General features: G+C 52.8%; 1 protein-coding gene and 4 gene segments (V, D, J or C); all 5 read left to right on the top strand.

The window, feature by feature from the left end:
* Nucleotides 1-3,343: 3,343 nt before the first annotated feature.
* LOC123347508 lies at nt 3,344-3,930 on the top strand. The segment is given in 2 exon segments: nt 3,344-3,461; nt 3,551-3,930. Coding segments are annotated over 2 exon segments (426 nt in total).
* Nucleotides 3,931-8,132: 4,202 nt separating this feature from the next.
* Nucleotides 8,133-8,672, top strand: LOC123348875 (the record flags this gene model as incomplete). The annotated part of the segment is given in 2 exon segments: nt 8,133-8,253; nt 8,347-8,672. Coding segments are annotated over 2 exon segments (372 nt in total), but the record flags the coding sequence as incomplete, so codon positions are not given.
* A 9,206-nt stretch (nt 8,673-17,878) lies between these two features.
* On the top strand, nt 17,879-18,471 carry LOC123347507. The segment is given in 3 exon segments: nt 17,879-17,924; nt 18,019-18,319; nt 18,357-18,471. Coding segments are annotated over 3 exon segments (462 nt in total).
* A 10,543-nt stretch (nt 18,472-29,014) lies between these two features.
* On the top strand, nt 29,015-29,461 carry LOC123348032 (the record flags this gene model as incomplete). The annotated part of the segment is given in 2 exon segments: nt 29,015-29,060; nt 29,154-29,461. Coding segments are annotated over 2 exon segments (354 nt in total), but the record flags the coding sequence as incomplete, so codon positions are not given.
* A 3,741-nt stretch (nt 29,462-33,202) lies between these two features.
* Nucleotides 33,203-42,879, top strand: LOC123347506 (Ig heavy chain Mem5-like). Its single transcript, XM_044984892.1, has 5 exons — nt 33,203-33,321; nt 33,416-33,729; nt 34,458-34,482; nt 40,931-40,954; nt 42,431-42,879. Exons 1-5 carry the CDS (start codon nt 33,276-33,278, stop codon nt 42,877-42,879), a joined length of 858 nt encoding a protein of 285 aa, XP_044840827.1. The 5' UTR covers nt 33,203-33,275.
* Nucleotides 42,880-62,674: the final 19,795 nt, after the last annotated feature.

Raw genomic sequence — 62,674 nt, 5'->3', positions numbered from 1 at the left:
CCCTGCATTAGCTACCAGGCAATTGTCACTGCCAGGTCTCCCATGGCTACAAAAAGCTGAACCTGCTTCCCCTTGTACTCAGAGAGTTTCTAGTTTCAGATTCTGGTCCTGCTGCCAAATGTTCTTGTCTCCCACAATCTAACCCAGGGGTGGAGGAGGGGGTGCGGAGTGAGTGAGGGGGCTCAGAGCAGGGGGAGGGAAGTGGGGGGCTCAAGGCAGGTTGGGGGCAGGAGGGGTGTGGGTGCATCAGGGGGCTCAGGGCAGGGGAGGTTTGAGGGGCAGGCTCCTCCCCAGCGCTGTTTACCTGGAGCAGCTCCAGGGTGGCAGCAGCTCCCACTGGGGCTAAGGCAGGCTCCCTGCCTGCCTGCCCTGGTCCCATGCCACTCCCGGAAGCAGCGAGCACCATGTCCCTGCGGCCCCTGAGCGGGGGGAGGGGAGGCAGAGGGCTCCGTGCGCTCCCCTCACCTGTAAGTACCTCCCCCTAAAAGCAGCAAAGAGTCTTGTGGCACCTTATAGACTAACAGACGTATTGGAGCATGAGCTTTCCTGGGTGAATAGCCACTTTGTCGGATGCATGACATGGTATTCACCCACGAAAGCTCATGCTCCAATACGTCTGTTAGTCTATAAGGTGCCACAAGACTCTTTGCTGCTTTTACAGATCCAGACTAACATGGCTACCCCTCTGATACTTACCTCCCCCTAAGCTCTCTGGGACACGACCCCTCCCCAGACACTGACCTCCCTGACCGGACGTTGCATGGCCCTTGTGCACATGGAACGGGGCTCCAGAGCTGACTGGCCCCCGCCCCCAACCCCGGTATCACCTCACAATAGTCAGGCCCTCAGTTCCCGGGTGAGGAAATACAGTCACTGCAGGGAGCCAGAGTTCCCCATTCCCAGCCAATGGCAGTTGTGGGGGTGCAGTGCCTGCAGGCTAGGGCAGTGCGTGGAGCCCGCTGCCCACCCTCCCCCAAGGGCCGCAGGTACATAGTGCCGGCTGCTTCTGGGAGCAGCGCGAGGCCCATGGCACAAGGGGGTGACAATCCCATGGGCCAGATCCAAAGCCTTGATGGGCCCGATCCAGCCCACAGACCGTAGTTTTCCCACCCCTGGTCTAACCCAAAGGCAAGGAGGAATAAGGGAAGCTTTTCCCTGACCCCAGAACATGCTCTATCACGCCAGGGAAGGATGTCTTGGGATTTGAGATCATTTTATTTCTCCCTTAGGTAAAAGCACAGACATGATTCCCCAGCCCAGGCACTTCACAACACAGAATAAGGGGCCCTCTTCATTGTTGCAACCACTGTTATATATTTGCAGCAAGTATTGTACAAAGCAGGGCTGGTTCTAGGTTCCGCCCCCCCAAGCAAAAACATGTGGCTGCCTCCCCTCCTTTTTTTTTGGCTTTTACACATGTTTGCACTTTGCAATATTGTTGGGGTTTTTTTTGTTTGTTTGACTGGGTGCGGTACTGATGCAGCATTCGGCAACGACTTCATCTGAATCTGCTTGAGCCGGGTGTATTTGCCTGAATTTCTTATTGAGACAGAGGAGCTGAAAACCCCATGGGCCACCAGAGGGCCTGAGTAACTCGCGCTGCCTGTGATATGTGCGGAGGTGAAATACAGACTAGAGCAGGGATCGGCAACCTCTGGCACTCAGCTCGCCAGGGTAAGCACCCTGGCAGGCCAGGCCAGTTTGTTAACCTGCCACATCCGCAGGTTTGGCTGATCGCGGCTCCCACTGGCCACGGTTCACCACTCCAGGCCAATGGGAGCTGCAAGAAGCCATGGCGAGCACATCCCTTGGCCCGTGCCGCTTCCCACAGCCCCCATTGGCCTGGAGCGGCGAACCAGGGCCAGTTGGAGCTGCGATCAGTGGAACCTGCTGTCCCAGCATGTAAACAAACTGGCTTGGCCAGCCATGGTGCTTACCCTGGTGAACTGTGTGCCAAAGGTTGCCGACCCCTGCTGTAGGGCTTTAGGAACATGAAGTGGCTCTTGGCGGACTCCGGGGTCAGTCAGACTTTGTAGCAGTAGCCCAGAGGGCTGCCGCCTGCCACATCCAGGCAGTTGGTGGCACTTTGTTGCCCAAGGAGAGCTGGGGCTTGATGTTGGACTTCTTGAAGCTATCCGCCAGAATGCTGCCCCTGGAAATGTGCCACCCCAAGCACGTGCTTGTTTTGCTGGTGCCTAGAGCTGGTCCTAGTTCCGAGTAGTGGGAGGGGGAATCCTGACACCAATTCATAACAAAAATAAATGTTTAGGGAGATCCGCTTTTACACGTGCACTCGGCTGCCTCAGGTACATCTCCCCTCCAAGCACAAGGCATAGTTCACCCAGAGGAGTTTCTCAATATCATGCGGACGTTCAGAGGTGAACAATCCGGATTCCCCCCTGCTCTGCCGCACGTGGTCCATGTTTAACCTCTGCAAGCAGATGGGATGTGGGCCTGTTCTGATGCCCAGCGCCTCCTGCCCTTTCAGAACAGGGGGCACGTTTCAGCTCAGATTTCTAGAGTTGACTTCAGCTGATGTATAGAACAGGGGCCGAAGCCCAGTTTGTCAGGTGACCAGAGCCACAATGTAAATAACCTGCTGGTGAAGACTCCACAGGAACGGGTCACAAACCCTTCAGAGGCTGAACTTTATTCATCTCCGCCCAGCCTCGGTGCATGGACTGTCAGGTCACTTTCCGAGCGGTTCCCTCGCTTAGAACAAGGGGCTGCAGGGACCAACTCCCAGAGTCGAGTCGAGTCCGCTCCCCTCCTGCTGTGGGGTCTCACTGTAGCGCAGACTCTCTTCTGCCTGGGGGGGGGGGTGTTTGGTCTCCCGTTAGGTGACGGGGGGAGGGGGTGTTTGCTGTGGCCGCTTCCCTCACTGTTCCCTCTTCTCACCCCTCCCACGGGGGCCCAGCCGCAGGTTGTTCTGACCCAGGCGGGTTCTGAAGCGAAGCAGCCCGGAGAATCCACCTGCTGAAACGCTCCGGGACCGGGTTTAATCCCAAGGGCTGGTGGGTCCCACAGAAACCCGAGAAGTGGGTTGGGGTGGCTGCTGAGTTACCCACACACCTTCCGTCACAGCTGCTCCTCCCCCAGCCTTAGGAGTGATTTACACCCTCCCTCTCTTTGCTTTTCCCTTATCAAATGTGTACTTGGGATCCCATCGCACTGTGCCGGGCTGCACAAACACACAGCCTGAGATAATCTGATTCCTTCCCTCTGAACGCTAAGAAATCACATCACAGTTTGGGTCTCTTATAAGGACCGGGATATGCAAATGAGAGTGAGAGTTTCCTCTTTAAATCTCTGCCTCCTTCTGCCCAGGCTGCACCCGGAGACACAATCCGCAGCCCCTGGGTCTGTGCAGTGACCAGCCAGTCCCTGAGAACTTTCCCCTCCAACACCAGGGAAAATGAGGCTTTGGCTCCATTTGCTTTTCACTGTAGCGGCTTTACAAGGTATTTTCTCCCCGTAACTGTATTGGAGAAATAGGGGGACATTGCACGGCTGCAGCTTACAGTGATTTGTAACCTCTCTTTGTTCTCAGGTGTCCGGTCCCAGGTGCAGCTGGTGGAGTCCGGAGGGGATGTGAAAAAGCCCGGAGACTCTCTCCGCCTCTCCTGCAAAGCCTCCGGGTTCACCTTCAGCGACTATCAAATGGCTTGGGTCCGCCAGGCTCCCGGGAAGGGGCTGGAGTGGGTCGCTACAGTCAGTAAGCCAAGTGGATCTAGCCAGTGGTATTCCCCGGCCGTTCAAGGCCGATTCACCATCTCCCGGGACAACTCCGTCAGCTCGGCTTATCTACAAATGACCGGCCTCAAAGCCGAGGACACTGGCCGCTATTACTGTGCTAGAGACACGGTGGCACAAAGCTTAGTAGCGCTGATGCAAAAACCCAGACTGCACCATCTCCCCCGAGCCGCGTGAGGGCAGCAGTGACCATGCCTGAGAAAAGGCATCAGGGTGAATCCAAAATCTGCCATGGGCTTTTAACCCTATAATTCCCTGGCAATGTCACCGCTTGCTTCAGGATGGGCTCCATACAGAGATGGCTCCATTCCTGAGCAAACCACAATCAGCAACAGCAGGAGATATGGGGCAGAGCTGGGATTTTCCAATCAGACCCATGCATTAAGGTGGCCCCAATCCATTTGAAATCCAAGCCCAGCTCCTCAGCTGTAGTGACCTGACAGGGCATCTGCCTCTACTGCAAGTGGCTGGGCCTTTCTCACACGATTCCTACCCCAAAACCAACTCCATTGCTTGCCTACAATGGAGGCTCAGACTTTTGACAGTGACGTCGATCATACACAAAATGCTCCATGGGCAAGGAAATCGGGAAAGATTTATTGACTGTGCCAGTTATTTTCAAAGAAAACTAGTGAAGTTTGTTACCTGAAACTGGGCCAGCTAGTAAGCTTAGGGAGTACTAATGACCCACGTTTATTATATTGATAGCTAAGCTCAAAAGAAGGTGTGTGTGGGGGGGGGTCACACTCACACTTGCATACTCACGCTCCCAGGACAGGCACAGCACTGGAGATGTTAGGATCCTTGAAGGTAAGTGTCCCACAGCACAGCGATGGACAGAGCGATGAAGGTAAGTCTTCCCGAGGCACGATGTAAAGCAACGCAGTGAACCACTGGCCAGGCGATCCGGGAGAAGGATCTTCACAGAGGTACAAGCTTGTGAACAGACCTTTTGAGCATACAGGTTATACATAGCATAGTAATACAGAGCATAAAGATCACTGTTGCTCCTACAACAAAGTTAGGGGCCAAAATCCTACCCGGAGCCTAACTATTCCAGGTTACCTTGTCTCAGGGTCCAGCCTATGGCTATGGTGCAAATGCAGACTTAGAAATGGAGATCGGTTTTCACAAACCCCTGATGCCCGCAGGCACAGAGAGTCACATCTTCATTTACACTGTGAAATTAGGTCGAATTTATAGAAGTCAATTTTTAGGAAGCGATTTTATACAGTTGATTGTGTGTGTCCCCACTAAACACATTAAGTTGGGGAGAGCGTCCACAGTACCATGGCTAGTATTGACTTTCAGAGTGGTGCACTGTGGGTACCTATCCCACAGTTCCCGCAGTCTCCGCTCCCCATTGGAATTCTGGGTTAAGCTCCCATTGCCTGATGGGGCAAAAACATTGTCCTGTGTGGTTTTGGGTACATGTCGTCAGTCACCCTTCCCTCCTTGAAAGCTACGGCAGATAATTGTTTCCCACCTTTTTTCCACGCAGGCGCCATACCACAGCAAGTGTGCAGCCTGCTCAGCTCAGCTCACCGACACCACTGCTGTTGTGTCTGGGGTGCTGCTCTCAGCAGACGGTGCAGTAGGACTGCTAACCATCATCCTCCACCGCTTCCGCTGCAACTCTGCTCTCCTGCTTTTGCCTCGATAGCGAATTTCTCCATGTTGTCTGTCATGGGCTCCCGGATACGTGTGTTCTTCCTCGGGAAATGTGTGTGGTGCTGACTGTTGTCTTCCACTGCTTCCACTGCATCTCTGCTCTCCTGGTGCCATGAATCCACCTTGCAGGTCCTCTCATTGTTCTGTATAAATATCTATTCTCGTGGCATCCGTCGTCATCCATCGCTTCTGCTGCAACTCTGCTCTCCTGCAGACGCCATATCATGGCAAGCATGGAGCTCGCTCAGATCACCGCTGTTGTTGTGAGCATTTTAAACACCTCATGCATTATCCTGCAGTATGTGCAGAACCTGCAAAAGCAGGCAAGGAGGCAACAACAGCGCGATCACGATAGGGATGAGAACATGGACACAGACTTATTTCAAACACAGGCCCTAGCAATTTGGACATCATGGTGGTAATGGGGCAGGTTCCTGCCTTGGAATGCCGATTCTGGGAAACAAGCACAGACTGGTGGGACCGCATAGTGTTGCAGGTCTGGGATGATTCACAGTGGCTGCAAAGCTTTCTCATGCGTAAGGGCACTTTCATGGAACTTTGTGACTTGCTTTCCCCTGCTCTGAAGTGCAAGAATACCAATTTGAGAGCAGCCCTCACAATGGAGAAGCAAGTGGCGATAGCCCTCTGGAAGCTTTCAATGCCAGACAGCTGCCGGTCAGTCAGGAATCAATTTGGAGTGGGCAAATCTACTGTTGGGGCTGCTGTGATCCAAGTAGCCAAAGCAATCACTGAGCTGCTGCTATCAAGGGCAGTCACTCTGGGAAATGTGCAGGTCATAGTGGATGGCTTTGCTGCAATGGGATTCCCTAACTGTGGTGGGATGGTAGATGGAACCCATGTCCCTATCTTGGCACTGGAGCACCAGGGCACCCAGTACGTAAACCGCAAGGGGTACATTTCAATGGTGCTGCAAGCACTGGTGGATCACAAGGGATGTTTCACTGACACCAACGTGGGATGGCCGGGAAAGGTACATGATGCTCACATCTTCAGGAACTCTGGTCTGTTTGAACAGCTGCAGGAAGGAACTTACTTCCCAGACCAGAAAATTACCATTGGGGATGTTGAAATGCCTATAGTTATCCTGGGGGACCCAGCCTACCCCTTAATGCCATGGCTCATGAAGCCAGACACAGGCATCCTGGACAATAGTACGCAGGACCGGCTCTAGGCACCAGAAAAACAAGCAGGTGCTTGGGGCGGCACATTTCCAGGGGCGGCATTCCGGCCAATAGCTTCAAAAATTCCAGCATCAAGCTCCAGCTCTCCTCGGGCAACAAAGTGCCACCAACTGCCTGGATGTGTCTGGCAGCGGCCCTCCGGGATACTGCTACAAAGTCTGCCTGACCCCAGAGTCTGCCAAGAGCCACTTCATGTTCCTAAAGCCCGAGTCCCCGGAGGAACAGCGAGAAAGTCACGGAGAACTCACCAGGGTCGGGAAGGAAGCCCCGAGAGGCCAGTAACACCGTCAGTGCCACCAGCCAGGTAACCCTGCGCTGCAGTACAGCCGGTGGCCCTCAGTGAGGAGAGAGCACCATGAAATACCCCCCAAGGGTTAGCCCGGCTTTCCCCCTTCTTCTCTCCCGCCCCCGCCCCCTTGGGAATGAATCTGAGCCGGGAGAAATCCTTTCATTCAGGCACAACTTTTTAAAGATAATGACCGGACCCGTTGATCAAGCGGCAGCAGGACCAGCTCCAGGCACCAGCTCGGCAAGCAGCTGCTTGGGGCGGCCAAGGGGAAGGGGCAGCACATCGGGCTCTTCGGGAGCAGATTCCTCCGTCTCTGAAAGACCTGCCGCAGAATTGCAGCCGAAGTGCTGATCGCAGCTTTTTCCCCCCTCCCATCCCTGGGGGGGGGGGAACCCCGGAGCTGGCCCTGAGTGGCAGTGTCGGCATTAGCACCCGTCGGACAGCGGGCAATTCTCCAGCGCTCCTTGTCCATGTCATTTAATGATTTGGGGAACGTCGGGCTCATTTTAAACGTGCGAAAGAGCAGAGCGCTCAGAAGCAGCAGCAGCCCAGCTCCTAGTAAGACTGAAATCCGGAGCGTGCCCAGGAAAGCCAGGGGCTGTCTCAGGAGATAACTGTCCCCTTTGGAGGGCTCTCGCTCAGCCTCCGATCGCGGCTGCACAGCCCCGGAGCCTTCCTTCAAGAGACCCAGGCGTGACACGGGGCCGCAAAGCACGCGGGGATTTAAGCCTCTTGAAATGCCCCTCTCTGGTCTGTATTTCCCCCCCCCGCCCCGCACGTATCACAGGCGGCGCGAGTTACTCAGGCTCTTTGGTGGCCCAAGCAGATTCAGGTGCAGTCGTTGCCCAATGCTGCATCAGTACCGCAGCCAGTCAAACAAAACAAACCAACAACATTGCAAAGTGCAACGTGTAAAAGCCACACACACAAGGGGCTGGGTGGGGGCGGCTTTTTTTTTTCTTGAGGCAGCAAAAAACCTAGAGCCGGCCCTGCTCCCAGGGGTCCGAAAGTGTCAGGAGGCGCCCAGCTCACTGTGCCCGGCGCTGCACAGACACTCAGGACGGGACAGTCTGACTCCCGCACCCGGAGCCCTAGGGCGAGTCACTCAGATCACTGGCAGCAGGAGTGTGTGTCACTTATAAAGCGGGGACATGCAAATGAGGGAGACAGTTTCCTGTTTAAATCTGTGCCTCCCTCTGCCCAGGCTGCACCCGGAGACACAATCCGCAGCCCCTGCGTCTGTGCAGTGACCAGCCAGTCCCTGAGAACTTTCCCCTCCAGCACCAGGGAAAATGGGATTTTTGCCCCTTGTAATTTTCGTTGTAGCCGCTTTGGAAGGTATATTCCTCCTCTGAATAACTGGCAGAGTTAGAAGAATATTGTGTTACCGCTGTTTTTATACCGATATTTACAACCTGTCTTTATTCCCAGGTGTCCGGTCCCAGGTGCAGCTGGTGGAGTCCGGAGGGGATATGAAAAAGCCCGGAGACTCTCTCCGCCTCTCCTGCAAAGCCTCCGGGTTCACCTTCAGCAGCGCCTACATGAGCTGGGTCCGACAGGCTCCTGGCAAGGGGCTAGAATGGGTCGCTTTTATAAACACGGGTGGGAGTAGTACATATTACCCTGATTCAGTGAAAGGCCGATTCACCATCTCCAGGGACAACCCCAACAACCTGCTGTATCTGCAAATGACCGGCCTGAAGCCCGAGGACACCGCCCGCTATTACTGTGCGAGAGACACAGTGACACGAAACCGGTTTGTGATCCTACAAAAACCCAGGCTGCGGAATCGCGCTTCTCCCGGCAGCCGCGCGGGGGCAGCAGTGACACACACACCGCTCCGGGCTGGGACAGGAGACCCGGCACCCGGGTGAATGTAACTCAAACCTCCCGGCAGTTTTAACCCTTCTGTTCCCAGGCAATGTGTCTCCCCTTCCTACCCAGAGCCCCGCTGGGTGCAGAGATCTCGCTCCATTACTGAACCCCGATCCGGAGCGAGTCCTGTTCTGAGTCGCTCTCCCCTCGCTGACCCGGCACGTTGGTTCTCCCGGGGCCCGTCTCGGTGTCAGACTCACAGGACAGCGTCTGTCAGTGTAAACGGGACAAGCGCATTGGGGTTCGCATCAGACCCAACGGATGGAGCGAATTGCTCCTGGGGCCAAATCCTCCGCTGGTGTAAAGTCACCGCAGCTGCTTCCGCTAGACTCGAGTTACTCCGGATCTACACCACGGAGGCTCTGGCCCTTTCAGCAAACTGGGACGTTTAGCGGATTAACGCAGCGGAAGGTGATTAGTTCATTATAACCCCTTGTGGGGCCCCTCACCGTGGCGTCTCGGCCCTTCACACGCGGTTATCGCCTTTCTCCCCAGAGCGCCGCCGGGAGGCCGGGAACTATCCCAGCCCCTGGGTCAGAGCGGGGCGACTGAGGCACGGAGAGCTGGAGGCTGGATATGGAGCCATTCAGAGTCCGGGCGGGGCTGTGAGCAGAGATCACCCAGCGCCTGAACAAACCCCACTCCGCTGAGCCTGGGGATGTGGCACCGCCGGGACTTTCCCAAGCGGCTCCTGGATTGTTTTCACCCCACGGACACTGGGAAATCACCGCCTATTTTACTTCATTTTACTTCTCCCTTAGGTCAAAGCACAGAGACGATCCCCCAGCCCAGGCACTTCACAACACAGAGTAAGGGGTTTTCTGATCTCTCTTCTTTAAGACTGAGACTAAAGTCAAGGGCGGAAGATTGTGTCTTATAAGGAAGGAACTATGCAAATAGGTTGAGAAGTTTCTTGTTCAAATCTGTTTCTCTTTCTGCGCAGGCAGTACCCGGAGATACAGTCCACAGCCCCTGGGTCTGAGCAGTGACCGGCCAATTCTTCTGAGAAACTTCCCTTCCAGCAGCAGGGGAAACTGAGACTTTATCTCCATTTGGTTTTCATTCTAGAATGATTCAATCTGTAATTGCTCCACTTCAGGCACTGCCATGCTAAGAACTATTCTCACCCCTTTTTCTACTCCAAACACACAAAAAACCCACAAACACAGAGGAACATCTAAACACGTACATGAAGACTTAGAATCAAAGAACTGGAAGGCACCTCAAGAGGCCATCATGTCCAGTCCCCTGCACTCATGGCAGGACCAGGACCATCTAGACCAGTGTGTCCCCATTGCAGTGCCCACGGTGGCATCTAAATGTGCCAGCGTCCTGGCTGGCGGTCGAGCATCTGACTAAATGCTCCTGAATTTCTGCGGCATTTCAGCAGTGATGCCGCTCGATGATGCTGCCGACAAGCAACGTCATTGAGAGGCGTCACCACCGAAATGCTGCAGAAATTCGGCGGCATTTTGGCAGATGCTCAACCACCGCCATGGTCCTTCATCTGCCGCGTGACAGACAAAAAGGCTGGGGAGCAATGATCTAGATCAAGCGGTGTCATTCAGAGGTGTCGCCACCAACATGCCGCCGAATTTCAGCGGCATTTCGGCGGGTGCTCGACCGCCGTCTAGGATGCAGGCACATTTAGATACCCCCGTGGGCACCATGGTGCACGCGGGCACCGAGTTGGGGACCCCTGTAACAAATCAATCCCTGATAGATCAATCCCGACCTGCCAATCCAGCAGGTAGTGAAGACCTGCCCTGAGAGGGAAAGCCACTGGTCTGTCTAAGGAATGTTATGCCATTGTGTACGCTCGGGAGAAGTTACGCCCATACATCTGGGGACACCGATTCCACCTGCAGACTGACCATGCTGAGCTAAAGTGGCTTCACCCAGTCAAAGAGACGAAGGGTGCGTCTGTACAACCCCCCAGATCGGCGGGTAGTGTTCCATGTATCAGAGATCAATTTATCGCATCTCATCTGGACACGATAAATGGATCCACTAATTGATGCCAGGGCTGCCCAGAGGATTCAGGGGGCCTCGGGAAAAGCAATTTCAGGGGCCCCTTCCATTAAAAAAAGTTGCAATACTATAGAATACTGTATTCTCATGGGGGCCCCTGTGGGGCCTCGGGCAAATTGCCCCACTTGCCCCCCCCCCGGAAAAATAAACATTTTAAAAGGTATCACTGGTTCTCAGCATCAGCTAGTGCTAAAAGGCACCAAAGCTCATTAAAAGGGTTGGACAAATATTTTCCGTCAAAACTTTTTTTGGATTGAAAGCTCAAGGTTTTTAAAAAGCAGAAAAAAATCATGGACAATTTCTGCTTTCCTTCAAAATGTGTTGTGGGATTTTTAATTGAAAAGCTGAAATTAGTCTGCCAAAACCTGAACATGGTTTGGGGTTTCAGAAGTGTGTGGCCCAATATTTGCTACTTGCTGTATTTGTTTGTTTAAAGAAACAATAAAAAAATTCTGCTTAAAAAAAATCCAAAGCTTTTGAACCGCCTCAGCTTGTGACCAAACGCCTAAGCCCATCCAGTCTGAGATTTGTCCAGGGCCGCTCCTGGTGTGCTGAGGCGCCGGGGAATGGGTGGGGGGGGATCCTCCGACATTCTCCTGGGGGCCGCTGCGGGGCCTGGGGAAAATTGCCCCACTCCCCCTCCCCCGTGGCCCTGTCACCGTTACCACTTCCTCTTAGATCTCAAAGCGCTTTGCAGGGAGGTCAGCACCATTATCCAGGTGACTGGTTGCTCATTGATTCATGGATTCCAAGGCCAGAATGGACCATTTGAACATCTAATCGAACCTCCACAGGCCAGAGAACTTCCCTGAAAATAATCTCTCAGGCAGATCTCCCAAGGAAAAAACGTGCATTCTTGGTTAAAAAATGGTCAGCGATGGAGAACACACCAGGATCATTGGTGAGTTGGTCCAATGGCCAATTATTCTCACTTAGATATTTGCACCCTATTTCCAATCTGAATGTGTCAAGCTTCAACATCCATCCTTTGATTCCTGTTATACCTTTTGTCTGTCAGATTAAAGAGCCCAGGATTAAATATTTGCTCTCCATGTAGGAGCTCATCCGATGTCAATGGCAGTCAAAGCTATGTCCCTTCTCAGTTCAGGAAGGTTTGGGTCTGAAACTTACAAAAATTCTTCGCCCACCCCTCGGAATCGGAGGATAAGAAATTTGATCATTCAGGGAAGGAGTTTGTGTGTCTTATAAGGAGCGGGATATGCAAATGGGGTGACACTTCCTGTTTAAATCTCTCTCTCTCTCTGCCCAGGCTGCACCCAGAGAGACAATCCGCAGCCCCCTGTGTCTGTGCAGTTATCAACTAATCCCCTCAGAGCCTTTCCCTCCAACTCCAGGGAAAATGAGACTTTGGCACACTTTACTGTTCATTGTAGCAGCTCTGGAAGGTATCTTCATCCTGCAGAGACCGGGGAAGGGATTTCCTGGGGGTGGTGCTTTCGCTCCATAGCAATGCGAAGAGAGAGAGACAAAGTATTTCCCCTTAAGGAGATCTCACACAACTGCCAGGGGAGGGAGAGGTTCTGCTGACTCCATCTGCCCCTGGGGAGCGCAGGGAGCAGATGCCCAGTGGCTATTTTAGAGAAAGAGCAAGTGCATCCGCTCTCACTCTGCGATGCCCCCACTGACTCACCAGGGCTTTCTGCTCAGCCAGTCTCCAGTGCGAGGCTCCCTTCTTTTCCCAGTGAAGGGAGAAGCTGAGCCCCGAGGGAAGGTCAGTGGCAGTGCAGAGCCCCGAATGAACCTGATTGACTGGAAGGGAGGGGTCACTAATCTAGAGGTGACCTTCCCCCTCAGCCCATGGATAATTCGCTGTAGATGAAATTCACCCCGTGTGGAGGCCTTACACACAGGGGTGGCTCCAGGCACCAGTGCAGCAAGTGTGTGCCTGGGGCGACAAGCCACAGGGGGCAGCATGCTGGTCGCTGTGAGGGCAGGAGTTAGGCGGCCTTCGGTGGCCTGCCTGCAAGAGGTCCACTGGTCCCACGGTTCTGGCGGCAATTCGGTGGGGGGTAAGCCAAAACCTCGGGATGGGCAGATCACCCCCAGAAACGCCGCCAAATCTGCGTGACCCCAGACCGCCCGCAGGCGTGCCGCTGAAGGCCGCCTGACTGCCGTGTTTGGGGGTCACAAAAAACATAGAGCCGCCCCTGCTTACACAAGGGCCTCTGCCTGTACTGTGTCCCGCCTAGCCAGAGGAATCTCTGCACCCCACGCAACAGTTTAGAAGGGCACAATCCTGATTCCCCTGCCTTCCCCCTTCTGTTGACACTGAAGCCTGTGCCAGTTGGGTGGGATATGGGTGGGGCCGGTGCAACCCATAAGGTGACCTAGGCGGTTGCCTAGGGCTCTACAATTTGGGGGCAGTGACCGTGGCAGTATTTCGGAGGCAGCACCTTCTGCTGCCTCTGTGAGGGGGCGGCATTTTGGGGTGGGACCTTCCACCACCTAGGGCGGCAGAAAAGCTGGCAACGCTCCTGGATATGGGCCTTGTAACAGGGCCCCCTGCCCACCCCTCTTCCTGGGGCCCTCTGCGGCGCCAGCAAAGCACAGGGAGGTTCTCTTTGTGCAGCACCCCTGGCTTTATTTACACAAGTTCTCCCACCACCAGTGAGACTATTTACAGAGCTGGCAGGCCTGACAATCTCCTCTCCTACCCGGAGTCTGCCCTCAGCCTGGAGACTGACCTTCCCCTGGCCACTCCCCTTCTTCTGGCTGCCAGCCCAGGGCCACCCAGAGGATTCCAGGGGCCTTTGGCAGCGGGGAGCCCCTGCTTCAGTGGTAATTTGGCAGCGGGGGGTCCTTCCGCTCCGAGACCCGCCACCGAAGGGCCCCGAAGACCTGCGGCAGGGACCCCCCCACCGCTGAATTACCGCCAAAGCGGGACCCGCCACTGAAGTGCAGCCCGGTCTTCAGCGGTTATTTGGCAGTGGGGGGGGGGGTCCCCGCCGTGGGTCTTCAGGGTCCTTCGGTGGTGGGTCCCAGAATGCAAGGACCCCCTGCCACCAAATTACCACCGAAGACCGGGCTGCACTTCGGCGGGTCCCACTTCGGCAGTAATTCGGAGGCAGAGGGTCCTTCCGCCCCGGAGCGGAAGGACCCCCCGCCGCTGAAGACACGGAGCAGAAGAAGCTCTGGGGACCCAGGCCCCATGAGAGTTTTCCAGGGCCTCTGGAGCGAGTGAAGGACCCTGCTCCAGGGCCCACGAAAAACTCTCATGGGGGCCCCTGCAGGGCCTGGGGCAAATAGCCCCACTTGCCCCTCCCTCTGGGCAGCCCTGTGCCAGCCAGCCTTTATAGCCCTTGAACCCTCAGGCCCACAGGTGCAGCCAGTTCTAAGGGCCAGGCACCAGACTTCTCCCGAGCCCCAATCTATTTCCCCTGATTGGGGCTGGCTGAGCAGGAGCTAATTAGGTGCCTTTGCACCAGCACCCTGCTACAGTCCTGTTCTCATGCACACTCCTACAGTGCCTCATGCACCTTAAGTACGGGGGCATTTTAGTGTCCCTCTCCTAGCTCTGACTTCAGCCAATGTGCAGAGTGGGGGGAGAATTCCATGTGCACCAGGTGAGCAGAGACACAGCAAGAATAACATGACTGAGGAGTGTTCCCAGGGCACAAACAACCGACATCTTCAACCTGAGCCATCGGGACCAACCGTAGAGAGACAGAAAAGCAGCACCATTGCGTAAAAAATTCCTCTAATCCAGAAGAAGGGGCTCAAATGGACACCAGTCTTATTTACCACGTCTCTGCTTCTCAGCAAAAGGGGGACATTTTGACAACATACAGACACTTCTTAAGAGCCCAAAGGCCTTTTGTTTTCAATGGGCACAGAGTGCTTAACCGCCCTGGATGCTTTCAAATATGCCATAGAAAAATTAATTATTTCAATATCATATAAGCAAATGAATCACCCTTTGTTCTCTCACCTAAAAAATTTAACATCTGTGTCCAATATTTTCATAAATGATCGTCAGGCCCGGTGTTGGGGACCCACATTGCTGCACCTCTCTGGAGGTGCTGACCACCCAACTTCTCAACATCAAGCCCCTCTAAGTAGCCTCAAAGTGGCAAAGAAAAACCCAGGGACAGTAAATAACTAGTCCTTGGTAAACAGTTTATCCTGTGTACACGGTAGGAAAACTGATGTTGAAATGACACAGGCCCCAATATTGTAAGGATGATCTATGAATTGACCAGGGCTTTGATTAAGTATCAGGCACCGTGTGAAAGATACATCACACAGTTCTTGCTAGATGCCTTAGTGTGTCACTCTCCTCCATGAGCTCGAGGCTGGGAACTGGAGCCCATTCACAGAGGGATTGATCAGACCCTTAGGAAAAGGGGACGATGATGCAGCTGGGGCTACTCACTCCCCCTGCTTTAAACCCCTCGTTCCCCAGCCCTTGCAGGTCTTGAACAGAGAAGCTGCAGCCTTGTGGGTTCAAGCAGTGAAGTGCAGTAGTTAGAATCACAGAATCATAGAACAGGAAGGGACGTTGAGAGGGCATCTAGTCCCACCCCCTGCACTCATGGCAGGACTAAGGATTATCTAGACCAGCGGTGGGCAAACTTTTTGGCCTGAGAGCCACATTGGGGTTGCAAAATTGTATGGAGGGCCAGGTAGCGAAGGCTGTGCCTCCCCAAACAGTCTGCCCTCTGACCCCTCCCATTTCCTGCCCCCTGACTGCCCCCCTCAGAATCTCTGACCCATCTAACCCCCCTTCTCCTTGTCCCCTAACTGCCCCCTCCCAGGACCCCCTGCCCCTAACTGCCCCCAGAACCCCACCACCTATCCAACCCCCCTGCTCCCAGTCCCCTGACTGCTCTGACCCCTATCCACACCCCTGCCCCCTGACAGGCCCCCCAGAACTCTCACGCTTATCCAACCCCCTGTCTCCCCTCTCCTGACTGCCCCCCAGAACCTCTGCCCTATCCAACTGCCCCTTGCTCCCTGTCCCCTCACTTCCCCCTGGGATGCCCCACCCCTTATCCAACCCCCCCCCCCCGCCCCCGGCCCTGGCTTCCTTACCATGCTGCTCAGATAGGCTGATCAGACAGCAAGTACGAAAAATCGGGACAGGTGGTGGGGGGGGGGTAATAGGTACCTATATAAAGAAAAGCCCCAAATATCGGGACTGTCCCTATAAAATCAGAACATCTGGTCACCCTACGCTCAGAGCAGCCGTGCCACCCAGCCAGAGTCAGACACGATGCTGCTCTGCTCAGCAGGAGCACACAGCCCCACCGCCCAGAGCGCAGCCCACGCAGCGGCGTGGCTGTGGGAGAAGGGGGAACAGTGGGGAGGGGTCAGGGGTTAGCCTCCCTGGCCAGGAGCTCAGGCTCATGGGCTGTAGTTTGCCCACCTCTGATCTAGACCATCCCTGACAGGTGTTTGTCCAACCTGCTCTTAAAAATCCCCAATAATGGAGATTCCACAACCTCCCTAGGGATTTATTCCAGTGCTTAACCACCCTGGCAGTTAGAGAGTTTTTTCTAATATTTAACCTAAACTGCCCTTACTTCAATTTAAGACCATTTCTTCTTGTCCTATCCTCAGAGATTAAGAAGAACAATTTTTTCTCTCTCCTCCTTATAACAACCTTTTATGTACTTGAAAACTGTTATCATGTCTCCCCTCAGTCTTCTTTTCTCTGGACTAAACAAACCCAATTTTTTCAATCTTCCCTCAGAGGTCATGTTTTCTAGACCTTTAACTACTTTTGTTGCTCTTCTCTGGACTTTCTCCTATTTGACCACATCTTTCCTGAATGTGGTGCCCAGAACAGGACACAATACTCCAGTTGAGGCCTAATCAGTGCAGAGTAGAGCAGAAGAATTACTGCTCATGTCTTGCTTACAACACTCCTGCTAATACATGATGTTTGCTTTTTTTGCAACAGCCCTACACTGTTGACTCATATTTAGCCTGTGATCCACTATGATCCCCAGATCTCTTTCCTCAGTTCTCCTTCCTAGGCAGTCATTTCCCATTTTGTATGTTTGCAACTGATCCTTCCTTCCTAAGTGGAGCACTTTGCATTTGCCCTTATTGAATTCCATCCTATTTCTTCAGACTATTTCTCCAGTTTGTCCAGATCATTTTGAATTTTATTCCTATCCTCCAAAGGATTTGCAACCCCTCCCAGCTTGGCATCATCCACAAACTTTATAAGTGTCCTCTCTATGCCGTTATCTAAATCATTGATGAAGATATTGAGCAGAACCAGACTCAGAACCAATCCCTGCTCTGTGCCCTTCCAGCATGACTGTGAACCACTCCCTGGGAATGGTTTTCCAACCGTTATTCACCCACTTTGTAGTAGCTCCATCCAGGTTGTATTTCCTAGTTTGTTTATGAGAAGGTCATGTGATGTCATACCCTTTCCCCAGATACACAAACCAGGGCTCATCAGATTAAACCAATAGGCTGCAGCATTAATACAAACAAGAGAAAATTATTTTTCATACAACACACAATTCACCAGGGAAACTCATTGCCACGAGATGTTGTTTTGGCCCAAAGTATAACTGGCTTCAAAGAAGAACTAGATAAATTCCTAGTGAATCAATGACTATGAGCCAAGAGGGTCAGGGCCCAACCCCGAGCCCAAGGGACCCTAAATCTCTCAATGCCGGAAGTGGAAGATTCCAAATGTCGCTGTTCTGTACATTCTCCCTGTAGTTCTGGTGGGGCCACTGACAGAGACAGGATAAGGGACGAGATAGGCCATGAGTTTGAACCAGTAGGGCAGATCTCTCTCTCTCTCTCTCTCTCTCTCTCTCTCTCTCTCCTTATTTCTCTAACAACGGGTCTTGCCCCTTGTCGTGGGTCCCCAGGCAGGGAGTGTGATCGCTGGGGAAGGAGTTGCTGTCCCTTATAAGCACAGGGATATGCAAATGAGGGTGACAGTGTCCTGTTTAAATCCGCCTCTCTCTGTCCCCAGGCTGCACAAGCCGAGACAGTCCGCAGCCCCCTGTCTCTGTGCAGTGACCAGCCAGTCCCCTGAGAACTTTCCCCTCCAACATCAGGGAAAATGAGACTTTGGCTCCACCTAATTTTCATTGTAGCGGCTTTCGAAGGTATTTTTTCCCGTAATTTCTTTATAGCCAGAGGGGAATATTGTGTTCTTCCCAAACAATATTGATACGATTCTTAACGTTACTTTATTCCCAGGTGTCCGGTCCCAGGTGCAGCTGGTGGAGTCCGGAGGGGATGTGAAAAAGCCCGGAGACTCTCTCCGCCTCTCCTGCAAAGCCTCCGGGTTTACCTTCAGCAGCTACGATATGCACTGGGTCCGCCAGGCTCCCGGGAAAGGGCTGGAGTGGGTCTCGGTTATCAGCAGCAGCGGGGGTACTATCTACTACTCCGACGCAGTGAAGGGCCGATTCACCATCTCCAGGGACAATCCCAGCAACCTGCTGTACCTGCAAATGACCGGCCTGAAGCCCGAGGACACCGCCCGCTATTACTGTGCCAGAGATACAGTGAGGGGAAGCCGGGCTGAGCTCAGACAAAAACCTCCCGTGGCGGTTACCAGAGAAAGTCCCAGCTGGTTTGATGCTGACAGGCCGCGCTGGGAGCTCACAGGAGACAATAATTCCCTCCCCTTTGAAATGGGGGAAATGAACCCGGCTGGTCAGTCAGCTCTAGATCCACAGGAGGCGGAGATGCCGGGAATGGCGTGTTCTGCACTGGGCGCGGTGGGGATTCACTCGGTCCCAGATATTCTATTACAGACACTGATACGGATGAAAAGAAAGTTTTATCTGCCAAAAAAGTCTTAAATTCCCCACGTTCACCTCTCAGTACCAGTGTGAGGATAGAAAGCAGGAGAGGTGAAAACACAAACCCTGGGAGCTATAAAAGGACCTAAGGGAGCTGCCCAAATGCCTATTGGCAGGGCCGGCTCTAGACACCAGCCCTCCAAGCAGGTGCTTGGGGCAGCACTTTCTAAGGGGCAGCACTCCACCCCCATTTTTATTTGTTATTTTTTGCTTGGGACGGCATTGCCGGGAGCCGGTCCTGGCGCAGCCTCTTGCCGGAGCCGGGATCCACGCCCCCTGCCCAGCCCAGCGGCGCCCTGCACAGCCCACTCTGGAAGGGAAACCCTGCGCCGCCCTGGGGAGACTCGGAGAGGCATTGGCAGCAGGACCCCTCCTCCCTCCCTGCATCCGGGGCCCGCCTCCCTCCCTCCCAGGCTCCTCACACATTCCGGGAGCCCCTCTCACCACTGCGGCCAGAGGGGATCCCACAGTGTGCGAGGAGCTGGGGAGGGAGGGAGGGAGGGAAGTTGGGTCCCCTGGAGCCGAGCCCGGGCAGCGGCGGCAGCGAGAACGTCTCCCAGAGTCAGGGCCGCCCAGGGGGGAGCAAGTGGGGCAATTTTCCCCAGGCCCCGGGCCCCACAGGGGCCCCCAGGAGTGTGTCGGAGGCTCCTTCTGCCTCCCTCTTCTCCCATCCCCCCGTGTCTCAGCTGATAAGGGGACGGGGCTGCGAGCTGCAGCCGAGCGCTGGGAACTCAGGCCCCAGTTGGAGACACCACGCGGCTGCAGGGGGTAAGCGGCATGGTAAGGGGCTGGGGCAGCACCCCCCCGACCCCAACCCCCAAAGCCCTGACCCCCAGCTCCGAGCCCAGCCCCTGTGAGCCAGACACCCCCCGACCCCATCTCCGCACAGCCCCTGATTCCCAGCCCCTCTGAGCCGGGCACCCCCCAACCCCATCCCCCACAGTCCTGAGCCCAGCTCCTGTGAGCCGGGCACCCCCCAACCCAGAGCCCAGCTCCCCACCCAGCCCTGGGCAACAGCAGCACCACCCCCAGGCGACAGCCCATTGGCACCAACCATCACCATCACCCAGCAACAGCCCATTATGTAATTGCAAATGTAGGCAGACCAGTAAAGCAGTTCATGTATTTCCTGTCTTTTCAAATTATTACAAATTAATTGTTGAATGTATTTCACTGGTTATTTTTTACATTTCCAAATACACGTTACTATAGTATTTTATGGAAGGGCCCCCCCCAAAATTGCTTTGCCCCAGACCCCCTGAATCCCCTGGGTGGCCCTGCCCAGAGTGTGTGAGGAGCCGGGGAGGGAGGGAAGCGGGGTCCCCTGGAGCCGAGCCCCGGCTGCGGTGGCAGCGAGAGGGGCTCCCCGAGCGTGTGAGGAGGTGAGCGGCCGGCTGGGCTCGTCGGTGCTGAGCCCGTAGCCCCGCAGCCAGAGATCCTCGCCTTCCCCCCTGCCAGGGCTGGCCCAGGGCTCGGCTGCTGTGTGCTGGTAGCGAATCCCAAGTTTCGGGGGGAGCCCAGTGCTGGAGCAGCAGGGGGTGTGGGTGGGGGGGCACTGGTGGGCGTGGGGGAGCTCAGGGCTGCTGGGGGCAGCCAAAAATTTTTTTGCTTGGGGCAGCAAAAAACCTAGAGCCGGCCCTGTACAGACAGCTCCAAGAAGCTGATCTACCTGCAACTGACCGGCCTGAAGCCCGAGGACACCGCCCGGTATCACTGTGCGAGACACACAGTGAGGCGAAGCCGGGCTGAGCTCAGAAACAAACCTCCCGTTGCGGTCAGCAGGGGAAGTCCCAGCTGGTTTGTGACACTGACAGTCCGGGCGCTGGGCTCTCGCGGTTCCCTTCCTTGAAATGGTTAAAATGTTCTCGGCTCTGCAGCCACATCCAGTGCCACAGACAGCAGAGACCCCGAGGCCGGCACCTCGGGACTGGGGTGGGGGGCCTGACACGCTGGGTCCCATAAACTGTTCTACGCCTCACAACACATTCTATAGAGCCCGGAAACTGCCAAACACTCCCCATGTGACACCCCCCCCCCCCATGTTCTGTGTGCCGGGAAAAACCGGGATAAGGAAAAACACGGACCAGGACAACGATCAACGAGCAGAGGCTACTCCCCCCAAACAGCCTGACCAGTGCCCTAGAGCGGTGTGATGTTTGCTTAGAAGCCTATTAAACAGCTTCCGTTCTTATCTGACTCCCTGCCTGATCCGCTGTCTCATCTCCCCTGGCCTCAGGCTGCACCGGTGCCAAAGCGCGGGGGCTGGAGGGAATGACCCCTCCCTTCCAGCCCTGCAGTTCTGGGATTCTGTGATCGATCCATGGATACTCCACCCCTCCCCCCTCTCTCAGCCTTTGCTCACAGAGCTGGGATCACACACTGCGGGGAGAGGCTCTTATGTTTACAGGTGCCCAGGGAAATTAATAACCCAACGCCCTCTTTAAATCCCGCCACGCCTCTCTCCCTGCATCTCCCCCGGTACAGAGACTCCGGCTTCTCCACAGTTTCTCATTGACTCCCCATCCTTGGACACGCTCGTTTCTCCACCTCCAGGAAGATGAGATTCTGTTTCCACTAACTTGCTGCTTTATCAATTTTCCAAGGTAAACTTTTGCCTCCCTAAAGGTCCCAGGATGTCACCTGTGTTACCACAGCCTCCAAATTATTACTCCTTTGCTTTATTTCCCTCGGGTCTTTTAACAGAAACACCAGATAATGGTGAGCAGTTTATACAAAGATAAAACTTCTATGAAGCGCCCCCACCCTCCCCTCTCCCACCCATCACACTCTCGCTGCCCCTCGAGGGGTGGTAGAAGAATTCCTGAGATATTTAGTTGGTTTTTTATCATTTCATTGCAGCTCCAGGCCAAACCCTTTACTTAAACCACCATGAAACAGGGAATGTAGGTAGAAGAGGTGAGAATCTATAGCAGGCTAACACCCCCCCCCCACACACACACACTAACAATCCCACGTTATTACAGCTCAACTACTCGCTGCATTTGCCATTGAGCAGCCCCAGATCCGAGTGCACCGCTCTGCATTCCTGTGCCAGATATGGACACCACGGGGATCCAACCTGTGATAAATAGACAGAAGGAGATTTCTGCTTGTAACTGTGCTCAGTGGGTCACAACACAACCCAGAATTGGTGGTTATTCTTTGATAAGATTTACCAAACCAGCCACAAAATTAAACTCCTGTTTCACCGCAGGGGCTAACAAGAAAACATAAAGGCAGTTTCCTCAGGCATCTCAGTTCTGATGTCACCTCCAAAAACAGGAGGTTCAGAGATGAGTGGTTCTTTACAACCTGTCTCATCAAATCATAGGTTCTCCTGGTCCCAAAGGAGCTCCTGGGGTGGGGGGGCAGGTTTGTAGAAATTTTGGTGGTGCCCAAAATGCCCAGAGCTCGCCATCCCCAACTCTGCTCCCCACCTGCCTAAGGCCCTGCGAGGGAGTGTGGGTGGGGGGAGGGGTGCCGGGGGCAGGCCCTGGGCTGGAGCAGGGGGGTGGGGGTACAGGAGGGGCTGAGGGGTGCAGGCTCTGGAAGGGAGTTTGGGGGCAGGAGAGGTGTGTGGGAAGGGGCAGGGGTGCAGGCTCTGGAATGGGAGTGGAGGAGTGCAGTGCTTACCTGGGGCTCCTAGGCAGGGCAGCAGGGCCGTCTCTAGCCACTCAGGTGCCCTATGCAGCCTCCCCCCCCCCCGCCCCGTGGGGAGGCTGTGTGGGGCCCCAGGAATCTGTGGGGGCGGGGGTAAGAACCTGCTCCCCCCCGCAGGGTCTGGGCTACACTCAAGGCCTGCGAGGCCCGGGAGGCAGGAGCTATGAGGAGGTCACTTTGGGGGGCCCCACAGGCCAGGCTGGCTCTACTGTTTTCGCTGCCCCAAGCAGCTCACCGAATTGCCGCCGTGAATGGCAGGGGCAGTCCATGTGTGCCGTGAGGGCAGCACGTGCGTTTCCGCAGTGGCAGCAATTTGGTGACTGCTTCTGTCTTCAGCCAGAATACAGAAGCTGCGCTGCTGTGGACAGCTGAACATAGAAGCTGCCGCCGAATTGCCACCGCCGGGGAAATGCACGTGCCGCCCTAAAGGCACAGGGACTGCCCCCGCCGACAATTCGGCGCGCTGCTTGGGGGCAAAAACACACGGACTGCCGTCCCTTGCAGATTGCCACCCCAAGCACCTGCTTGGGATGCTGGTGCCTGGAGCCGGCCCTGCCCACAGGCCTCCAGTGGCTTGGGGCATTAGCGAACGTGACTGGGCAACAAAATTAAACGTTAATCAATGCAAAGTAATACCCATTGGAAAACATAATCTCAACTATATATATATAAAACGATGGGGTCTAAATTAGCTGTTAACAGGCAAGAAAGTGATGTTGGAGTCATTGTGGATGGTTCTCTGAAAATATCCACTCAATGTGCAGTGACAGTCAGAGAAGCAAACCCAATGTTGGGAATCATTAAGAAAGGGACAGATAATTGCCAAATTGCCCCAAATGTCATGGTACCCTAGGCATCTGCGTGCTGCATACGTGGCAGCACCAGCTCCAGCAACCAGCCCTATCCCCGGCTCCCCCCCACTCCCCATGGGCTGCACCCAGTGCGAGGAGCAAAGCCATCCCTAGGGGTGTGTAGGATCCCAGACAACTCCCTCTGCCCCACCACTTAGCCTTCTGCCCTGCTCCACCCCCGCCCCACCCCCATTCCACCTCTAGCCCCAGCAACCCCGCACTCACCGGCAGCAGTGGAAAGCGGAGCAGCCCAGACCCAGGCCACTCTGCTCCGCCAGCTCCCAGCCACGGCGCTCCGCTTCCCGCCACCGGTGAGTGTGGAGTGGGACCCCTCACCCCAAAACCCCTCCTCCTGAGCGACACGGCTGGGGCTGGGCGAGAGAAGCACAGCCGGCTGCTCCTGGCCTCCCGCCAATGCCCCAAGCCGCTGTAGGCCCGAGGACACCGCCGTGTATTACTGTGTGAGAGACACAGCGAGGGGAAGCGAGTCTGAGCTCAGACACAAACCTCCCCCTGCAGAGAACGGGGAAGGCAGCAGCTCTGTTCCCCAGCACTGAGAACATGCACGGAGTGTCTCCCCTCAGGGACACCGCACAGAGCTGTGCCAGGAGACAGAGGCTCCGCTGACCCCACTCCCCCGGGGAGCGCAGGGAGCAGATGCCCAGGGTCTATTTCATGGAGCAGGAGGAAAGAACAGGTGCATCCGCCCTCGCTCTGTGGATGCCCCCAGTGCCCACCAGAGCTTTCGGATCAGATACTCCACCGGTTATGGATCCCTCCTTCCCCAGTGAAGTCAATGGAGACGCCGAGCCCTTAGCAAATAGCAGTGGGAATGCGGAGCCCTGAGGGAGGATTATGGAATGGAAGGCGGGGGGTGGGGGTCAGTGATCATCTATCGCTTTTGTACTGAGGCTGATCATTCTCTGTGGTTGAACTTCACCCCTTTTTAGAGGAGCCAGGCGAAGGTCCTCTCCAGCTCCCGAGCCCCACCTAAGCCTCCTGCAGGATTTATCCACTAGCGGAGCCTTCTGCTTCCCTTCTGCACAGGGACGGTTTTTATCCCATCTCCAGAGCTCTGACCCTTCTCCTCAGACCAAGCCACAGCGACTCCAAAACTATTTCCAGCAATGTAGTATGGAAGAAAACAGAGTCTTCTCTCGCAGGTTGGTTGCAATAAGTCCGAGACAGTTTATTTTCCTGACACTTGCAAGGGGAGAGTACACACAGGCGGGGTTCCCCGTCCCAGCCAGGTCTCTATTAGATAAACAATTAGGACAAGCATTTACACCTTTTCCTGCAGACAGTAATAATCACTAACCACATCTTGTTTATACATATTCTTTCCTGATATCTCCCTTTTTCTCATGAATTTCTGCCACAATCTACATTCCATTCTTATCTAACACAAGGACAAAAAACAGTATCTCTTAGAGTTTTTTGTTCCACTTGCTTTCTACTTGCCCAGGCCCTGCCTGAAATCTCATGTTATTAAAGCTAGTGTTAGTCTAACTCTTACTTTATTCCTAAAAGTTAAGATATCTGCATTCAAATTCCCTTTATCGTTTTCTCTGCTTCCACAGTAGCCAAAAATAAAACAAAAAAAAACCAGAAATATTCCAAATCAGCATTTCAAAATCTGTTTCCACACTCAGTGACCGGGTTACCTGAGAACAGAATGAATCAATAATGTAAGTTGCTCCCAGTTGATAACACTGACACCAACATTGAAGAGGGTGGGGGGAAGAGAGGCAAAAATCCACTGCTAGATAGATAGATAGAGGAGGTGTACAGGGATAGATAGATAGATAGATAACACAACTGTTTCCATACAGTTGTTTTACACATGAAATAAGGGTAAAATCATGACCTTAAGGGAAGATTCGCTGCTAAGGTCGGACTCTCTAACCCACCTGTATTAGATTTCACAATGAGCTACAGTGTCACACGCCTCCTGGGTCCCCTCGTTATAGTGTCCCCACCCCCGGCCCATGCAAATGAGCTCCCCGGGGCCCTGTTCATAGCCCAGTCCCAGCCGCTCACCCCGCTCAGAGCCAGCGCCGGGCTTCAGCTTCCCATCCCGCCTGGGGACTGAGCCGCCCGCCGCAGACATGACCCCCAGCCTGGCCATCACCTTCCTCCTGCTGCTCCCTGCGGGTACGGGCGGGACCTGCACTGCCGCTGGGCGCCCGGTACCGCGTGTTCCCTAATAACTGCGCCTCCGGGAATCGCTGCAATATTCCCCCTTTATCTCTGCAGGTGTCTATTCCCAGGTCAGCCTGGTGGAGTCCGGAGGGGGAGTCAAGAAGCCCGGAGAGACCCTCAGACTGACCTGCACCGTGTCCGGATTCTCTCTCACTAGCTACGGGGTGAACTGGGTCCGCCAGCCAGCGGGGAAAGGGCTGGACTGGATGGGAGGTATCTGGGCTGATGGGGGCACTGCTTATAGCAATGGTCTCAAAGTCGACTCCCCATCACCAGAGACACCTCCAAAGGCCAAGTGTCCCTCCAACTGACCCGCCTGCAGCCCGGAGACAACTCCGTGTATTACTGTGCCAGATACACACTGTGAGGAAAATCCTATTAAAGCCTGCACTAAAACTGACCTTGCGGAGAACCAGTCTGGGTTTATGAGCCCCAGGGAGGAGCAGCTGCCAACACTGCTTCTGCCTTGCGTTACAAACACTCCATGAATCCAACCCCTTAGCACTGAAAGGCAGAACTCCCAAGGCTGGGAGTGGAACCCAGGAGTCCTGGCTGCTGCATTTTGTCTCTGGTGCCCCTAAGAAATGAAGGGAAAGGCCCCAGGAATAAGAACATGAGAACAACCAGACTGGGTCAAACCAAAGGTCCATCTAGCCCAGTATCCTGCCTTCCGACAGTGGCCAATACCAGGTACTTCTGAAGGAATGAACAGAACCGGTGATCGTCAAGTGATCCATCCTCTGTTGCCCATTACAAGCTTCTGGCAAACAGAGCATGGAGACACCATCCCAGCCCATCCTGGCTAATAGCCACTGATAGACCTAACCTGGGACCCTAAGAATTGCCAGCCCCAACACTCTCCCAAGGGCCCACCTAGCTCAACCTTCTGTCTCCCAGAGGCGTTAGCACCCACTATTGTATAGGAAGCAGCCCAATATTTGGCAATTATTAACTCACCTGCTCAAAAGGGGGAGATTTCTCATAATCCGCCCTCCTTCCGAGATTCATCTCACTCTGACAGGAGGGGAGTTTGTCTCCTTCCCAGAATTGCTCAGTGCTCCAGCTTGAAGCTCTAACTCCTCCCTGTTTGAACCAGAACAATATCTCTGTGCCAAGGCCGCCCAGAGGATTCAGGGGGCCTGGGGTCTTCGGCGGCGGGAAGCCCCCTTCGGCGGTAATTCGGCAGCGGCGGTCCTTCTGCTCTGGGACCCGCCACCAAAGCGCCCCAAAGACCCCCGCCGGGGACCCAAATCGCCGAATTACCGCAGAAGATCCGGCACTTCGGCAGCGGGTCCCGCTTCAACGGTAATTCAGTGGCGGGGAGTCCTTCCGCCCCGGAGGGGAAGAACCCCCACCGCCAAAGACCCCGAGCGGAAGAAGCTCCGGGGACCCAGGACCCGCGAGAGTTTTGTGGGGCCCCCGGAGCCAGTGAAGGACTCCGCTCCAGGGGTCCCAAAAAGCTCTGGTGGGGGCCCCTGCGGGGCCGGGGCAAATTGCCCCACTTGCGCCCCCCCGTGGGCGGCCCTGAGTATGAATGTGCTACAGCCCCCACGCATCCCCCCCCACCCCGCAATATGTAAAGCACAGGAATTTTGGCACCTCTTAAAAAGAAAACTGGAAACAAACAAACAAACCAACAAAAACCCGCAGCCCCTCCCCACAGACAAACTCCAGGATCTGGTTTAGGAATTACACTTCGGCTCAACCCACGCGAGACCCACTCCTGAACCGGCCCATCGCCGTTATCCCCATCATACCCAGGCACTGCACCGGCCGGCCTCTAAGCTGCAAATTCCCACCATCAGCCAGAACCCCGAGAAGCCAGGCAATGAGGAGTCGCGGGTGAAGACTCCCCCCAGGCTTTTCTAACCCCCCCCCCGACATTCTCCGCTGTCAGTGACACTCAGTGCTCACCCCAGAGACATTCTGCCCTCAGCACATTCACCGCCCTGGCGCTGCGCATCCAGCTCTGAACTCTGGCCTGAGATTTTCCTCCGAGCACTTCTCCCATCTCCAGCGACCATCTGCAACACCGCCCAGCTCCGTGCACTAGGCGCTCCTGCTACGGACCCGGCCCCCGGTCACTGCGCATGTCCGTGGAGCGGGCCCCTGCTGGGAAAGGGAAGGGGACACTTTGCCCCAGCGCCGCGGGGAATCTTCACCCTCCAGCGGGTGTCCCCCAAACCAGTGAAACCCTCGGACCTGACCCCGTCACTGACCCCACAGAGCCACCGCCCCAGGGTGCACGGGGAGTGGGGGCTTCCGAGCAGAATCTCCCACCAGCTCTTAGTTGACTAGAATAGATTTCATAGGGGGCCCAAATCCCCGGGTAAAGAATTCCGGTTATTCAAGGGAGCTGTTTGTTTCTGCCATGTACAACAGCATAAGGAGCGTCTGAGCCAGCGCGCTAGCAGTTTGCATCTCCGAGCAGAGGAGTTTGTGTCCCTTCTAATGAGCGGGACAGGGCAGTGGTTCTCAGACGGGGTAAGCGGAGGTCTTCCTGGGGATGCATCAGCTCATCCAGACATTTGTCTAGTTTTACAACAAGCTACATAAAGAGCACTAGCCAATTCAGTACAAACTAAAACGTCATACGGACAATGACTTGTTTATACTGCTCTATAGGCTGAAATTTAGTACAATATTTATATTCCAATCAATTTATTTTCTAACTATATGATAAAAATGAGACTCAGCAATTTCTCGATAAGGTGCTGTGACACTTTTGTATTTTGATGTCTGATACATTTTTTATGTGAGGTGAAACTTGGAGTATGCGAGACAAATCAGTCTCCTGATTCAGTACAGTCTGGAACGGCTGACAGGACAGCCACTGAACTAGGCCATTTCCCTGTCTCTATTAGTGGCCAGAACCAATTGCAAGAAACCCTGGTCCCTGGTCAGGCCGCGCTTGGTCCACTAATAACCCAGGGAGGCTCCACTGCAAACTTAACTCTGTCCTCAGACTCCCCCCTCCCCCCCCCTAGCTTCTCCCACCTGCACCCACAGGCGGGCCCTACACCGGGCCCAAAGCACGAGCCAGGCTTGCTCAGATCACGTTCCTAGTGTCACGGATCATTTCAATGGAGCCGGTCACTGCCGGGAAGGGAAAGGGGCTTCCGTCCCCAATCCCCCCTGCGCCCTGCGCCATGGGGAATCTTCCCTCTCCAGCGGGTGGCCCAGCCCAATGGATCCCCGGAACACGACCCCTCCCCGGACACTGACCCCCCCTGACCGGACGTTGCATGGCCCTTGTGCCCCTGGAATAGGGCTCCAGAACTGAGTCACCCCCAGCCCCAGTATCACCTCACAATAGCCAGGCCCTCAGTTCCTGGGTGGGGAAATACAGTCACTGCAGGGAGCTTTTCACTCCTCCCAGGGGTCCGAAAGTGTCAGGAGGATCCCAGCGCCCTGTGCCCGGCGCTGCACAGACACACAGCACGGGACAGTCTGACTCCCGCACCCGGAGCCCTAGGGCGAGTCACTCAGATCACTGGCAGCAGGAGTGTGTGTCTCTTATAAAGCGGTGACATGCAAATGAGGGAGACAGTTTCCTGTTTAAATCTGTGCCTCTCTCTGCCCAGGCTGCACCCGGAGACACAATCCGCAGCCCCTGCGTCTGTGCAGTGACCGGCCAGTCCCTGAGAACTTTCCCCTCCAGCACCAGGGAAAATGGGATTTTTGCTCCTTGTAATTTTCGCTCTAGCCGCTTTGGAAGGTATTTTCCTCCTCCGAATAACTGGCAGAGTTAGAAGAATATTGTGTTACCGCTGTTTTTATACCGATATTAAAGGCCTGTCTTTGTTCTCAGGTGTCCGGTCCCAGGTGCAGCTGGTGGAATCCGGAGGGGATGTGAAAAAGCCCGGAGACTCTCTCCGCCTCTCCTGCAAAGCCTCCGGCTTCACCTTCAGCAATTACTACATGCACTGGGTCCGACAGGCTCCTGGCAAGGGGCTAGAATGGGTCGCTGAAATATACACCGGTGGGAGTACTATATACTACCTTGATTCCGTCAAAGGCCGATTCACCATCTCCAGGGATGATCCCAAGAGTGAGCTGTATCTGCAAATGACCGGCCTGAAGCCCGAGGACACCGCCCGCTATTACTGTGCGAGACACAGTGACACGAAACCGGTTTGTGATCATACAAAAACCCAGGCTGCGGAATCGCGCTTCTCCCGGCAGCCGCGCGGGGGCAGCAGTGACACACGCACCGCTCCGGGCTGGAACAGGAGACCCGGCACCCGGGTGAATGTAACACAAACCTCCCGGCAGTTTTAACCCTTCCGTTCCCGGGCAACGTGTCTCCCCTTCCTGCCCACTACCCCGCTGGGTGCAGAGATCCCCCGCGTCATCTGTGAACCCCAGTCCGGAGTTAGTCCAGGAGAGGCGGCTGCTGAGGGAGAAGCAGAGGCCCGTTGGTGGTGGCGGTGGGGTCATGGGGGCACTACGGTCACAGAACGCAGCTCCCACTGAGTGAGATTTGGCCCAGGACTCCCCAAAGGCTTGTGTGACATTCCCACCCTGCATTAGCTACCAGCCAATTGTCACTGCCAGGTCTCCCATGGCTACAAAAAGCTGAACCTGCTTCCCCTTGTACTCAGAGAGTTTCTAGTTTCAGATTCTGGTCCTGCTGCCAAATGTTCTTGTCTCCCACAATCTAACCCAGGGGTGGAGGAGGGGGTGCGGAGTGAGTGAGGGGGCTCAGAGCAGGGGGAGGGAAGTGGGGGGCTCAAGGCAGGTTGGGGGCAGGAGGGGTGTGGGGTGCATCAGGGGGCTCAGGGCAGGGGAGGTTTGAGGGGCAGGCTCCTCCCCAGCGCTGTTTACCTGGAGCAGCTCCAGCAGGCTCCCTGCCTGCCTGCCCTGGTCCCATGCCACTCCCGGAAGCAGCGAGCACCATGTCCCTGCGGCCCCTGAGCGGGGGGAGGGGAGGCAGAGGGCTCCGTGCGCTCCCCTCACCTGTAAGTACCTCCCCCTAAAAGCAGCAAAGAGTCTTGTGGCACCTTATAGACTAACAGACGTATTGGAGCATGAGCTTTCCTGGGTGAATAGCCACTTCGTCGGATGCATGACATGGTATTCACCCACGAAAGCTCAAGATCCAATACGGCTGTTAGTCTATAAGGTGCCACAAGACTCTTTGCTGCTTTTACAGATCCAGACTAACACGGCTACCCCTCTGATACTTACCTCCCCCTAAGCTCTCTGGGACACGACCCCTCCCCAGACACTGACCTCCCTGACCGGACGTTGCATGGCCCTTGTGCGCATGGAACGGGGCTCCAGAGCTGACTGGCCCCCGCCCCCAACCCCAGTATCACCTCACAATAGTCAGGCCCTCAGTTCCCGGGTGAGGAAATACAGTCACTGCAGGGAGCCAGAGTTCCCCATTCCCAGCCAATGGCAGTTGTGGGGTGCAGTGCCTGCAGGCTAGGGCAGTGCATGGAGCCCGCTGCCCACCCTCCCCCAAGGGCCGCAGGTACATAGTGCCGGCTGCTTCTGGGAGCAGCGCGAGGCCCATGGCACAAGGGGGTGACAATCCCATGGGCCAGATCCAAAGCCTTGATGGGTCAGATCCAGCCCACAGACCGTAGTTTTCCCACCCCTGGTCTAACCCAAAGGCAAGGAGGAATAAGGGAAGCTTTTCCCTGACCCCAGAACACGCTCTATCACGCCAGGGAAGGATGTCTTGGGATTTGAGATCATTTTATTTCTCCCTTAGGTAAAAGCACAGACGTGATCCCCCAGCCAGGCACTTCACAACACAGAATAAGGGGCCCTCTGAGTCCTCTTCATTGTTGCACCCACTGTTATATATTTGCAGCAAGTATTGTACAAAGCAGGGCTGGTTCTAGGTCCCCCCAACCCTTCATGCAAAAAAAATTTGTCTGCCTCCCCTCCTTTTTTTTTTTTTTTTGGCTTTTACACATGTTTGCACTTTGCAATATTGTTGGGGTTTCTTTTGTTTGTTTGACTGGGTGCGGTACTGATGCAGCATTCGGCAACGACTGCATCTGAATCTGCTTGAGCTGAGTGTATCTGCCTGAATTTCTTATTGAGACAGAGGAGCTGAAAACCCTATGGGCCACCAGAGGCCTGAGTAACTCGCACTGCCTGTGATATGTGCGGAGGTGAAATACAGACTAGAGCAGGGGTCGGCAACCTCTGGCACGCAGCTCGCCAGGGTAAGCACCCTGGCAGGCCAGGCCAGTTTGTTTACCTGCCACATCCACAGGTTTGGTCGATCGCGGCTCCCACTGGCCACGGTTCACCACTCCAGGCCAATGGGAGCAGCAAGAAGCCATGGCGAGCACATCCCTAGGCCCGTGCCGCTTCCCACAGCCCCCATTGGCCTGGAGTGGCGAACCCGGGCCAGTGGGAGCTGCGATCAGTGGAACCTGCTGACCCAGCATGTAAACAAACTGGCCTGGCCAGCCATGGTGCTTACCCTGGTGAACTGTGTGCCAAAGGTTGCCGACCCCCTGCTGTAGGGCTTTAGGAACATGAAGTCGCTCTTGGCGGACTCCGGGATCAGTCAGAATTTGTAGCAGTAGCCCAGAGGGCTGCCGCCTGCCACATCCAGGCAGTTGGTTGACACTTTGTTGCCCACGGAGAGCTGGGGCTTGATGTTGGACTTCTTGAAGATATCCGCCAGAATGCTGCTCCTGGAAATGTGCCGCCCCAAGCACGTGCTTGTTTTGCTGGTGCCTAGAGCTGGTCCTAGTTCTGAGTAGTGGGAGGGGGAACCCTGACACCAATTCATAACAAAAATAAATGTTTAGGGAGATCCGCTTTTACACGTGCACTCGGCTGCCTCAGTTACATCTCACCTCCAAGCACAAGGCATAGCTCACCCAGAGGAGTTTCTCAATATCATGCGGACGTTCAGAGGTGAACAATCCGGATTCCCCCCTGCTCTGCCGCACGTGGTCCATGTTTAACCTCTGTAAGCAGATGGGATGTGGGCCTGTTCTGATGCCCAGCGCCTCCTGCCCTTTCAGAACAGGGGGCAAGTTTCAGCTCAGATTTCTAGAGTTGACTTCAGCTGATGTATAGAACAGGGGCAGAAGCCCAGTTTGTCAGGTGACCAGAGCAACAATGTAAATAACCTGCTGGTGAAGACTCCACAGGAACGGGTCACAAACCCTTCAGAGGCTGAACTTTATTCATCTCCGCCCAGCCTCGGTGCATGGACTGTCAGGTCACTTTCCGAGCGGTTCCCTGGCTTAGAACAAGGGGCTGTAGAGACCCAACTCCCAGAGCCGCCCCCAACCAGCTTCTCCCCTCGCCCCGCTGTTCTGGGGTCTCACTGTAGCGCAGACTCTCTTCTGTCGGGGGTGGGGGGGTTGGTCTCCCGTTAGGTGACGGGGGATGTGTTTGTTGTGGCCGCTTCCCTCACTGTTCCCTTCTCACCCCTCCCACGGGGGCCCAGCCGCAGGTTGTTCTGACCCAGGCGGGTTCTGAAGCGAAGCAGCCCGGAGCATCCACCTGCTGAAATGCGCCGGGACCGGGTTTAATCCCAAGGGCTGGTGGGTCCCACAGAAACCCGGGAAGTGGGTTGGGGTGGCTGCTGAGTTACCCACACACCTTCCGTCACAGCTGCTCCTCCCCCCGCCTCTAGGAGTGATTTACACCCTCCCTCTGTTTGCTTTTCCCTTATCAAATGTGTACTTGGGACCCCATCGCACTGTGCCGGGACTGCACAAACACACAGCCTGAGATAATCTGATTCCTTCTCTCTGAACGCTAAGAAATCACATCAGAGTTTGGGTCTCTTATAAGGACCGGGATATGCAAATGAGAGTGAGAGTTTCCTCTTTAAATCTCTGCCTCCTTCTGCCCAGGCTGCACCCGGAGACACAATCCGCAGCCCCTGGGTCTGTGCAGTGACCAGCCAGTCCCCTGAGAACTTTCCCCTCCAGCACCCGGGAAAATGAGGCTTTGGCTCCATTTGCTTTTCACTGTAGCGGCTTTACAAGGTATTTTCTCCTCGTAACTGAATTGGAGAAATAGGGGGACATTACACGGCTGCAGCTCATATTACAGTGATTTGTAACCGCTCTTTGTTCTCAGGTGTCCGGTCCCAGGTGCAGCTGGTGGAGTCCGGAGGGGATGTGAAAAAGCCCGGAGACTCTCTCCGCCTCTCCTGCAAAGCCTCCGGGTTCACCTTCAGCGATTACGGGATGTACTGGATCCGCCAGGCTCCCGGGAAGGGGCTGGAGTGGGTCGCTACGGTCAGCCAGCCAAGTGGATCGAGCCAGTGGTATTCCCCGGCCGTTCAAGGCCGATTCACCATCTCCCGGGACAACTCCGTCAGCTCGGCTTATCTACAAATGACCGGCCTCAAAGCCGAGGACACTGGCCGCTATTACTGTGCTAGAGACACGGTGGCAAAAACTTAGTAGCGCTGATGCAAAAACCCAGACTGCACCATCTCCCCCGAGCCGCGTGAGGGCAGCAGTGACCATGCAGTTCTGGGCACAGGCTGAGAAAAGGCATCAGGGTGAATCCAAAATCTGCCATGGTCTTTTAACCCTATAATTCCCTGGCAATGTCACCGCTTGCTTCACGATGGGCTCCATACAGAGACGGCTCCATTCCTGAGCAAACCACAATCAGCTACAGCAGGAGATATGGGGCAGAGCTGGGATTTTCCAATCAGACCCATGAGTTAAGGTGGCCCCAATCCATTTGAAATCCAAGCCCAGCTCCTCAGCTGTAGTGACCTGACAGGGCATCTGCCTCTACTGCAAGTGGCTGGGCCTTTCTCACACTGATTCCTACCCCAAAACCAACTCCATTGCTTGCCTACAATGGAGGCTCAGACTTTTGACAGTGACGTCGATCATACACAAAATGCTCCATGGGCAAGGAAATCGGGAAAGATTTATTGACTGTGCCAGGTATTTTCAAAGAAAGCTAGTGAAGTTTGTTACCTGAAACTGGGCCAGTTAGTAAGCTTAGGGAGTACTAATGACCCACATTTATTATATTGATAGCTGAGCTCAAAAGAAGGTGTGTGGGGGGGGGGTCACACTCACACTTGCATACTCACGCTCCCAGGACAGGCACGGCACTGGAGATGTTAGGATCCTTGAAGGTAAATGTCCCACAGCACAGCGATGGACAGAGCGATGAAGGTAAGTCTTCCCAAGGCACGATGTAAAGCAACGCAGTGAACCACTGGCCAGGCGATCCGGGAGAAGGATCTTCACAGAGGTACAAGCTTGTGAGTGCACTGCTGAGCACAAGGCCCCTTCCCGTTTTAAGGACCTGCTCCCCATGGCCTGCGACTAGAGATGACTTGGCCGCATCTGGTTGGTCACAGTCCACCTCGAGCAGTGTCCATGCAGCGTCCTTGCACTGGATGTGTGAGTGCTGCCTAATTAGAGTCCCAGACACCTTGTCCAACTGGAAGCTCTTCTGATCTTCCATCTGTTCAACCAGCCAGTTCATCCCACAAGCGTTCCAGGGGAGAGGGGGAGGGGAAAAGCCACTTCACAGGTATTCAGAGAGGGAGAGGAGACAAAAGGGGAGTATAACAGACCTTTTGAGCATACAGGTTATACATAGCATAGTAATACAGAGCATAAAGATCACTGTTGCTCCTACAACAAAGTTAGGGGCCAAAATCCTACCCGAAGCCTAACTATTCCAGGTTACCTTGTCTCAGGGTCCAGCCTATGGCTATGGTGCAAATGCAGACTTAGAAACGGAGATCGGTTTTCACAAACCCCTGATGCCCGCAGGCACAGAGAGTCACATCTTCATTTACACTGTGAAATTAGGTCGAATTTATAGAAGTCAATTTTTAGGAAGCAATTTTATACAGTTGATTGTGTGTGTCCCCACTAAACACATTAAGTTGGGGAGAGCGTCCACAGTACCATGGCTAGTATTGACTTTCAGAGTGGTGCACTGTGGGTACCTATACCACAGTTCCCGCAGTCTCCGCTCCCCATTGGAATTCTGGGTTAAGCTCCCATTGCCTGATGGGGCAAAAACATTGTTGTGTGTGGCTTTGGGTACATGTCGTCAGTCACCCTTCCCTCCTTGAAAGCAACGGCAGACAATTGTTTCCCACCTTTTTTCCACGCAAGCGCCATACCACAGCAAGCGTGCAGCCTGCTCAGCTCAGCTCACTGACACCACTGCTGTTGTGTCTGTCAGGGGCGGCTCTAGGCACCAGCAAAACAAGCTGGTGCCTAGGGCGGCAAAATCTAGGGGGCGTCCTTTGCGGCCGGGGGGGCAGCAGGCTGGGCCGGCGGACCTGCCGCAGTCATGCCTGCGGGAGGTCCACCGGAGCCCCGGGAGCAGCGGACCTGCCGCAGGCATGACTGCGGAGGGGGCGCTCGGCCGGCGGCTTCAGTGGACCTCCCCCAGGCATGACTGCGGATGGTTCGCTGGTCCCGCGGCTCGGCTGGACCTCCCGCAGGCATGCCTGCGGCAGCTCAAGCGGAGCCGCCGGACCCGCGAGCCGTCCGCAGCTGCGGGAGGTCCAGCCGAGCCACGCGGGACCAGCGGACCCTCTGCAGTCATGCCCACGGGAGGTCCGCTGCTCCCGCGGCTCGGGGGCGCCTCCCGGGCATGACTGCTTGGGGCGGCCAAAAACGTAGAGCCGCCCCTGGTGTCTGTGGTGCTGCTCTCAGCAGACGGTGCAGTAGGACTGCTAACCATCATCCTCCACCGCTTCCGCTGCAACTCTGCTCTCCTGCTTTTGCTTCGATAGCGAATTTCTCCATGTTGTCTGTCATGGGCTCCCGGATACATGTGTTCTTCCTCGGGAAATGTGTGTGGTGCTGACTGTTGTCTTCCACCGCTTCCACTGCATCTCTGCTCTCCTGGTGCCATGAATCCACCTTGCAGGTCCTCTCCTTGTTCTGTATAAATATCTATTCTTGTGGCATCCATCGTCATCCATCGCTTCTGCTGCAACTCTGCTCTCCTGCAGACGCCATATCATGGCAAGCATGGAGCCCACTCAGATCACCGCTGTTGTTGTGAGCATTTTAAACACCTCATGCATTATCCTGCAGTACGTGCAGAACCTGCAAAAGCAGGCAAGGAGGCAACAACAGCGCGATCACGATAGGGATGAGAACATGGACACAGACTTCTTTCAAACACAGGCCCTAGCAATTTGGACATCATGGTGGTAATGGGGCAGGTTCCTGCCTTGGAATGCCGATTCTGGGAAACAAGCACAGACTGGTTGGACCGCATAGTGTTGCAGGTCTGGGATGATTCCCAGTGGCTGCAAAACTTTCTCATGCTTAAGGGCACTTTCATGGAACTTTGTGACTTGCTTTCCCCTGATCTGAAGTGCAAGAATACCAATATGAGAGCAGCCCTCACAGTGGAGAAGCAAGTGGCGATAGCCCTCCGGAAGCTTTCAATGCCAGACAGCTACCGGTCAGTCGGGAATCAATTTGGAGTGGGCAAATCTACTGTTGGGGCTGCTGTGATCCAAGTAACCAAAGCAATCACTGAGCTGCTGCTATCAAGGGCAGTCACTCTGGGAAATGTGCAGGTCATAGTGGATGGCTTTGCTGCAATGGGATTCCCTAACTGTGGTGGGGCGGTAGATGGAACCCATATCCCTATCTTGGCACTGGAGCACCAGGGCAGCCAGTACATAAACCGCAAGGGGTACTTTTCAATGGTGCTGCAAGCACTGGTGGATCACAAGGGATGTTTCACTGACACCAACGTGGGATGGCCGGGAAAGGTACATGATGCTCACATCTTCAGGAACTCTGGTCTGTTTGAACAGCTGCAGGAAGGAACTTACTTCCCAGACCAGAAAATTACCATTGGGGATGTTGAAATGCCTATAGTTATCCTGGGGGACCCAGCCTAGCCATTCACAGGCACCCTGGACAGTAGTACGGAGCAGTTCAACTACAGGCTGAGCAAGTGCAGAATGGTGGTAGAATGTGCATTTGGAAATTTAAAAGCTCATTTGCTCAGGTTACTGACTAGGTTAGACCTCAGTGAAACCAATATTCCCATTGTTATTGCTGCCTACTCTGTGCTCCACAATATCTGTGAGAGTGCGGGGGAGACATTTCTGATGGGATGGGAGGTTGTGGCAAATCGCTTGGCAGCCGATTATGCACAGCCAGAAACCAGAGTGATTAGAAGAGCACAGCTGAGTGCCCTGCACATCAGAGAAGCTTTGAAAACCAGTGTCATGACTGCCCAGGCTATGGTGTGATAGTTATCTTTGTTTCTTCTTCATGAAAACCCGCCCCCTTGGTTCACTCTACTTCCCTGTAAGCCAACCGCCCTCCCCTCCCCCTTAGATTACCATTTGCAGAGGCAATAAAGTCATTATTGTTTCAAAATCATGCATTCTTTATTAATTCAACACACAAATAGGGGGAAAACTCACAGGGTAGCCGGGAGGGGTGGGTGAGGACGGAAGCACCAGGCCGGCGGGGGGGGGGGGTGGATGAGGGGAGGAAGGAAGGACAAGGTCACACTACAGTTCAAAACGTATTGAGTGCCAGCTTTCTGTTGCTTGGGCAATCCTCTGGGGTGGAGTGGCTGGGTGCCCGTAGCCTCTCCCCACATTCTTGGGCATCTGGGTGAGGAGGCTCTGGAACTTGGGGAGAAGGGCAGGTGGTTAAACAGGGGCTGCAGTGGCGGTCTGTGCTCCTGCTGCCTTTCCTGCAGCTCCACCAGATGCCTGAGCATGTCAGTTTGCTCCCCCATTAGCCTCAGCATTGCATCCTGCCTCATCTCATTGTGCTCCTCCCTCCTCTCATCATGTTCATTTAACGCTTTCCTAGACTCTGCCATTGTTTGCCTCCATGCATTCTGCTGAACTCTTTCAGTGCAGAAGGACTGCATGAGCTCTGAGAACATGTCTGTCCTGAGTGCGGTTTTTTCACCTTCTAATCTCCGCTAGCCTCTGGGACTGAGATGATAGGGAGAGCATAGAAACATTTGCAGCTGCAGGAGGGAAAAAAGGGAGAGTATTATTTAAAAAGATACATTTTAGAGAACAAAGAGAAGATTATTTCACACTGAATCAAGTGATTCACATTACATAGCACCAGGGCCGGCTCTAGGTTTTTTGCTGCCCTGAGCAAAAAAACAAAACAAAACAAAAAATCTCCCAGAATGCTGCCCCTGGAATTGTGCCACCCCAAGCACCTGCTTGGTTTGCTGGTGCCTAGAGCTAGTCCTGCTAACTGTCCATCGAACTTCACTCTGGAGATCCACAAACCAGCTGTTTGATCTCTCCCCTCAGGTGCCTGACTGCGTTCTGACATTACAAACCATCGTGGTTACAAGACATCCCAGTGAAGGGACCCTGCATTGGCTGACACATCTGTGCTAGCCCCTATGTGCTCTCCTCTTCCCAGATGTGCTGGCCCCTCGCACACCCCCGAAATTCAGGACTGAGGGCTTCTGAGCTTGATGCAAACTGGTTAGCTTGGAAACGGTCCCGATTTCCATTTAAACCCTACATGGGATTGGAGCCCAGAGAGGCAAACCTGATTGGAAACAGTGAGGTCTGCGCTCAGAAAGGTTCTTGATTTCAGCTCCATTGGGATTTTGAGAGTGGCCCTGCAAACCCTTCCTAGCCTGAGTAACCCTTACCCCACATATTGTTCCCCCGGAGCCGGTGGGGTCAGTCCCATTAGTAGGGATGGCAAGCTCTTAAAGAGAACTAGACCCAGCAGACGTTTGTCTGCTCCAGCCCCGGTCTCTGTTCCCAGCACCTGAGCTCCTTCTAGCTTTCCATAAACATAAGAACATAAGAATGGCCGTACCGGGTCAGAGCAAAGGTCCATCTAGCCCAGTATCTGTCTACTGATGCCAGTCTAAACTGTGGAATCATGAGAAACACTTTCAAATCCCACCTGACGGCCAACCAGATCGTCTCCCAAATACAAGGTTATCCACTGCAATCGACTATTGGCATTATTGCTTGGAAGGCTGTAAAATATTAGCTGACTCTCTTTGTTCTGCCCTATAGAGTAACTCACCGCTAATAACCTTAGAATTAAATTCTATCCATCTACAGCTAGATTTACTATTTAGGGCACAGAGCAGGGATCAGCAACCTTTGGCATGTGGTTCGCCAGGGTAAGCATCCTGGTGGGCCTGGCCATTTTGTTTACCTGCGGTGTCCGCAGGTTTGGCCGATCGCAGCTCCCACAGGCCATGGTTCACCGCTCCAGGCCAATGGGGGCTGAGAGAAGTGGTGCAGGATGAGGGACGTGCTGGCCCCCACTTCTCGCAGCTCCCATTGGCCTGGAGCAGCGAACCCAGGCCAGTGGGAGCCGCAATTGGCCGAATCTGTGTATGCGGCAGGTAAACCAACCGGCCTGGCCAGCCAGGGTGCTTATCCTGGCGAGTGGCATGCCGAAGGTTGCTGATCCCTGGCTTAGAGTTTATCTTAGGGAAGGATAAAGTTTAGAGTTAAGACTGGGGCTACGTTTTGGGTTAAAATAGTGGTTTAGAGTAATAATTAGCATTAGTCGGACAGGATGTAGAGATAGGGCATAAATTTGGGTTAAAGGGGAGAGTTAAAGATAAGTGTTTGAGGTTAGGGTTAAGTTTACACATTGTGTTTTAGCTTTGATGTTTAGAGTTATAGTTTACTCTCAGAATTACAGCTGGAGTAAGGTTTTAGGATTTAGGTGAACAATTCAGTTTGGGTGAGTTTTAAAACATAGGGTTAGAAATTACCTCTATGGTGGTTAGGGAAAGTTCAGAATGTACCATTAGGTTCAAGGTATAAATTAAAATTAAATGAAGGGTAAAAGTCAAAAGATGGGGTTAGAGTTTACCCCTGAAGTTAGAGGTACTTTTAGCGCTACTGTAAGGATTTAGGGTAAGGTTAGGTTTTACATTTCCTTTTAGGATTAAGGTAAATATTAAATTTGGGGTTAGAGTTCATCCTTAAATTTAGGGTTAGGGTTCGGGTTCGGATAAAAGAGATGAGAATTTGACCTCCTCAGAATGACGTAGGAAGTGCAAAGCCAATCGTGCTCTGATACTGACAGGGCAGGAGGTTGTACCACAGAGGGAAAATCCAGCTCCTTCTTGGTCCCAGATTAAAAAAAAATGGAGCTTGTTCCACAACAGAAGTTGTGTGTCTTATAAACAGGGTGATATGCAAACAAAAGTGAGAGTCTCCTGTTTAAATCTGTCTATCTCTCTGCCCAGGCTGCACCAGGGGAGACAATCTGCAGCCCCCTGCCAATTCCCTGAGAAATTTCCCCTCGAACCAGGGCCGGCTCCAGCGCGCCAAGTGCATGCTTGGGGCGGCGTGCCGTGGGGGGCGCTCTGCCTGTCGCCGGGAGGGCGGCAGGTGGCTCCAGTGGACCTTCCGCAGGCATGCCTGTGGAGAGTCTGCTGGTCCTGCGGCTTCGGTGGAGCCTCCGCAGGCATGCCTGCGGGAGGTCCACTGGAGCCGTGGGACCAGCGGACCCTCCGCAGGCACGTCAGCAGGAGGTCCACCGGTGACCGCCAGAGCGCCCCCAGCGGCGTGCTGCCCTGCTTGGGGCGGCGCAATTCCTAGAGCCACCCCTGCCTCGAACAGCAGGAAAAATTAGCCTTGTCTCCTAGTTTTCATTGCTGTGGCTTTGGAAGGTATTTTCTCCCCAGTAAATCTATTGAAGGGTGACGGATTGGTCTATGAGTGACACTGCAATGGCTGTGATTGATAACAGAGCTTTATTTTGTTACCTCACAACTTTATTGGACAATGTGGTTAATGTGGCTCTGTCAGGGTTCCCTCCCCATTCTGGGGTACAGATGTGGGGACCTGCATGAAAGACCCCCTAAGCTTATTTCTACCAGTTTAGGTTAAAAACTTCCCCAAGGCACAAATCCTTTCCTTGTCCTTGAATGCTATTGCTGCCACCACCAAGTGGTTTAGCCAAAAAAATTCAGGAAATGGACCACTTGGAGTCCCTATTTCCCCAAAATATTCTCCCAAGCCCCTTCACCCCCTTTCCTGGGGAGGCTTGAGAATAATCTACCAACCAATTGGTTACAATGTGAGCACAGATCAAACCTCTTGGTTTTTAGGACACTGAAAATCAGTCAGGTTCTTAAAAGGAGAATTTTATTTAAAAAAAAAAAGTAAAAGAATCACACCTGCAAAAATCAGGATGGAAAGTAACTTTACAGGGTAATAAATAGATTTAAAACACAGATGATTCCTCTCTAGGCTCAGCTTCAAAGTTACAAAAACAGGAATAAACCTCCATCTTAGCATGGAGAAAAATCAGATTAGAATGTACATTTGGGGTTAGAATTGCATCCTAGGTAAAGTCAGGATTTGGTGTTCTAAGTAAGGTATTCATGTAGTTTTCCGGTTAAGACATATATGAAAGTGGAGTTTATCCTCAGGATCAGCTCTAGACATTTTGTCACCCCAAGCACGGAGGATCTGCTGATTCCGTGGCTTCAGTAAACTGTGGGAAGTCCGCTGAAGCCACAGGACCAGCAGACTCTCCGCAGTCAAGCCCCCGAAGGCACCCTATCTGCCACCCTAGCAGCAACCCACAAAGCACACCCCCAGCTTGCACCCCAGGCAGGCGCTTGGAGCACTGGTGCCTGGAGTCGCCCGTGCTCAAGGTCACGGTTAGGTGTGGGAGCTAGTGGAGGGATAAAGAAGATGCCAGTTAGTCTCCTTCTGGTCAAGTAGGAGTCTCCGACTGAGACAAGGGCGGTACCACAGAGACAAAGTGCCGCCTCTTCCCTCAACCGCACACAAAGAAACTGAATTCGCGCTAGGAGATGCTGCGTGTCTCTTATAAGGAGGGGGATATGCAAATGAGGGTGAGAGTTTCCTGTTTAAATCTGCCCCTCTCTCTGCCCAGGCTGCACCCGGAGACACAATCCGCAGCCTCTGGGTCTGTGCAGTGACCAACCAGTCCCCTGAGAACTTCCCGCTCCAGCACCCGGGACAATGAGGCTTTGGATGTATCTCGTTCTCACTGCAGCATGTCTGGAAGGTACATTCTCCCTTTCCATGGGCTGGATGTATTGGGGAGGTGGGGGATTATTGTGCTATTGCCCGAGGCACTCATGTTCCCCATAATTAATTGTTATTCCCAGGTGTCCGGTCCCAGGTGCAGCTGGTGGAGTCCGGAGGGGATGTGAAAAAGCCCGGAGACTCTCTCCGCCTCTCCTGCAAAGCCTCCGGGTTCACCTTCAGAAGCTACTGGATGGACTGGGTCCGCCAGGCCCCCGGGAAGGGGCTGGAGTGGGTCGCCCGTATCAGCAGTGGCAGTGGGAGTAGCACATACTACGCTGATGCAGTCAAAGGGCGATTCACCATCTCCAGGGACAATCCCAGCAACCTGCTGTATCTGCAACTGACCGGCCTGAAACCCGAGGACACCGCCCGCTATTACTGTGCGAGAGACACAGTGGGGGGAATCTCGACAGGGCTCATACAAAAACCCGAGGCGCAGAACCGCCCTTCTCCCGTGCGCCGCGTGGGGGCAGCACTTCCCCAAACAATCCAGCCCTGGGCACAGGAACTGGATCTACAACCAGAGTGAAAAACAAATCCGTGCTCAGGTTTCCGAGCTCAATATCCATCTGTAGAATCATAGAACCCTGGGATTGGAAGGGACCTGGAGAAGTCATCTAGTCCCGTCCCCTGCACTCATGGCAGGATTTAGTGTTATCTAGACACCATACGTGACAGGTGTTTGTCTAACCTGCTCTTAAAAATCTTCAGTGAGGGAGATTCCACAACCTCTCTGGGAAATTTATTCCAGTGCTTAACCACCCTGATAGTTAGGAAGTTTTTTCTAATGTCAAACCTCACTTGATGCAATTTAAGTCCATTGCTTCTTGTCCTATCCTTAGAGGTTAAAGAGAAAAATTTGTCACTTTCCTCCTTGTACTTCTCCTTTTATGTACTTTCAAACTGTTATCACGTCCCCCTCAGTCTTCTCTTCTCCGGACTAAACAAACTCAGAGTTTTCAATCTTCCCTCATAGGTCATGTTTTCTAGACTTTTAATTATTTTTGTTGCTCTTCTCTGGACTTTTTCTAATTTGTCCACCTCTTTCCTGAAATGTGGCACCCAGAACTGGACACAATATTTAAGTTGAGGCGTAATCAGTGTGGAGGAGAGCAGGAGAATTAAGTGGGTTGCTTACAACACTCCTGCTAATACAACCCAGAATGATGTTCACTTTTCTAAATAGTGTTACATTGTTGACTCATATCAAGCTTGTGATCCCCTATGACCCCCAGATTCCTTTCTGCAGTGCTCCTTCCTAGGCAGTCATTTCCAGTTCTGTATGTGTGCAACCAGCAATGGCTCCAGGCAGCAGCACTCCAAGCGCGTGCCTGGGGCAGCAAGCTGCTAGGGGTGCCCTGACGGTCCCTGTGAGGGCGGCAGTCAGGCAGACTTCGGGGGCCTGCCTGCGGGAGGTCCACCAGTCCTTTGGCTTCGGTGGCAATTCAGCGTCGGGGATGCCGAAGCCGCGGGACCGGCGACCTCCCCCAGGTGCACTGCCATGCTTGGGGTGGCAAAGAAGCTAGAGCCCCCCCTGCGCCTGCCCCCCGGGAAAGGGCTGGAATGGATGGGATTTAGCCGACATACAGTTAACGGGGGAACCACAGAGTATAACTCGGCTCTCACACCTCGTGTCACCATCACCAGGGATACTTGGAAGGACGAAGTTTATCTCCAGCTCCGCTCGCTGACAGCTGCAGACACTGGCACCTGTTACTGCACCAGAGACACAGTGACACAGAGCAGATCCGGGACTGGCACAAAAAAGGGAAATGAATTTCTAAAGTGCCAGCTGACTGGAACACACAGTCTGTGCTCTAGGGGATGAGACAGACGGGGCATTGCCCACAGTGGGGTCTCAGGAGCCAACCCCCTTTTTCCCCTACATCCCACCCTCTCCCAGCCCCTTCCACCAAGGGATTTTAAACACTCTGCTTCCTTGTGCTGCGCACTGAAAAGTGCACCCAGAGACTCACCGAGCCAGGAGTGATGGTTTGGGCTACCTCATATTTTGGGCACTTATCCCGACACACCTTGACCCTAATCACCAGAAGATGCTCAGGGCCTGTATCTCTCATTGGCCTCAGCTGGCGCTGTGGGTGGGTGTCATGCCTGGGGACCAGGCTCTCTGTGTCTCCAGACTCCAAAATTGGGAAATCACATCAGGACATCTTGATCCACAGGCAGGGCTGGTGCAACCCATTAGGCAACCTAGGCAGTCGCCTAAGGCGCTGGCATTTGGGGGGAGGCATTTCAGGTCCTTCGGTGGCAGCGACCATGGCGGCCAGATCTTCGGCTGCCCTGGTTGTTGTCGACATTTCAGCGGAGGGACCTGGGGCAGGGGGGCGAGGGGAGGGCCTCCTGCAGCAAGTAAGGGGGGGCGGCACGCAGGGGAACCGCTCCCCGCCCCAGCTCACCTCTGCTCCACCTCCTCTCCTGAGCATCCCACCCCACTCTGCTTCTCTCCCTCCCAGTCTTGCGGCACCAAACAGCTGATTGGCGCCACAATCCTGGGAGGGGGAGAAGTGGAGCGGTGACAGCATAATCGGGGGAGGAGGCAGAGCAGAGGTGAGCTGGGGCGGGGAGCTGCCGCACGGCTCCCCAGGCCAGGGGGAGCTGCCGTGGGGGGGGTGCCTGGGGAGGGCGGAGAGCTGCCACAGGGCTCGGGGAGGGGGGCGCAAGGTGGAAGTTTCCTCTAGGGCACGAAACATCCTTGAACATGCCCTACCCATGGGCAGGGCCGGCTCTTGGTTTTTTGCTGCCCCAAACAAAAAGATTTTTGGCTGCCCCAGAGGGAGCGGAATCCCGGAGAGCGGGACATGGGCCCTGCACAGCAGTGTCCCCCCCATGGCACTGCTGCTGCTGCTGCTTCTGGCCACCCTGCCGCAGTCCCTGGGCAGCTTGGGGGTGGCCACCCTGTGGCACCTGCAGGCGGCTCCGTGTGCAACGTGGGGTGGCCCCCAGCCCAAGTGTCCCCCGCTTGGAGCCTGCCTGGCCCAGCCACAAGGTGCGGGCACTGCTCCCCCTCGGTGCGAACCGCAGCAGCCCCAGGGCACCCCCGGCGCACAACGTGCTGCTGCTGCCAGGGCCGGCTCTAGGCTTTTGCAGCCCAAAGCAGAAAAAAAAAAGAAAAAAGAAAAAAGTTGGCCAGAATGCTGCCCCTGAAAATGGGCCGCCCCAAGCACGTGCTTGGTTTTCTGGTGCCTAGAACCGGCCCTGCTAACTGCTCCCCTGGAGCCTCCTCATCCACCCCCCCAGCCCCTTTCCAAATGTGGGAGCAGCACATACTACAGCGACAGACAAAGGCCGATTCACCATCTCCAGGGACAATTCCAACAACCTGCTGTATCTGCAACTGACCGGCCTGAGAGCCAAGGACACCGCCCGGTATTACTGTGCCAGACACACACCCTGCACAGTGAGGGGAAGCCGGGCTGAGCTCAGACAAAAACCTCCCGTGGCGGTTACCAGAGAAAGTCCCAGCTGGTTTGCTGCTGACAGGCCGCGCTGGGAGCTCACAGGAGACAGTAATTTCCTCCCTTTGAAATGGGGGAACTGAACCCAGCTGGTCAGTGAGATCTAGATCCACAGGAGGTGGAGATACCGGGAACGGGGTGTCCCGCACTGGGCGTGGTGGGGATTCAGTCGGTCCCAGATGTTCTATTACAGATGTAAGCGGGGGATGGTCCCACTAGTGTGGGGAACTTTCCTGGCCTGTACACTGTGCCGGTGAAGTGGGCAAGCAAAACGGTCTGAGTCCTCGCTCCCACTGCCTTTACCCACAGCCCTGCCTGACCTCGAGGGCTCCCCTTCCACCTCCTGTGGGGCAGAGACCTCGTAACCCCGACAAGGTTGGGCCCAGGATTCCTGGGGGGGGGCTCGACCCCCAACCTTGTCATGGTCACTTAGGGCAGGGGCTAACATGTCCCCACTCTCTGCACTGGACGCTTCCCTGAACCACTGATCATCACGTACAATTTAAAGCAACAACAGTCCCCTTACACAGACTCTGATATGGGTTAACAGGAATTATTTTCTGCCAAACAGAAGCCCAAATAGTCCCATGTTCACCTCTCAGTTCCCGTGTGGGGACAGAAAGCAGGAGAGGTGAAAACACAAACCCTGGCGGCTATAAAAGGGAACAAGGCTGTTCCCCAAATCCCTGTTGGTCAATGCCAGAGAGCTGGGTTGTGTCTGTTTATAGATTTATTCGACTCCCTGCCCTGTACATTGTCTCACCTCTATTAGCCTCATCAATGAACTGGTCTCCAGCCAGTCTGAGAGCCTAGTACCATGGTGCATTATGGAGCCATCCACCCACCCACCGTCATTGTCTGAGCATCATTCCATGTAACTGTCTATGGGACATTCCCTAAGAACATTTTCTCTCTCTCTCTCTCTCTCTCTCTCTCTCTCCAGTGTGTGTGAATGAAGGTGGGGATATGAAAGGGAACACGAGTGGTCATGGGAATGGAGATCTGTGTCTCAGCGTGAATGCTGCTACTTGTCTGAAAGTCAGTGGGAATGGGAATATTTGTGTTGTTGTTTTTGTTGCTACCCCTCAATATTACATCCTGGGGATGGTTTAGAAACACGTAGCGTTCATGTCACACAAGTTTTTTAAACACAACCAGGAGAAAGCTTCTGTCTACACTTCATTGCTTATTAATAATTAACTAAGTAAATGATCTTGACGATGACGCTCAGCAGTGATTGATTTGATGCTGCTTGTGGTCCTAGCGCAGGGGTGGGCAAACTTTTTGGCCCGAGGGCCACATTGGGGTATGGGTCGCTAGCGCGCCGCAGACTGCACAGAACTCGGTCATGGGAGCATCGCAGAGAAAGGGGCCGGGGAAGAAGTGTCGGTCCCTGGATTATAAATAGTTGAGGGTAAAGGACATTTCTAAGTGAGTTTTAAAGAGTCACCCTGGAGTTGCTCTGTACGTCAGACATTGCCCTGCTAAGAGCTCCTATCAGCTGTGTTTCTATTCCAAACACACACACACAAACACAGAGACACATCATCACACTTACAGACACAATCACAGACATACAATCATACAAGCACCCCCCACACACACATCCACACCTTCAAGCACTTACACTAAGATACACAAACAAAAACACACATGCAAATACACACCCTGAAAAAGCCTTCTGACAATTTCTGAGTGTGTCAAAGGAGAAGAGACTGGATTTGAAAAGATTCAGCCAAATTCTGCTCTCAGTTACATTGGCCTAAATCTGGGGTCACTCCCCTGAACTAAACAGATTTATTCCAGATTTACACTCAGCAACTGACAACGGAATCAGACCTAACACGGAGTGGAAAATAGCCCGTTTACAGAGCTGGTCTACTGCCTTTACTGCACTGTGCATTGCAGGTGTCCATAGTGGTAAGTGGTAAATTGAGATTTAAGAGAGCTGAAAATTACTTCCAGGTCTGCCACTTATTTCCTGGGTGATCTTGGGCCAGTCAATTCATTTCCATGTGCCTCAGTTTCCCCATGTGAAAAATTAGGATAACGTCGTTTATCTGCTTTGTAAAGCACTCTGAAATCTATGGCTATACAGGAGCTAGGTTCTACTATCATCATCCTCATCTGTACTGGGATTATCTCGCCCTGATCATGCAGAAATGACATTGAGTTTTTGACAGGTGAAGGTCCATGACCTCACTAATATTGGGCAACACCCTTCATTCCTCAATCCCGCCAACAGTCTCACTATAATTAGTCAGATTTGGTATTTTATCCATACCTAGGAATCTGCCCAGGGCTCTTCTACTAATCTGATTGCTCTGAGAGTTTTCTGCATCAAACACAATTGATGACCCTATGAGGGAAGCATCCTCTGCACCATAATTAGCTCCGGTCTAGCAAGAACTCCATGGCAACTGGTGAAACATTTACATTGATATTTTCAGCAATGGCCATAAAGTTTCCAGCATCAGGTTTATGAACACAGGGCATGACACAAATGATGTTGTACTCAGTGGGGTGGCTTCCATTGAGTTATAAAGGCCTTTCGCATCAGGCCCTACAAGGATTAAAGTCGCTTCTCTTTTCGTAGACCAGACATTTTTGCTCAAGTTCATCATGTCACCCAACCAGCAGTTTTCTCATGGGAAGGAAAAGCCATTAATTGCTGCATTGGGGAATGGACCAAGGTGAAATAAGATAATTGACTAGCTCATTCCATTCATTTAAGTGATCCTCACATCACACCCAGAGAAATAGACTTTTTTCTCTTAGATACACATATATCCCCCTCTCCCCCAGTCACCATCATATCTGAGCATCTCATACTTTCTGTCTCATCTATCCTCCATGCACCCCGCAGAGGGAGGAAAGTTTGATTATCCCCATTTCACAGCCTGAGAACTGAGGTACATCTATGGGAGTTGGGCTCCTCGGTGCTTCAGAAAATGTACATTGATGCCTCAGTACTTGGAAAAATCCAGCCACAGGTTTACTTCCCCAGTGACACAGGAAGTCTGTGACAGAGCAGAGAACCCAGCCTGAGCGCCCTGAGCCCTGAATGTTCCTCTCTTGCTTCTTCTGGCCACTTTCTGAATCCCCAGGCAGGTAAATTGGGCTCATTAATTGAGGATGTTTTATGTGTCATAAGGAGGGTGACATGCAAATAGGGGTGACAGATTCCTGTTTAAATCTCTGCTTCTCTCTGCCTAGGCTGCTCCTGGAGACACAATCGGCAGCTCCTGGGTCTGTGCAGTTGCCAGCCAAATCACCTGAGAACTTTCCTCTCCAGCACCAGGGAAAATGAGACTTTGGCTCCTTTTAGTTTTTGTTGCTGCGGCTTTGGAAAGTATTTTCTTCCCAATGCATCTACTGAAGGGCGAGAGATTTTTCTCTGTGTGATACTGCAATGGCTGTGATTTATAACACAGCTTTATTCAGTGCTCTCATGCTCTTTATTGGAGAATGTGGCTCATTGGTCCCTTTTTGAAGTGACTTCTCTCCTTCAATCCGCTGCTGATTTTAGATTTTCATAGAATCATAGAACTGGAAGGGACCTCGAGAGCTCATCAAGTCCAGTCCCCTGCACTCATGGCAGCACCATCTAGAACATCCCTGACAGGTGTCTGTCTAACCTGCTCTTAAAAATGTCCAATGATGGAGATTCCACAACTACTCTTGGTAATTTATTCCAGTGCTTAACTGCCCTGATAGTTAGGAAATTTTTCTTAATATCCAACCTAAAAAGGGCTCTAGAAGTGATCCTGGCAATTACAGACTGGTAAGTATAATGTCAGTATCAGGCAAATTAGTTGAAACAATAGTAAAGAAGAAAATTATCAGACACATAGAAGAATATAAATTGTTGGGCAAAACTCAACATGGTTTCTGTAAAGGGAAATCATGTCTTTCTAATCTATTAGAGTTCTTTGAAGGTGTCAACAAACATGTGGAGAAGGGGGATCCAGTGGACATAGTGTACTTAGATTTCCAGAAAGCCTTTGACAGGGCCACTCAAAGTCTCTTATGTTGTCATGGGATAAGAGGGAAGATCCTATCATGGATTGAGAACTGGTTAAAAAACAGGGAACAAAGGATAGGAATAAATGGTAAATGGTAAATTTTCAGAATGGAAAGGACTAACTAGTGGTGTCCTCCAAGGGTCAGTCCTAGGACCAATCCCATTCAATTTATTCATAAATGATCTGGAGAAAGGGGTAAACAGTGACGTGGCAAAGTCTGCAGATGATACTAAACTGCTCAAGATAGTCAAGACCAAAGCAGACTGTGAAGAACTTTAAAAAGATCTCACAAAACCAACAAACAATTGTTTCAAACAAACAATAACAAAGTGCTAAAAAAATCTGGCAAATGAAATTTAATGTGGATAAATGTAAAGTTATGCACAATGGAAAAAGTAACTCCAACTATACATACAATATGATGGAGGCTAATTTAGATACAACGAGTCAGGAAAGAGACCTTGGAGTCATCGTGGATAGTTCTCTGAAGATGTCTATGTAGTGCACATCAGCAGTCAAAAAAGCAAACAGGATATTAGGGTTAAAAAGGAACAGCGAATAAGACGGAGAATATATTATTGCCCTTATATAAATCCATGGTAAGGCCACATCTGGAATACTGTTCATTCCTTCTAGGGCACCTGGCATTGGCCATTGTGAGAAGACAGGCCACTGGGCTAGATGGACCTTTGGTCTGAGACAATATGGCCATTCTTATGTTCTTACGGTCATATTTGAATGTGACCCTTATCAGACACCAAAGTAAAAATAAACACAACCTCCAGGACAGTTACAGATTCATAGAATTAAAGACTGGAAAGGATTAGTATGATTCTCTAGTCTGATCATCTGCATAATACAGGCCATAAATCCTCAACCTGATTAATTGGGTTTCAGCCTAGCACCCTCTTTACTTCAGCATGCTGGGATTCCGCTTTCTTCCCCCACTGTCAGAGATACAATCAAGCAGAAGGGCAGTGATCTCTCAGCTTTTGGCACTAGAACCCACCAAGTTTGTTTGTTTTGTTTTGTTTTTCTTTTTTGTTTGTTTCTTTTTCTGGTTAGTTGAATAATTTTTCAGCAAAAGCTCGCTGTTTCTGGTACAAGGGACATTTTCCTAGGAGCAAAATAATCTTGGATTAAAAGAATAAATAACCCCCCAAATATTTATTTTCTGCTTTAAATGATAATACAAAAGGGAGATCAGTGAGCGAGAGGGGGGGCTGCAGAGTCCTTTTCTCCATTCCCCACCAGGGGGAGCAATGAGAAAACAGCACAGCCTTGGGGAGGAGACTGAAGAGGGGCTTTGGGGGTTGGAAAACATTCTTTTTTCAGCTCTGCACCTACATACACGGCTCGTTTGTACATGGAACTTGCAGGCGCCCTTTGACTTCGCCTCTTCTAAAGTCTCCGGGTTCCACTTCAGCGCTGGGTCCGTCAGGCTCCTGGGAAGCGTCTGCAGCGGGTCTCCAGGGCGCAGGAAACACGAAATTGTTCTCATTGCACCGATTCAGTGAAAGGGCGGTTCGTTGTCTCCTGAGACAGTCCCAGCAGCCCTCTGTATTTACAAAGGAGCAGCAGGAGAGCGGAACACACCGCCCGGTATCACTGTGTGAGAGGCTAGACCAGAGTGACAAAGCCCATCACCAAAACCGACAGCGGGTTAACATCGTGTTTGGCTCTTAAAATGGCCACATTTAAGTGGGGGAACAGGAATCAACCCCAACAGCCAACACAACGGCAGATTTGTGGTCAATTTTATTTCACAGAATCTCCATATGAATGGGAAGTAGAGTCTGAATGAGAATGGGAACAGGAGTGTGAACACGAATATAAATATCCATCGCGAATAACAATCTCCCTTCAGTGCTGCCTGAAGCCTCACCAGATACAGACCCCACTGACCGGACGTTACACGGCTCCTCTGCCCATGGGACGGGGCTCCAGGGCGGAGTCTCGTCTCTCCTCCCCTCCCCTCCCCATATCATTTTACAATAAATAGCCCCTAAGTTCCTGGTTGAGGAAATACAGTCACTGCGGGGAGCTGTTCATTCCTGCCAGGGGTTCGAAAGTGTCAGGAGAATCCCAGCGCCCTGTGCCCGGCGCTGCACAGACACACAGGACAGGTCAGTCTGTCTCCTGCACCCGGAGCCCTAGGGCGAGTCACTCAGATCACTGGCAGCAGGAGTGTGTGTCTCTTATAAGAAGGGAAATATGCAAATGAGGGAGACAGTTTCCTGTTTAAATCTGTGCCTCCCTCTGCCCAGGCTGCACCCGGAGACACAATCCGCAGCCCCTGGGTCTGTGCAGTGACCAGCCAGTCCCTGAGAACTTTCCCCTCCAGCATCCGGGAAAATGGGATTTTTGCTCCTTGTAATTTTCGCTGTAGCCGCTTTGGAAGGTATTTTCCTCCTCTGAATAACTGGCAGAGTGAGAAGAATATTGTGTTACCGCTGATTTTATACCGATATTAATGGCCTGTCTTTATTCCCAGGTGTCCGGTCCCAGGCGCTGGTGGAGTCCGGAGGGGATGTGAAAAAGCCCGGAGACTCTCTCCGCCTCTCCTGCAAAGCCTCCGGGTTCACCTTCAGCGGCGCCTACATGAGCTGGGTCCGACAGGCTCCCGGGAAGGGGCTGGAGTGGGTGGCTCAGATTAGACCCGATGCATCTAATCAGTGGTACTCCCCGGCTGTTGAAGGCCGATTCACCATCTCCAGGGACAACTCCAACAACCTGCTGTATCTGCAATTGACCGGCCTGAAGCCCGAGGACACCGCCCGCTATCACTGTGCGAGTGACACAGTGAGGGGAAGCCGGGCTGAGCTCAGACAAGAACCTCTCCCTGCAGTGATCAGAGAAGCGGTTTGGTGTTGGGGGCACCCAAGGCCCGTGAGTGACAATGAGATCAGTTCTGGGAAAGGGCCGAGCAGCAACAAACCCTTTTATTGTTGTTATTATCCCTCCTCTTTGCTTTTACACAACGTGAAGGAATTTATACAAGTTCCCGCAAAGCGCAGAACATTCTTAGTTGGGTCCCTGCCTCTTTTTTTCCTTGTCAGGGGACAAATTCTGAGCCCACACCCAACCTGCCAGGGAGTCACAGATCCATAGACATAAAGGCTAGAACGGAGCAGTATGAGAAACTAGTCTGAGCTCCTGCATAACACAGGCCATGGAGCCTCAACCTGGTTCATTCCGGTTCCCTCTAGGACCCTCTTCGCTTCACCGTGCTGGGATTCCGCTCAGTGTCACCCTGTCAGTGACACATTCCAGCAGAAGGGCCGGGGTCACTCAGCTTTTCACACTAGAACCCCCCAAGTTTCTCTATGTGTTTCCTTTGTTTTCTGCTTCTTTGTCTGGTTAGTTGAATTATTTTCCACCTATGGTGGGTTTTCTGGCACAAGGAGCATTTTCCTAGGAGAAAAAAAATCCTGGGTTAAATGAATAAATAACTAACCTCTCCAAAACATTCATTTTCTGGTTTTAATAATAACACAAAAATGGGGGTCAATGAGAGAAATAGAGGGGGGCTGCAGAGTCTGCTTCTCCCATCCACTACTGGGGGCAGCAATGACTCTATCTTTGGTTGTTGTCTTTTAATAAAATAATTGTGCTGGTTTGAAAGCAATCTTCATTCTATCAAGTAAAAGGGAAAAGAGCCTTGCAAAGCAACATACAATTATGTTAAGGCCCCTTCTTGCATCCTGTGCACCAGTCACCTCCTAGCATTACAAGCACTGCGATCCCGAGCATGCACTGAATACTAGTGGCTTTCAGCTTCAAATTGCTGCCTCAAGGCATCCCTGAGCCTTATGGCCCTGTGCTGTACCCCTCTAATAGCCCTGGTCTCTGGCTGTTCAAACTCAGCCTCTGGGTGCTGAGCCTCAGTGGTCCAGCCCTGAGTGAAGCTTTCACCCTTCCCTTCATACATATTATGGAGTGTACAGCATGGAGCTATAAGCATAGAGATACTGTCATTGGCAAGGTCCAGCTTCCCATACAGGGGTCGCCCGTGGGCTTTTAAACAGCCAAATGTACACTCAACACTCATTCTGCACTTGCTCAGCCTGTTGTTGAACCGCACCACTCCTTGCTGCTGTCAAGTTGCCTTGTGTATGGCTTCATAAGCCACGGCATTAAGGAGTAGGCGGGGTCTTCCAGGATCACAATGGGCATTTCAACTTCCCCTACAGTGATCTTCTGGTCTGGGCAGAAAGTCCCTGCCTGCACTTTCCTGAACAGGCCAGTGTTCTGAAAGATGTGTGCATCATGCACCTTTCCGGACCAGCCTGCGTTAATGTCTGTGAAATGCCCATGGTGATCCACATGTGCCTGGAAAGCCATAGAGAAATACCCCTTCTGATTAATGTACTCAGTGGCTATGTGGTCTGGTGCCAGAATTGGAATGTGTGTGCCATCTATCGCCCATCTGCAGTTAGGGAAGCCCATTTCTGCAAAGCCAGGCATGAGGTCATGCACATTGCCCAGAGTCACGGTCTTTTGGAGCAGGATGCAATTAATGGCCCTGCAGACTTCCATCAACATGACTCCAATGACTGACTTTCCCACTCCAAACTGGTTAGCGACTGATCGGTAGCAGTCTGGAGTATCCAGTTTCCACCGTGCAATCACCACATGCTTCTCCAGTGACAGAGCAGCTCTCATTCTCATGTCCTTGCACCACAGTGAGCTCATCACACAGTCCCTTGAATGTGGTTTTCCTCATCTGAAAGTTCTGCAGCAGCTACCCGTCATCTCAGACATGCATGACGATGTGATCCCACCACTCAGTGCTTTTTTCCCAAGCCCAAAAGCAGTATTCCACTGTGGTCAGCATGTCTGTGAATGCCACGTGGCAAGATTAATGTCACACTCCTCTTGCCTTTGTAGGTTAAGGAATAACTCCACTGCCACTCATGACATGTATTGTTAGTGAGAGTGAGCAGCGTACTGGTCAGCAGTTCGGGATCCATTCCTGCTGCCCAGAAGAGGCAGGGCATGCAGTACACAAACCATTGTTTGCTAATCACAGACGGAAGCACAGAGATTGCTGGGATGCGAAGCAATGTATCACAGGGCATTGGGGCTGGACCCAGGATGCTCCGCGACCCCCTCACACCTTCCCACAAGTCTTAGTGGCAGAAGAGGAAGAGATGCTCTGTGAAATAGCTGCCCAGAATGCACCACTCCAAACACCGCTGCAAGTGCCACAAGGGTGAACATGCTATTGCACAGGCAGCTGTCAGTGTGAACAAACAGTAGTTTTCCTTCGGTGCTCTCTGAGCAGTGCTGTAACTGCCGGTGCTGTAATTTTGCCAGTGTAGACGTGCTCTTAGTGCATAACAGAAATGGTTTATCAAAATCATGTTTTACTAAAACAGGATGTTTCTTTGTAAGGATCATTGTGGAAGTAACAAGGTGATTGAATTTCATTACAAACCCAAGGTAAAACTTGGTTAGACCAATAGTGGATTGGACCTGCTCTTGCAGCATAATTCTTGTATGTCTCATCTGACGTTGCCATAACGATAATGAAATTAGCTAATTTATTTATACAAGTTCTGACAAATGTTTGGAACCCAATTAACATCAAGTCAATGTAGATATTAATGTTCCCCATAGTGTAGGAATCTTGGCATTTAGCCATGTTAGCAATATGGTAGTGTGCCTCAGTTTCCCTTTTCATACAGCACATTAGGTCTGCAATGTATTTTCTCCTGAGTAGTTTCAAGACTAGTTACAGACATTAACTGTGAAATATCAGTATCACAAGGTCTTTTAACATAAACTGTGCTCCTATGTATCACTCCCAACATGTTCAAGGGTTTTTCCAAAAGATTAGGCACATTGTACATTTTTAAAGTGTTTGGTATCAGCAACACATTAGTCACAAGAGTTAACATTAGCCTTGATATTAACATTACATCCATTACAAGTGTACATTTCCAAGCATTTTTGTCATGCCATGCCTTTGGCTCAATTCCATTGGGGTTTTGGCATTTTAGGGTTAACAAGTGGCTTTTATTTGAAAGGTTTAGCCTTTCCCTTCCTCCCTGTTCTGGGGGGGGGGTCAAAATCTGAGCTCTTTTGTGTAACAGAATCCATTGTCTGGCTGGGTGTGTCCTCTTTGCTAATGGCTATGGGCAAGTCTTTCTCCCGCCTGTCTGTCAGGTAATTTGCATCAACACAGACACTAGTTTGTTCACCAGTTTTCAGATTCTTAACTAATACCAGTTCCAAGGCTGGACTCTGTCTTACAGAGATACTATCCATTTTCACTAGCACGTTAGACCCAAGGTTATTTCTTCTTTCCATCACCAACCTCTGTTTCCACATGGAATCAGATGTTACGTCCACTAAGAGACTAGAAGACATATCCGAAGTATTTAGAGATGAAAGTTTGCCTGCCATCCCCTCTATTCTCAAGAGATTAACTGCACAGCTGTCCTGATCTGCAGATTCAGCTACCCAGTCTTCGCTCTGAACCTCTGACAAGGACTGTTCACTCACAGAGTCAACATGGTGACATTCTTGTTCCAACAACATTGTTTCCCCAACAGGCTGGCCAAGCTCAGCCACTTGGTAATAGGACTGTTCAAACTCCTTAACAATTTTTATTCCATCTGAGACCTTTTAGGCTCTCCATGCAGGATTTTTCTAAAGCAAGGCTGTGGATCCATACACATCTGAAAACTATAATACCCACCTGGGGAACTGAGGAGACAGATTGCAGAGCGAGATGGGTACCCAGAAATCACCAACTACTGGACAGGCCCAACAAAGAAAATAACAGAACACCACTGGCCATAACGTACAGCCCCCCAGCTAAAACCTCTCCAGCACATCATCAACGATCTACAACCTATCCAGGCAGAATCCCAAGTTCAGGAACATGCCACTCCAGCTACATTTCCTTCTGATTGCAACTGTTTTCCTGAAGACACTGGGGAGCCTCCGGGTTTTGTATCAATCTCACTGGGAGCCAGGTCTGCAGGAATCTCATTGTGTCTTTGTTTGCAGGTGTCCGACCACAGGTCCAGCTGGTGGAGTCCGGAGGGGATGTGAAAAAGCCCGGAGACTCTCTCCGCCTCTCCTGCAAAGCCTCCGGGTTCGACTTCAGTAGCTACAATATATGAACTGGGTCCGACAGGCTCCCGGGAAGGGACCGGAGTGCATAGTGGAAATACACCCAATTTCAACTACGATCAGCTACGCACCGCCCTGCAAGGGAGGCTTCGCCATCTCTAGGGACAACCCCAACAACCTGCTGTATCTGCAACTGACCGGCCTGAAGCCCGAGGACACCGCCCGGTATCACTGTGCGGGAGAAGCACAGTGAGGGGAAGCCGGGCTGAGCTCAGACAAATAACTGCCCTGTCGCTTCCAGAAACAGGTCGCTGCTGGCGGGGAACCGGGGATCACGCACACCAAAATCTGCAGAGGAGAAAAGAGAGAAAACGGGAATCTCCCAATCCCTGCCTGTCACCTCCACTTCCCTGTTCCCGGGAATTTACCTAATTTAGACGTTCACACTCATACAAGAAGGCATGTTTGGGGGGCGCTTTCCCAACCCGTCCTCCTGCCACTTACACACCGGGGGAGGTACCTTCTCCATCTACAGCATCCCACCCCACTGAGTTCAGCACCCCCACATTCCCGGCGTGCTGGGACTGATGCAACCTAAATTATATCTGACAAACAAACCTTTGGGAGAAGGAACATCTGTTTGTCCGGAGATGGCCCAGGGCTTCGCCTAGTGGGGCCCAAAAGATGACTCCCAGGCCCAATCACAACAATAAGAATAAATTATTATTATTTATTTATTATTATTGACGATAATATCATAACTGAATAGCAGTGATTCAGGACTCCGAGATTTTATCGCAGGTGCTAGTATGCCCCAAATTGAGGTAATATATTAGCCCCTCACAATGTTTAATGTAGTTGCTTTCACAATACCGCTGTGAGACAGGGAGATGCTGCTGTCCCCTTGCCAGAGATGAGGAACTATCCAGAACGATTATATAAACTATTTGCCGGTAAAGTTTGAGAATGCTCCAAAGATGATGAGGAGAGGAGGAGGAGGATGAAGACGATGGTGATTGATAGGTGGCCTAGAAGCCCTTGACTGTCATTACCAGGGACTGCAGCTTCCTTTCTTCCTTTCTCTCTTTTATGCTACAATCCCCCCCCACACCCCTCCTTCCTCTCCTCCTGCTCTGCCAGCCCCTTTCCAGGACCAGGTTCCCATTGTGCAGGACTCCAGAGAAACACATGGGACCTGATGCGATCCAAGCCGCTAACAAAAATCCCCTTGGATTTGATAGGATTTGTGTCGCAGCGCTACACACGTTGACACAAATCTCCCCCTTCTCCTGGAACCGGAGGGCGAGAAATGAGATCAGCCAGGGAAGGAGTTTGTGCGTGTGTTATAAGGAGCGGGATATGCAAATCAGGGGGACAGTTTCCTGTTTAAAAACTGTCTCTGTCTCTGCCCAGGCTGCAGCCGGAGACACAATCCGCAGCCCCTGGGTCTGTGCAGTGACCAGCCAGTCCCTGAGAACTTTCCCCTGCAGCGCCCGGGACAATGAGGCTCTGGCTCCATGTACTGTTCCTTGCAGTGGCTTTGGAAGGTATTTTCTCCCCTCGCACCCCATTGGCGGGGCAGGGGAACAGTCTATTGTTACTCTTAATACTAATGCGAATTACATTATCTCTCTATTCCCAGGTGTGCGGTCCCAGGTGCAGCTGGTGGAGTCCGGAGGGGATGTGAAAAAGCCCGGAGACTCTCTCCGCCTCTCCTGCAAAGCCTCCGGCTTCACCATCAGCAGCTACGGGATGAGCTGGGTCCGGCAGGCTCCCGGGAAGGGGCTGGAGTGGGTTTCAAGCACTTATTGGGAAGTATGGAACCGCTCTTACTACGCAGACTCAGTGAAAGGCCGATTCACCATCTCCAGGGACGATTCCAACAACCTGGTGCATTTGGACATGACCGGCCTGAAGCCCGAGGACACCGCCCGGTATCACTGTGCGAGAGAGACACACAGTGCGGGGAAGCCGGGCTGAGCTCAGACAGAAACCTGCCCTCGCTGGCTAAGCACAAACTCTCCGCTGGGGGGCGCTGCAGTTCTACAGCTCGCAGCGCAGAGACCGTGAGCGAGAAAACTCCGGCCCGCAGCTGCCTGCCTGTGACTCCCCCCCCCCCCCCCCCCGCCCCCCCAGACACAGACACGGGACTCACCGCCCTGTTTAGCAGAGACCAGCCCGCAGCTTCCCCTTGTGCCCGACACGCTCTGTGCCCCTCACTCCGCCCGCCCCCCGCCTTTCCGACATTAAAGTGAGGCCGTTAAAGTAAAGCCAGGCGGAGGGTCTCCAGGCTTGCCCTAGAGATACGGACACCTCATGCCTATTCTAACCCCTCGGTAGCGCTAGAAAACCGCAGCCCGGGCAGACAGGTTTGAATTCTGGAAGGAGCCTACGGGCGCTGGAGAGCGACCTGCCAGGGGCTTTCATTCGATGTGTGTTCAGGGCTCGGTCCACAAGGTGAATTCAGCACCTACCTGCCGCCTTATGTGCCCAAATCGTACATGCCACCGAGACCCTGAAAGCCGAAAACCCCTGTAGGCACCGAAATCCCCTAGGCGCCTGGCGGGGAGATGTGCTGGGCAGAGAGAGCAGGAAAGCGAGTCACTGCACAGCCCGGGGTCAGGACACTCTCTGGGACTCAGGAGGAGACTCAAGTCCCTGCTCTAATGAGTCCTTAATTACTTATACCTATTGGGTTCCGGGAAGTGGGAGGGCAGAAGCCCCTCCACTGCTAAAGGATCCCCCCCCCAGCCTAAGGGGAGGATCTACAGGACCTCAGAACCCAAACTGATTTCAGGGGCAACTAAGAAAAGAACAGGGACAGGAGTGCAGTCAGAGGCCAAAAGGAGGGAGCCTGACGGGGACACCGAGCAGAGAGCCCCGGACAGCGCCCACTGCTCCTCGAAGGCGTCAAGGGAGCCAGCGGACGCCGCCCAGAGGAACTCCTCCCGGATACGTGAACGGACAGAGGATTTGGAAACAAGCCCCACAGTCACAGGAGTCTCCATTGGCCAACCGCCTCTCCCTGGTTGCGTAGATGGCCAGTTTAGCCAGGGCAAGGAGGAGGTTGACCAGGAGGTTCCCCATGACTTCTGTGTGGGCCACGGATAGGGACGTGCATGGAGGAACGGTAGCGTGAGGGGAAAAAAAAAAAAAAAAAAAAGGTTTGGGTGTCACAGCCCCCCCAGAAAATGCAACAGTATATTGGTTGAGCGGGAGCCGGTCATAGGGGGCCTGCAGCCTCTTGGCCGCACTCAGGAACCCATCTACACAGTAAACGTCACGTGCCAGGAGTCCTCTCTCAGCGCCGCAGAAGCCAGAAGGGCAGGAGGTACTGGGACAAGGAGGTATAACCGCGCCAAGCTCACAACACCATGTGCTCACACACATGGCCCCATGAAGGAGCCCCAGACCAACTGATATCCCTGGTGGGACCTCAGGTGGACGTAGAGGGCTGGCCCCACACGGGTGCCTTCGCATCACCACCTCGAGAGGTTGGGCAGAAGGTCCTCACCAGCTTTGTGTCAGGATGGTGACAGCAAGGCGCTTTGACTGGAAGAGAGATGAAGGGTGATTGTGAGCTACAGAAAGCGTGTAGAGATGTTTCCCTTCTGTTTGTCAGTTTGGCAAGCGGAAACAGGCTGCAGAATTCGTGGCCAGCGCGGTCTTGCAGAAAAGGTAAGAGGGTGCGAGGACTTGGCCGGAACCTCGGTGTTCCACGGGTGCCCTAGGGTGCCCGACATGGAAAAGCGTCCGGAGGGCCCGGGTGGTGGGTGGGCGGGGCGTGCCCTTGTGTATGAAGCAGGACCCAGTCGGAGCGGTTAGGGCCCCACGAATGCATAGCGGGCAGTCAAAGCGGCCACATCACTCTCCTGATAGTACGTGCCTGGCGGAGTACAAGAGTCCTGGAGACAGCACAGCCCCGCACTTACACGCCGAGTCTGGAGCGTCAGGGGATCCAGGACCCAGTCTCCCCGGTTCCTTATAATTACTTATAGCAAGTGAATATAGCCTTGCATCACTAACAGCCATGTCCCCTTGTGATCCTTGCCCTTAATGTACATCAATATCCTAGAAAACCTCCCCTGAAAATACTCCATCTTATCAATAACGTCACTACACACCATCAAGCAAAAACACTAACACCAGCGAGGGAAAGAACTAGATAGAGCAGCGTGCGAGGAGAGAAATGAAACTGAGCATGCTCTGGGGCTGGACCATGAGATCATTCCATCTCCAGGCGCTGCTTGTCAAGGGAACAGAAATGAGAGCAACACCCTTATGGCCTGGACCTAGTACAATCACACATGTGAATAACCCGTCTCGATTGGGAGAAAATATTAGCCAAGTATTTTAGGTATTCCCTCTCTATGAATACCAGTAACATGGGAAAAATCTCTCACCCAGCCGTGTCCTTATATAACCCATGTTCTGTGGTGCCCCTCAACTCCCAAGATACTCAAGTGAGTGCTTGCTGTCTTCCTTAAGGACCCCTCGCTGCGGCCACACACCAACTTCGGTCAGATTTTACAAACAGTGCAGCCATCTGCAAAGGTTCGTCCCACCCCTCACAGGAAAAACTGTCAGAGCGACCTTGTGCCCTGCGCACACCTGCCTCTCACCCGGACAAGATAATTACTCACTCGCATGACTGACATCTGACGTCTCCCCACACTTAAGGACAGCCTTTTTGGTGGCTTCGAGTCTCAGAACAACAGAGGGCGAATCCTACGACCATACCAACTTCCACAACAATTCATTAACGTGCGCTGGAGACTTATCTATATCAGTCTGCTAAAGCTAACAATAATCATTCTGCGCGTGCTAGTCCAATGTCATTGCTAGAACAGAATTAGATATACTTCTCTCCATATTTTCCTCAGAAGAAGGAAGTTTTTTTCAGACCTGAAGTAGATCCTACTAACACCGACACAGAGCATTAGAAACCCACTTGGCTGCCTTTATCTACCCGTTTATACTGCGCAGTGCGTGGCAGGTGTCCGTCAATCTCCTTTCCCACAGTGCTCAGCACCAAACAGACAGACTCTCAGCATGGCTGGGAATTTTATGTTTCCTGGTCGTGCCACTTATTTCTTTGCTGATCCCTTGATCAACAAATCATCGTTATTCTCCATGTGCCTCAGTTCTCACCTTAGGCAAAAAGTGTGGAGATACAATCCCCCCCTATTTTTTAGCTTAAATGTCCTTTGTAAAATGCTCACGAAACGCGTCATGGAAGGCAAACACCACTAGTACAGGAACTAGTTTTCAATCTCGGCCAGGTCATGCGGAAATGACAGTGAGTCTTTGACAGGCTCAGGCCCTCACTTAATACTTGTGTGTCGAAAATTTCCTTCGTCCAATATTCATTTATAGTCCATCCGAATTTAGGTATCTTTACCCAATACCAATGACAACTTCTGCCCAGGATTCTTCTACTATTCAGCTAGCTTTTCTGCGAGTTCTCCTTGTTGCTTCTCTGTCACAGCTCCTGATCCTCTGATAGCGAACGCATCCTACTTCAATCCTAATTAGCCATCCTCTTTCTAAGTATGTCATCTAGATTCGCATTGCCTTCTGGTGAATAGGCATTTACAACTGATACACATCTCTGAATAAGCAAACAAATTAACTACTTTGCTGCCTCACTGGGATTTATATTGAACTCACAGTCGGCCCTGACAACAGTCTCCAGTTGCTCTCAACGGGAGAGTTTTTCATGGCGTTGGGAAGGGTT

Source organism: Mauremys mutica, chromosome 13 (genome assembly GCF_020497125.1).
Source record: "Mauremys mutica isolate MM-2020 ecotype Southern chromosome 13, ASM2049712v1, whole genome shotgun sequence".
In the NCBI taxonomy this organism is placed as follows: Eukaryota; Metazoa; Chordata; order Testudines; family Geoemydidae; genus Mauremys; species Mauremys mutica.
This window is presented reverse-complemented; position numbering and strand designations above follow the sequence as displayed.

What these genes read in the sequence shown, in the direction of transcription:
- LOC123347506 (XM_044984892.1), top strand. Translation starts at nt 33,276, where the DNA reads ATGAGGCTTTGGCTCCATTTGCTTTTCACTGTAGCGGCTTTACAAG. An exon ending in CGATGGACAGAGCGATGAAG is followed by an intron (nt 34,483 to 40,930) that starts GTAAGTCTTCCC and finishes CTTGTCTCCTAG; the next exon opens with TTTTCATTGCTGTGGCTTTG. An exon ending in CATTGCTGTGGCTTTGGAAG is followed by an intron (nt 40,955 to 42,430) that starts GTATTTTCTCCC and finishes TGTTATTCCCAG; the next exon opens with GTGTCCGGTCCCAGGTGCAG.